The following is a 72,089-nucleotide window of genomic DNA, read 5'->3' on the forward strand; positions in this document are numbered from 1 at the left end:
TTTCTGTCCACTCTGTATCAGAATAAAGCCCAGTCATTGATCACCATGAGCTATGTTGCCTAGTAGTGCTTATTTATGTCTGGAATCGTAAGTCCCCCATCGTATACCCACCCTCTGAAGTTTGGCTAGGGCAGTTTGTGGTGCCCCTCCCTGCCAGAGTAAGGATCGGACGTCATAGTAAATTTTCTGAAAGAAACTGTTGGAGACCTTGTACGGGGTGTTTTGCAGCACTTCTATCAGGCGTGGCAGCATTATCATCTTAAACAATGCTGCTCAGCCCATCAGGGACAATAGAAGTGTGATCCAGTGGGCAACATCTTTTTCAACGGGTTCCTTCTCAAAAAATCCTGTTGGTCTTGAGTAATATATATCCCAAGATACATAAACCCCACTTCAACCAAGGGTGTCACACACCCCTTAGGGAGCTGTGTAGTATCTCCTGATATAGGGAAAAGCAATGATTTGCCCAATTAATTTGATAGCCCGAATAGGTGCCAAAAAGGTCAAATATATGCAGAACTCTTCTCATTGAGTGGGCTGGGTCTGACAAATAAAGCAGTATTTCATCCGCATAAAGTGATATGCACTCCTCCCAGCTCTTACCACATCTCACCACGCAAATCAGCAGGCCTTGTCTTATCCAGGCCACGAGTGGCTCAAGGGCCAATGCAAATATCATAGGGGGAAGTGTACACCCCTGTCTGGTGCCCTTTTGTAATGCGAAGGTCGGAGAAAGAATCCCATTGTACCTTACCCTGGCCAGGGGATTCAAAACTTGGGGCCAAATCCCAGCCATGCCAGCATGACAAACATATAATTCCACTCAGTGGTTATTGAATGCCATTTTTGCATTGAAGGACATTACCACTGTCGGTTCCGATCTCAACCACGAGCTCATATGGAGCACTTTAAGCAAATGCCTCAAATTGAGGTGGGTGCTTCTGTGGGGCATAAACTTTGATTAGTGTGGGTATATAATAGATGTGATTATTTTGTGAAGTCTATTCGTCAATATTTTAGCTAGCACCTTAGGGGGTCATTCTGACCCTGGCGGCCGGTGACCGCCAGGGTCACCGACCACAGGAGCACCGCCAACAGGCTGGCGGTGCTCCCGAGGGCATTCTGACCGCGGCGGTTCAGCTGCGGCCAGAAAGGGTAAACCGGCGGTCTCCCGCCGGTTTACCACTGCCCTTGTGAATCCTCCATGGCTGCGGAGCGTGCTCCGCAGCCATGGGGATTCTGACACCCCCTACCGCCATCCTGTTCCTGGCGGGTCTCCCGCCAGGAACAGGATGGCGGTAGGGGGTGCCGCGGGTCCCCTGGGGGCCCCAGCAGTGCCCATGGCATGGGCACTGCAGGGGCCCCCGTAAGAGGGCCCCGCAAAGTATTTCAGTGTCTGCTAAGCAGACACTGAAATACGCGACGGGTGCAACTGCACCCGTCGCACCCCTGCAACTACGCCGGCTCAATTCTGAGCCGGCGTCCTCGTTGCAGGGGCATTTCCTCTGGGCCGGCGGGCGCTCTTTTGGAGAGCGCCCGCCGGCCCAGAGGAAATGTCTGAATGGCCGCCGCAGTCTTTTGACCGCGGTGCGGTCATTCAGCGGCGGTACCTTGGCGGACGGCCTCCGCTGTCCGCCAAGGTCAAAATGACCCCCTTAGTCTTAACATTCAGCAGGGATATTGGTCTATACGAGCTACAGTCAGTGGAAGGCTTAGCCTTTTCATGTATTACTATTATTGTGGCTGTTCGTTGGTCAGCCGGCAGTCAGGCTTTTTTACGCACCTCTTGGAACACAGCCAGCATATGTGGGTGATCAGTGTAGGGAAAGGTGTGGAAGACATTGTGACGCGAAGGGGTTAATTAGTCTGAACAGTGTAGATGAGCGTGATGCCTGCAGAAACCTGAAACAACGTGGAAAAGTCCACTATGTCGCTTTCAAGCTTGTTTTCCAACATTCCATAGATAAAATTATGCGCAGCTGCATGTGAAAGAAGCAGGAAGTGTGGGAGAGAGACGGGAAGGTCGTTCTAAACCTGAGAAAGGGAGTACAGAAAAAGGACAGAAAAAACAATGGCTAGTGAACAACAGAGCAGCCAAGGGACATGTGCTGATAACATAGCTAGAAGATGCGAGAAAGGGATAGAATCCAAGCTTCAGGTTATTTAAGCACTGAAGCGCGGTGAGGGGATTGAAGCTCGCAGATGGAGTTGTGCAAGCTGCCATTGTTCACATCGCTGTCTTACTGGCTGTGCTGTTCTTAGACTGTGACACTCGAGGGGGAGAGAGGTTCGAGCAGGCGGGGGAGGGCTTCCCAGCATTGTGGATTAAGTTAAGTTCCACCCAGGGATGAAAGGCCTTTGTTTCTCTGCTTTATTCTGATTGATTAGCATACTTGCACTATGTTTATAATCTGAAGTATTCTGCTCATTTATATTTGCTTTTTCCTTGAACGTCTTAATGTGAACATGATGCAGTAACTGAAATATGCGTTTCGTAGACAGTTAACCAATGCCGCGTTCTCATTGGTGAACTCTTTGCTCATATATAAATAGATGCTCTTTGTCGTGTGCTCATATATAAATAGATGCTCTTTATTGCTATTTTTCATTCTAATTCGTTGATGTGACCAATGCATATATTTTATTGAAAATCTATTAAAGCTAAGTTGTGTTCATTATTGACGTGTGGTCCTTCATTGAGCGTCCTTATTGACTTATATCGAACAGATCAGGTGTCAATCAATCACCTGGATAAGACAGTGGGTTTACCTTGTCAACCATCCCTTCTTATACCTCTATTCGCAGTCTGTTGAGTCCTGCCGTCTTCCCAATTTGTAGGTTCCGCAGAGCCACTGCGAGTTCCTCAGCAGACAAGTCCTCCTCTAATGCCTCCCTCTCCTCATTGCTGATTGTTGGTGTATCTATCTCACCTAACAGATCACTACAGTTGTTTTCAGTTCTAAAGGTTTTGGACATATAGAGGCCTTCATAACAATCTGTGAATGTCTCTGCTATGGAAGCATTAGTTATTCTGGGGGTGATGTGCCCATCCCGAACTTCATCACCCACGATTGGTCTTTATATCTTTTCTCGAGCAAAGCTAATATAATATTAGCCTTATCTCCAACATCATAGAGGCAGTGATGCACTGCCAATGCTTGACATCATGCCTGCTCCTCTGTCCATATTCTAAAGTCCTGCTGGCGGAGTCACAGTTGGTGTCAAAGTGTTGCAGTACCCTCTGTCTAATTTCTCGCTTCTAAATCTAAAATTTCAGCTTCAAGACTAGCACACTCTAGGTTGCGTTCTTTCATCATACCTCCTATTAGTGCTGTGAGAATGTTTTGAGTTGAGTGTTTTGGATACAGCTAGGGAGCTAATACTCTGCAATAATCATACAAAGGTTGCTTGATGAGATAGCTTTTCAAACATCCCCAACTTGAAGATGTTGCTTTGTGTCACTTTCCTTGCAATGTACTCTGTTTCTCAGATGCTTGTTGTGTGACATGTCATATGTAGGGTTTTAAGCCTATACTCCTTGTTTTATTCATTGTACAGGTCCCTTCACCATGACATCCTCATGTGGGAATTTCAGATTTGTGACATTGGCCGGTATCTGATGCTGTATTGTTATACAAAGTGGATATGGATTGTTCTAGGTAATGTCGGTCACAGAGTTTGGGTGTATGAGACCTGTGCCAAGATAGCTCACACTGTATTTGGGTTGAAGGTCAGAAGTGCCCTTTGGACTTGTTTTGTGTGCTGTGGTGGGCCTGATGTATCATGTTTGTCATCATGTGGGCATGCAATATTTGGTGCTAGCTTACAACCAAGTAGTTTATCCATCAGATTGGCTAAACACTCCTTTTGTATGACCTGTATGTAGCTGTAGATGTTTTATATCATAATAGGCTACAGTGTTTGTGGGACAACACTGACATATGTTTGTGTCATACCACCAAATGCATGGGCATTGGATTATGATGGCCTTGTGATCAGGGACTGTTGAACTGCTATCTGTCTATATCTTGGATTATGTGATGTCGGTATGCGATAAACTGCTGACATCATCCACATCAATTGCCTATTTTACAGGACATTGTCTGACAAATCCCTTCCTTCCATGGTCTGGAGGACTGTTCGTGTTAACATGTTCATTTACGCAGTATGAGTCAATCATTTTTGATTTTCAATAGTCCTGAGAGATTGACTGCCTATGTGCTGAACACTATAATATTTTTTTTAGTTTGAGCACGTATGTATGTGTTTGTGTGGGAGAATTTTAATCCTGAGCTAGACACTGTGTACATGTAACATATTCCATATTGAGCAAGTAGTTTGGATCATCATTGTATGGTTCAAATGGTCTGACATATCTACATGGCTAAATATGAAATCAAAATCAGTCTACAAATAGTCATCGAGGGGTGATTTTATTGTACAGCTACAATTAACAGAAAGTTTATGTGACATGAATCAACAAAAAAATCAAAGGTGAAGGGGTCAGTCGTGGTGAATGAAATCATTGGAGTAGATGCCACACCATTGGGAGTCCAGGGTACTCCTTCCATTGGAATTGGTTGGTGGTTCAAGATCAGTCAAGAGTGAATGTGTAACACACAAAGGAGGTCCTTAAGGAAGAGGTCTATTACTGGCAGTAGTGGGTGTCTTGCTATCCATACCCATCTTGCATGGGTAGAGGGATTGGCTGCTACAGAGGCAGTGGTGTCTGTTCTTTGTTGTTCCTCTGGTAGGGCCTACCTTCCAGTGGCTAGCACTGATGTTGCTAGGCCTGCTGTTGATTAGCCAAAGGAAGGGGTAGACTGGTTTTGAAATGCCCTGCTCCGGGTGGTATGCATGTCCCTAAGCACCCCTGTTAGGGAGGCTACATTGGTATTGTGGATCTCCATCTGTTCCTGCATGTCCCTATGCATGTCCCTTGGTAGCTGCTCGATTTCCTGGAGTTTAGTCAACACCTGGGCCATCATGCCCTCTGACTCTTGCGAGACCCCCAAGACATGGCTGATGGTGTCCTAGCCAAGAGCAGCCCCAGTGGCCTCATCTCAGTGGCTTGCAGAATCCCTTCCACGCACCCTGCACCCATCGGCATGAACCCTTGCCACAGGGTTCCCCCTTTCAACTTTTTTCTGGACCCTCATTATCTGATGTGGTGCACTGCACCTCAGGATCCAGGACTGAGGGGCACGAGATGGGAGACACTGTGCTTGGGACACAGGTTGGGGGGCGAATGGTTGCCTATGAGGTAGAAACAACAGGGCTGAGAGGTGACATTGTGGACACAGTAACACTTAGGCCCATATTTATACTTTTTTAGCGCCACATTTGTGTCGCTTTTTGATGCAAAATTGGTGCAAACTCACAAAATACAATTGTAGTTTGTACGTTTGCGCCAATGCGGCGCTAAAAAAAGTATAAATATGGGCCTTAGTGTTGCAGTCTAACCAGGTTGCTCAGATGGGCCAGAACTGTCCTTCATGTCCAGACATCCAGGAGCGTCGTCGTCACTGAGGGCTTCATTCTGGGGAGTAGTGGAAGTCTATTCTGTTGCCTCTATGTGCCCAATGTTTTGTGACATCTACCTCTAATGGTTTAAAGTTGCAGTAAGCAGAGACCGTGAACAAATTTAAGTTGTAGTAAACCCAACTATCGCAAGTAACCGTGGTATTGGGTGATTTGACTTGACATGTGTGAAGCATGCCAACTCATTCAGTCTCAAGCAGCTTTTGAGATGTGCAGATCAGTTGCACTGGGGAAGATGGCCTGAAAATTACATCTAGCCACAAGTGTGGCCAACACAGCAGATAGGCATGATGGGACTTTGACCATATGGAGGCCTAGTTGAGTGGGATGCAGGCAGACCCAGGACTTCACTGCATATGTTACTGGAGTCATCATGTGCACAGTGCTGTGTCAATGTGTCTGCTGCTGCTGCCAATCTGGTGATGCATCTTGAGACCTTAGTAATACTTGTTGCACAAACCGGTCCTCAAAAGTTTTATCTTGGGTTAATAAGTCGCGATTGAACTAAGAAGACAGACATGTCTCTGATTTGAGCATGATTTGTGCTTGATCACTCGCAGGTGAGTACACTTCATTTGAGAGTTGTCAAACAGGGGTATTTAGACTAAAGAACACTGGGCTGGTGGTTGGAGTTGCTGAAACAGTGCCTCCTGGGAGGTGCAGTCAGGTCACTCCCTGTAGTACACACACTCGGCCAATGTTATCCCCCTGGGTTAGTGAAATTGATTTGGGAGTTGGCAAACAGGGGCCGCCGGGCAAGAGAACACTTGGCTGGTGGTTGGAGTTCCTGAAACAGGGCCTGCTGGAGATTACAGTCACATCACTCCCTATACTACACACACTTGACCAATGTTATCCCCCTAGCTGAGTAAACTTCATTTGAGAGATGACTAACAGATGTATTGGGGCATGTGATCACTGTGCTGTTGGTTGGAGTTAATGAAAGAGGGCCTGTTGTGCTTTCAGTCAGGCCACTCTCTCTACTACACTCACTTGATCAATGTTATCCCCCAAGGTGAGTAAACTTCATTTGAGTGTTGACAAACACTCAAATGTGACCACTGTGCTGGTGGTTAGAGTTACAGAATGAGGGCCTATTTTGCTTTGCAGTCAGGTCACTCCCTATACAATACACATTTAACCAATGTTATCCACTGATGTGAGTAAACATAATTTGGGACTTAACAAACAGGGTTCTTTGGACAGGAGAACACTGGGCTGGTGGTTGAAGTTGCTAAAACAGTGCCTGCTGGGAGTTGCAGTCAGGTCACTGGCTGTAATTCCCACACGAGACAAATGTTAGTCCCCCTAGGTGGGTAAACTTCATTTGAGAGTTAACAAACAGGGGTCTTTGGACAGGAGAACCCTGAGCTGGTGGTTGGAGTTGTTGAAACAGTGCCTCCTGTGAGTTGCAGTCAGGTCACTCTCACTACCCCCCAAAACTTAACATCTTTTTATTTTACATATCTTGTCATTTTGGGTTTGGCCATGGATCCTGGAATGTGTTTCTGATATTGCAAGATATACAGCCCCCATTTGGACATATGGTATGTTCTGGGCCTTCGTAACTGTGATGTTGGATCCAATTATACCAGTTCAGAGTGTTTAAACTCAGATACTCTGGGTATTGAATGTCAGTGAGGTACATGAACAAGGCAGTGGGCAAAGATGAACTGTTATAATGCATGGCATTGCATTTTTGTAACATTTTTTGTTCTATGGCTTACCATTCTCCACTCCCCAGGTATTTCTGTAAAGCCCTCAGGATGCAGGATGGCCAAGATCTTCTCATCCCAGGGAAAGAGTATTAATGGGGCACTGAGAGGGCCACTGCCAGTCTTCTTGGCCTGGAGCTGGTGCCTGGTGACCATGGGTTGGACCTTGCCCCTGAGGTCAATTTACCTATTCCTAATTTCCTCCTTTGTGCACAGTGTGGTGCCTACAGCATTCACTCTGTTGAAGATCCTGTCCCACGTTTCCATTTTCCGACCTAGAGGAGTGTAATGTACTTGGGCTCCAATCAATTGTGGCTCTACTCTTGTGATTTCATCCACCATGACTCTTAACTGATCTTCAGAAAAATGGGGCATTTTGAAACATGACATGATGGAAAAAGAAACTATTGAGAGTGACATGGGCTTACTTCACAGGGGAAGTGCAATGGGGTGTGAATTGACAAAAGTGGGTACAGGGTGTTCAATGGGATGGTGAAAAAAGGGTGCCTATTCATTAGGGGGGTGTTTTATAGTGTGCTTTGCAGGTGTGTCCACCTGGCCAATGTGTGTAAGCTAGGTTGCTTTTTAATTCATCCAATGTGCAGTTGTATGTTACTTTACTGACCGCAAACCACCGTGATTGTAACCACCATTGGCTGACTGTCACGAAGGGACCATCACGGAGACTCTATTATTTTGCACAGTGGTGGGCCACAGCGATGATGGCGCTGGAGGTTGGACTGCCTATGTCCAGGCTGCCGCACCCCTGGCGGTCTGTCTTTTTTGCTTGGCGGTCAGTGGTCCTGCCTGGATGACTTGTAATAGGGCCGTCTGAAAAAACTGCCGGCATGGCAGTCTTTTCAGGACCACCAATATGGCGGCCTGCTGGTCGAACTGCTGAACTTGTAATTAGACCTAGACATTTAAAACAGTTTACACATAACATAGTAGGAAGATAAGATTACTTCCATAAAACCCTTTCTGAATCATCCCTTTTTCTTGATCGTTTTTCTTTCTGAAATAATAATCCCCATTGAATAAAACAATCCTCACATTTTTGTTTGGTTACAAATATTTTGCATTATTGTCAACTAGATATTTCTGATTTCAAATCCTCAATACTGTGGAACTATTAGGGCCTGACTTAGCAAGCTTCTTCGGTGAATAGTGTTGTTTTTTCTATTTTAAATATGGAGTATGTTCTCTCTATTTTTATCTTGCTCCAGACATATCTCTGACTTTCAAAATCCCAGACATAGGACATCCATGCTGAGGAATATGGTCCACGTTTTTCCCATGAGCAATCAAATCAAAATCCTGCACTATCTCACTTCAGTCCCAAACCTTAGTTCTGAGCCTTGTGCTGTACCTATTCCAAGCCCCAGTCAATGTTGGCAAAGCTAATGCTTGTCTGTACTCTGTACCACTAAATTAGACTTGAGACTGTTCTGCAACATTATACCATCCTACACTTTAATTTCATGGGTTTATTACATCTTTCTGTATTCGTTGACATAGCAGGTTATCACAAAGATTTGAACAAAATATGAAGAGTGAGAACTCAGTAAACTTCTTTTTGACTATCCAGAAAATGTTCTATAATGATTATTCGGTTTATATTATAGTGTGTATCTAATGTGTATCTTCCGCTCGTATGCTTTAATGCTGAATATGTTATTCATTGCTCATTGGCATTGCTTCTTAAATTTGGGAAATACACAAATTACAGTGAGCAATACCGCGCTCATCCACACCTATTTCTCTACCAAGTCACAAATATTAACAGGGAAGCTTTCTCAACCAGAACCAGAAATTCAGTAGCACTTTACTTGTAAGGCAGAATTAAGACAGAGCAATCCACAGGAAAAGCTTTGCTTCGTAAACTAGGCTTCCATAGCCATTGTGCTTCCAACCTTCCTGTCAAACATAAAATACTCTCTGCCCTCTCCCAAGTCATGCTTGCAAAAACCTCAACTTACATCAGTTATTGTTTCTAACAACATTTCAAAAAGTATTAAAACTTCCAAAATATTAAAAATCATTGCCATGTCTGAAATTTGGATGTGCATACACGTGTTCAAAGTGGCTTAAGCAGCACTGTTTATATTTGTAATAATGTCACCTTACCAAGTTGAAAATGTATATTTGACAGGGTAGAATCAATAATTGTTTGAGAATGAGACACACAGTTGCAAGGATGAAATTATGTAAAATATCAGATTAAAAGCCCATGCCCAGGACATTAAGAAAATAAACAGAACATAGCCACTGAAGTTCCATACATGAAAGTTCTAATCCACATCTTAAATTATAAAACTAATTTAAAAGTAACCCCTGGCACAAACAGGAGAAAATATGACATCATATTCATAAACACAGCTCTTAAATGTAACTGTGGAAATTATCATATTCTTGCATCTAGAAGGTGGTAATGCCATGCTTCCCAGACGCCACACTGCTTCGCTCCCCCACCCCCAATACGTGTATCCTACATGGAGCAGTATGCATCATAATGGGCCTGAACAAATATGGCAATATGACCCCCACCCTGATGGAGCTCGGCGGACCCAACATTTCAACCCACAATGTCTTCAAAACCAGCTGCATCATCTACAAAGTCATCACAAGCAGCATGTCTACCTCGCTAATTAGTTCACTATCTCCATTGGCTCTTGGCACACCCACAGGCAGGACATCTGTAGACCGTAGATAAAAAAGTGCAAAACAGTAAAAGACAAGGTAATAGGCTTCATGAACAATGCACTTAGGACCTGGATATTAACGTCGATTAAGATTGACCCAACTCTGCTCTAAAGTAGGAAAGAGAGGAAAACTCACATATTCCAAGAACAGTACATCGGGACGCAGTAAAAGACCACAAAACAGTTATTCCTCCTACCATATGCCGGCTGCAAATCTGCCTTTACTCTGTACAGCTGTCTGCGCATTTCAGTTAGGTTTGTAATAAATAAATTCCACATACATAGAGAGAAGTGGCTTGTAATCTCTTTTTCTACTTTGAATGGTCTATGACAAATGTAGCCCAAACTCCCCCACCCCTTCCTCTTTCTTATTTTTTAACGGTTTTATATCTGATTATTTATTAATTGATCAGGTTTTCCATATATCCGATGTCTTATTCACCATGATCTGATTTACACCTTATACAAATATAAAGGCACACCTACACTAGTTATTACAGTTAATACACCACAGAGGTGATGGTAATTTACAGCCTCTGCTAAGGGCAGGTTCTATAGAACAATTATGGCTTTTTAGTTTGTTGAAGGAAGTAAATAGTATCGGCACGCCTTTCTTTCCCACAAAGAAGTGTCAGCTCCCTTAAAGTAATGGACAATCGCTAACATACACAATATTTGAGGGAAAGGGATGCAAACAACCATTTAATTTATTTTGCATTCCAACATACATTTTATTTATATCACTAGCAAATCCCGACCAGCATGTTCATTCTTACAGTAAATTAGCAAGGTGGCAACCTCGATTTATTGTGCCGTGTATGTAATGAATTCATGAAAACTATTGTAATCTCAGCAGGGTTAAAATGACGCATTATTTCCTTCTTTGCAGACGGACGTGAAGAGACATGTCCCGTGGCTCATTTCTCATACTCTTTCTTTAGTTTCCCTCTTCTTGGGCACTGCGCCTGTCTCATTTTCTCCCACACTCCACAGCACACATTCTCTGCATTTGAACTTCTGAAAACGTTCCCATGGGAGTACGCTCTTGACCTTAATTTACACTCATTTACAGCTAATTGCTGTTGAATGCCACTGTGCCCCTTTTCATCGTGTTAAAACTGCGATTTGTCCCCAGACGTGATCTCTTTTAATTTACAGTTTGAGCATCCAAAGAAGGGGTGGACTGGATAAAAATGGGACTCAGCTGCACTTCGTCTTTGGTGCTCTCTTCCTTTAAAGATATTTGCATGTTTTGCTGTATCTTTTACACGGACAGCATTCAAAACTAAACTGACCTGCACACTACACATTCATCCAAATTCTGAATATTTAGGTCATGTTTTTCACTTGACCATTAGCAAGTCGATTGTACAAAATGATCAAAGTTCCGGATTTTGTACACATGGAGCAGCAGATTTACTAACATTTCATGCAACAGAGCATAGTAACGAACGATGCTGAGCTGCTGTGCTTGACAGGGATAGAGCAAAACAGCCCAATATCTACTAAGATATAATGCTGTTTTTCCATATCCCTGACTGCCACACTTCAGGTGGCCAGTCACCAACATACAAACACCTCCAACAAAGGATGTGTGTGTTTTGTACTTCCCAGATGAAAAATATTCCTTTATACCTTTCCGTCTTTGCATGTGTGCTGTACAGTGAAACATACTGGGAAAGTAGAAAAAATATGGAAAGTTTTAAAATATGCTTCATAGTTACGCATGCTATGAGGGAGTTCCCATGTGCCATCCATAGTATGCCCCCATGATGAAAAATAGAGTTACCAAGTTCTAACATGAATCTCAGACTTAGGTGGTCATTACAACATTGGTAGTAAAAGCTGCTTACCGCCATGCAGAAGACCGCCAACACTCCGCCGCGGCTGCGGAAATCCGCCACAGCTATTATGACCCACAGCTCGGAATCTGCCAAAATTCAGACACCCACACAAGTTCGCCATACCAAAGGTCAGTGATAAACTGGCGAAAACAAAACCTCCACCGTCACGGCAACAGAAATACGCCCACACTATCACGACACACGAATCCACGCGGCGGTCTTTCAACTGCGGTATTCCATTGATGGTACACACCGCCGCGCTCAAAATACACACACTTTTACAAAACACAGCCACATTGGACAATTCGAAACACACACACCTGATACAAATACACACACCACTCCCACACACCCATTACAATATAAAACACACACCCACATCACCCACAAACCCCTACGACCACAATTACCGAGAGAAGGCCAGAGAGAGACACCACAAACAACTACCAAGCATCCACAGGCACACAATACCATCACCCACAGAACTTCCACACACCTCACACAACACACCACTAAATATCACCCCACTTATCACTACACATACCACCCCACACATCACCCATACCACCCCATGGCACGGCAAAGACACCCCAAGTTCTCTGAGGAGGAGCTCAGGGTCATGGTGGAGGAAATCGTCCGGGTAGAGCCACAGCTATTCGGATCACAGGTGCAGCACACCTCCATAGCTAGGAAGATGGAGCTATGGCGCAGAATAGTGGACAGGGTCAACGCAGTGGGACAGCACCGAAGAAATCGGAATGACATCAGGAAGAGGTGGAACAACCTATGGGGGAAGGTGCGTTCCGTGGTCTCAAGACACCACCTTGCGGTTCAGCGGACCCCCACCTCCTCCCCCACAACTAACAAAATGGGAGGAGCAGGTCTTGGTGATTCTGCATCCTAAAGGCCTCGCAGGAGTAGCTGGAGGAATGGACTCTTGTAAGTTAAATCTTAACTATAACATCCCCCACCCTACCTGCATGCCATCACATACCCCCACCCTCACCCCAATCACTCCAACTACTCACAAATGTCCCAATATCACAAACCACCCATCCCAATACCAAGCCCTGCATGCAACAACAAAGCATGGACACCCATCACCAAAGCATGGCACCTGCACATACCCAGACACCCCCCTAAACCACCATCACACAAGGTCCCTCACAGGAATGCAAGCACTGGGGTACACGGTCACCCACCCATTGCACACCATGGGACACACAGATGTAATAAACATCCTTTTATACCCCTGCAGGACCCCTACCCAACGGCATCGGACAGGAGGGTCCACACATGTCCACACCACCAACAGAAGAGGCCCACAATGATGACAGCAGCTCTGTCCAACTGGATCTAGATGACCAGCCCGGCCCATCGGGGACCTTGAGACAGTTGGTTCCCCTCACACTGGCACATGCCACCACAGAGCTTCCCCCCTCTGGAAACACCAGCACAGCACCCACCCAGCAGGCCCATACCTCTGTCCCCAGGACACGCCAATCAGCAGTGTGTCCACCACTACAGGGAACCCAGGCTAACCCACCACCCCAACAACAACAGGGACCTGGGGGCAGTGGTAGTGGGCACACGGTCCAGGGGACGGAGGCCCAGGAACACAGGGGAACTGGGAGGGCTGCTGTGCGACAGGGGGAGGACAGGCCAAGGGAACCCACTCTCCACTAGGCCCTCTCCACCATCATGGGAGCCTACCACTACTCCCAGGAGATGATGGCAACGGTACTGGCCAAGTTTCAGGAGACCCAGCGCCTGCAGGAGGAGCAGTATTTGGGCTTCAGGGAGGAACTCAGAGCCATCAATTCCACCCTGGGCACCACCGTAGGGTTGCTGAAGGAAGTACTCAACACCAGGAGGGACACTGTGGCACTACAAGGGGCCCCTGACACTAGCCTGGACTATGAACTGCCCACCACCTCCGCCGGCGCTAGTGGACAGGAGGCACCGCCACAGGACCACCACACCAGCACCCCACCACCTGCAGAGGGAGAACCACCTCTCAAACGGTCCCTGAGATCCAGGACAAAGACAGAGAACGATGCCAAGACCCCGGCCAAGACATAAGACCACCCTGAATGTCATCCTTCTGTCCCACTTTGTCACCCTGTCCATCCTTAAACTGCCCCAGCTCCACTTCCTATGCCCATTTGGGCAATGCACTTGTGAGACTAATAGACTGGACTCTGCCATGGACATTCCTCCGCCATAACCCCTCACCATTTTGCTACCCCCTCCAATATTGAGCACTAAAATAAACACCCTTAAAACACAAAACAATCTGGAGTCAGTCTGTGATTTCGGAATAGTGTATTAGCAATTACTGTGGCAAAAAGCTCTTTCATTTGTAATGTCAACATACCTATGTCACCCAGCTGTAGTCCATGAGGAATCAAAGCAGATGTCACACATTGGCACCCACATCTGTGAAATCGTAAGGGAAACTGACAACTCAGTGACCATACACTGGGTGAAAACGACAGACAGTAGAGAGGTAGTAGTGTTTAAGTACATGTAGTAGGCAGGTTTGTATTCTTACCTGTGTTTCACTGGAAATATTGCTGGATCCCTGAGTCCCTGTTGCCCATGTCTTCTTCTTCTGCTTCCTCGTCTCCACTGTCCACAGGCTCCACAGCTGCAACAACACCGCCATCTGGACCATCCTCCTGCAGAAAAGGCACCTGTCATCGCAAAGCCGAGTTGTGAAGCATAGAGCAGGCCACGATGATCTGGCACACCTTCTTTGGTGAGTAGAATAGGGATCCACCTGTCATATGGAGGCACCTGAACCTGGCCTTCAGGTGGCCGAAGGTCAATTCGATCACCTTCCTAGTTCACCCACGGGCCTCATTGTAGCATTCCTCTGCCCTTGTCCTGGGATTCCTCACTGGGGTCAGTAGCCAAGACAGGTTGGGGTAACCAGAGTCACCTGCAAATGGCGAGGGACAACTGTTAGACACACACTAACCTGTAGGGATATCCCCAGACCCAGACAACAATTCACACTTTCTTGCTTCCAGGTGCTCACCTAATAGCCACACACTCGTGCCTCTGGAGTTGACCCATCACATAAGGGATGCTGCTATTCCGCAGGATGTAGGCGTCATGCACTGAGCCAGGGAACTTGGCATTAACATGGGAGATGTACTCGTCTGCCAAACACACCATCTGTACAGTCATGGAATGGTAACTCTTCCGGTTTCTGTACACCTGTTCACTCCTGTGGGGGGGGGACCAAAACCACATGGGTCCCATCAATGGCACCTATGATTTTGGGGATATGTCCCAGGGCATAGAAATCATCTTTCACTGTAGGCAAATCCTCCACCTGAGGGAAAACGATGTAGCTCTGCATGTGTTTCAGCAGGGCAGACAACACTCTGGACAACACGTTGGAAAAGATAGGCTGGGACATCCCTGATGCTGTGGCCACTGTTGTTTGAAATGACCCACTTGCAAGGAAATGGAGTACTGACAGCACCTGCACTTAAGGGGGATTCCTGTGGGATAGCTGACATCAGGTCTGGCTACAGCTGGGTACACAGTTACTGGATTGTGGCACGGCCAAGCCTGTAGGTGATGATCACATGTCTTTCCTCCATTATCGACAGGTCCACCAACGGTCGCTACACCGGAGGAAGCCGCCATCTCCTCACATGTCACAGCGGATGGTACCTATGAAGGACAACAGCGAGCACAGAGTCAAACAACTCAGAGGTACGTACCCACAGCTTACACAGAACACCAATCAAAATCCAAAAAGTGGCCTGTATGTGTGTTGAGGCTAGACCTAGGTATGTGTGACGCAGTTAAAAATGAAGCCATGTGGGCCTCTGAAATGGCAGCTGCCTGACCTGTAAAGTGGGACAATTGAATGTGAGGTAACTACTGCGGTCCAATGCTGCATTGGTTAACATTGGACACTATGGGTCCCAGGAGCCAATGACGATGTACGCCGGCGGTGACAGTACACACCGCCGCGGACGTGACCGCCATTTTCTATCTGTTCAATAACTCAATACCTGATCTTCGACAGGAGAGGACCTACACTGCAAGTGCTGCTGTGACCTCGGTCTGGAAGAATCAATGGCTTGAGTGTCTGGGGAAAGGGCCCCTGCCTTCACATCAGAGGAGTTGGAGAAACTCGTGGATGTGGTCCTCCCCCAGTACACGCTACTCTACGGTCCTCCAGACAAACAGGTAAGTACACTGGGAGCATGATGTATGGGCTATGCCTGTGTGGAGAGGGGTGCATGTAAGAAGGAAGGGGGGAGAGTGTGGTGTGCATGAAACAACGGTGAGTGCATGTGCCACATGGCAAGGGCAGCGATGGGGGCCAATGATTGTAATGGTGCAGTTGGTAATAAGTTTCTCTTCCCCCTGTACAAATCATGTAAGTCAGCACCCACCAGAAAAAAGATATTTGGCGTGCCATCGCCAAGGACGTCCGGACCCTGTGGGTCTACCACAGACGGATCACCCACTGCCGGAAAAGATGGGAGGACATTCGCCGCTGGAGCAAGAAGACGGCGGAGGCTCATCTGGAGATGGCCTCCCAACGTGGGAGGGGTGCCCATGGCACCATGACCCCCCTGATGTTCAGGATCCTGGCGGTGGCGTACCCGGAGTTGGATGGGCGCTTGAGGGCATCACAGCAGCCACAAGGAGGTGAGTACACTCTCATCCTGCTGATTTTGCGCGCAGTGGAGGGGTCTGGGTGGGGGAGGTGGGCTGTGGGTTTCCCTAGGCCAGGGCGAGTTTAGTAAGCAAGGTCCCTCCCTAAGGCAGGCCATGTGGCACCCCACCCCACCTCTGTAGAGTGCCAAGTACACCTAGTCATGCCCCTGTGTCATCCATGTGTGCAGATGTCGTCCATAGCCTAGTAGGCCATTTCACAGAAATTGAACAGTGGAGCCCAAGAGCGCGGCGAAGTGCAGGGGGCTTCTGTGTCTGTTGTGTCCGCCAATGGTAGCAGTAATGCATGCACTCAACATGTCTTTCTTCTGTCGTCCCCCACCTTTTTGTGGTCTCCCTGTTCTTGTGTGCATTAGCATCATCAGGCGGAGGAGCAGTGGCACCTGAGCAGGAGGGAGCTGCATCCCACATGGCCCTGCAGGGCGAAACTACGGACTCGGAGTTCACCAGTGGGACGGAGGGTGAGGGGAGCTCCACGGTGGGGACAGGAGCTGACACCAGCGACACGGACTTGTCCTCTGATGCGAGCTCCCTTTCGGTGGCAGTACCCCACGCATCTATAGGTACAGCCGCCACCCCCCCTACCAGCACCGCCCTCCCAGCACACCCTCAGCCTTTGCCCTGTGCCTGCTCACCCAGGTGGGTGGGCATCACCTTCGTCCCAGGCACCTCAGGCCCTGCCCAGTCACCCCTGCTGCCCTCAGTGAGGAGGCCATTGACCTCCTCAGGTCCCTCACTGTTGGACAGTCTACCATTTTGAATGCCATCCAGGGTGTAGAAAGGCAGTTGCAACAAACAAATTCCTGGAGGGCATTCATTCTGGTCAGGTGTCCCTTCAGCGAGCTTTTCAGACTCTGGCCTCAGCACTGATGGCAGCCATTGTCCCCGTCTCTAGCCTAACCCCTCCAACTTCCTCTACCCAAACCCAATCCTCTGTACCCCAGCCTATCCCAAGCACACCTTCAGACCATCATGCACACACCTCAACACACAAGTGAAGCTCAGGCAGACATAAGCACCACACATCCCACAGGCACTCACGCAAGCATCACACACATGCAGACACACCAACATCCACTGCCTCCACTGTGTCCCCCTCCTCCTCATTTCCCTCCTCCCTCCCAGTCTCGTCTACACTCACACCTGCATGCACTACATCTACAGCCACTACTGCCATCACCAGCCTACACACCACCACACCCTGCTCACGTGCAGTCACCACCCCCACTGCCATTCACACGTCCCCTGTGTCCTCTCCCAGTGTGTCTGTGAAGCCACCTCCCAAGATACACAAACGCAGGCACCCACCCACCCAACAGCCATCCAGCACACGACAGCCTCCAGCGCATGCACCTTCACCCAAAGTCAGCAAACGAACACCTCCTACAACCACAACCTCTTCCTCCACTTCCAAACCCCCTCCAGCTACCCGTCTCAGTGTCTCCAAAATACTTTTCCTGTCCAACCTTGACCTCTTTTCCACACCTCCCCCACCCCGTCCATCTCCTAGGTCCCGAACTAGCACCTCAGCATCAACATCTCTGGGACCAGTGGTGCCTGTAGTCACCGGAATCTGGAGTGCACCAGCCACTCGGGCTGCCAGTGTGGCACGGAGCCACAGCACAGACAGTCCCCCACCTGTGAAGCATCAAAAGTTGGCCAGTGCCCGGCAGGAGAGGGGGAAGACTCCAGCCACCAAAGCCGCTCCCAGTCAGCTGCGACACCATCCACGGTGGGGATGGGCCACAAGAAATAGCAGCACAGCAGAGGAGACCACCATCATCCCCGCTGCCCAGGAGGCCACAGTCGTCGTCCCCGGTGCCCAGGAGGCCACCGCAATCATCCCCGCTGGGCTAGAGAGGACCGCCAGCACAAGCCCTGCTGGGCTAGAGAGGACCGCCAGCACAAGCCTCGCTGGGCTAGAGAGGACCGCCAGCACAAGCCCCGCTGGGACAGAGAGGAGGACCGCCAGCACAAGCCCTGCTGGGACAGAGAGGACCGCCAGCACAAGCCCCACTGGGCTAGAGAGGAACGCCACCACAAGCCCCGCTGGGCTAGAGAGGACCACCAGCAACAAGCCCCGCTGGGACAGAGAGGACCGCCAGCACATGTCCCGCTGGGACAGAGAGGACCGCTAGTACAAGCCCCGCTGGGACAGAGAGGACCGCCAGCAGCTGAGTCACTGCAAAGGAGCCCGCCGCTCCAGGCACCGCTGAACAGGGCACTGCTGCCTCAAGCACCGCTGAACAGGGTACCGTCGCTTCAAGCACCACTGAACAGGGCACCGTTGCTCCAAGCATTGCTGAACAGGGCACCGCTGCCTCAAGCACCGCTGAACAGGGCACCGCCGCCTCAAGCACCGCTCAACAGGGCACCGCCGCCTCAAGCACCGCTGGCCCATGAGTGCCAAGGGCACTGACGCTTCTAAGTCCGTCACGGGCAGGATGAAGCACTCTGGGCACAAAGACCCCTCCAGAACCAGTGGATAGATACATCCACTACCTCTGTCCTTAGCAGGATGAAACACTCTGGGCACAAAGCCCCCTCTAGAACCAGTGGAGAGATACATCGACTACCTCTGTCCTTAGCAGGATGAAGCACTCTGGGCACAAAGCCCCTTCCAGAACCAGTGGAGAGATACATCCACTACCTCTGTCCTTAGCAGGATGAAATACTCTGGGCACAATGCCTCCTCCAGAACCAGTGGAGACTGTAATCCACTTGAGAGACTGTGGCTTTGCACTCCCTAGGATGGAACAGTGGCCAACCCACACACTGTATAGACTTGAGAGACTGTGGCTTTGCACTCCCCAGGATTGAAGAGTGGGCAACCCACCCACTGTAGAGACTTGAGAGACTGTGGATTTGCACTCCCAGGATTGAACAGTGGGCAACCCACCTGCTGTAGAGGCTTGAGAGACTGTGGCTTTGCACTCCCCAGGATTGAACAGTGGGCATGTGGCTCTCTCGTGGATTTGGCGTCGTGCACTCAATCGGCTGAGGTGCCCCCCCTTTCCCTCCACATGAGGTGCCTGTTTTCTTGCTTTCTGATGCCCCTGCAGTGTTCTCTCCGTCATAGTCGGGGATCTTGTGTGGCCCTCGCTCATACCGTGTGGGCCCAGTGTTCCACCCACTTAATTGGAGCACTACCTGGACTACTATGCTTGGTGTATATTTTGTTTATGGTGTATATATATTTTTTTGCCTACTTGATTTTAATATATTACAATGGTTACACTCATTTCCTTTTGTCTTTGCATTGTTCCGGGGGGGGGTTAGGGGGTATAACTATCATGTATTAATATGTATTAGTATGTGTGTTGTTGTGGGTGAGGGTGGGGGTGTTGCGTGTGTGTGTCCCTGTTTTTTTCCTCCCCCCTCCCCTGTGTCATAGGTGCAGTACTCACCGTGGTCTTCGCCTCCGCCGTTCGTGCTCCTGGTAGAGGAGCAGGAAGACTATCGCAGGGAGAATTTGGAGTTCCGGCTCCATGGTGTCCTAGTTCCTCGTGGGGTGTGTAGAGGTGAGCGTTTTCCCTTTGGAATCCTGTTTCCGCCATGTTTTTATCCGTGGTGAATCCTCCCTAGAAAAGGTGGCGGATTGGTAGGTTGTGATACTGTGGGCGGTACTTTGTCCTCCGCCTGTCTGTTGGCAGTGACCGACGCGCTGTTTGTTTCTACCGCCGTGGCGTTCGGAGTGTTAAAGTGGCTGTCTTTGTTGGCGGTTTCCGCCACGGTCGTAATTGCTAATTTGTTTACCGCCGGCCTATTGGCGGTCTTACCACCACTTTAACATGGTCCCCCAGGGTCATAATGACCACCATAGTGACTTATCCGACTCCACTCCCCCAACAATTTCTGTCAGGCCCTCAGGATGCAGGATTGTTCAAGACCTTCTCCTCCCATGATGCAAAAGTTGAGGGAGGAGGTGGGGGTCCACCGCCAGTTTTTAGGACCGCCAGCTGATGCCTGACCTTCCCCCTGATGCCGTTCTACCTGTTCCTGATGTCCTCTTTTTTTGCGTGGATGGCTTCCTAAAGAATTTATCCAGGTGATTATCCTTTGCCACAACTCCATTTTTCAGGCAATAGATGATTGCAGTACTTGTGCTTCCAATAGATGTTGCTCTAATCTAATCATTTCGTCCACCATGACCCTCAGCTCATCATCAGTGAAACGTGGATGTTTTTTTGAGGACATGGTAGTGGTGGATGAGGCTGTGAGGTAGAAGAAATTGGAAGGAAAATAAATTGGTGATGAGGTATGGGTGCTGTGATGTGAGTTGATGATGGTTGGTCTATTGTGTGGGGTACTAATTTGTGTTTTGTGTGTGTTGTGCGGGTGTGGGATGAGTACTAGGTGAAATGTGTAGGGGTGCCTATTGTATGTTGTGTGATATTTTTTAATTTTCTAACTGGCTTCTGTCTGGCTGTGTTTGGTGTTTTTACTGGAAAACATTGTAGGGTGTGAAGAGATGTGTTTTACAGTGCAGTGTGTAGGTGTGTCGGGTGTGTGGATGTGTGTGGAGTATGGAGTTTTTCAAACTGTCCAATATGGAGGTGGTTAGCACCGTCATTGGATTTCCACCATGGAAGAACAGCTACTGTGGTTTGTGGATCGTAACATGTTCTGATTTTTTTTGGCTGGCTGGAGGTGCTGGTGGTGGGACCACTTCCTTCCCTCCCTCCAGTGTCCTGGCGGTTTTCAAAAATTTGGCTGGATTTTGGCAGGCAGTGCTGTGTGACTCTTAGTATGGCAGTTGGATAACTGCCAACATGGCGGTCTTTTGGTAGCCGCCACCACAGCGGTCTTGCCAAAAGACTGCCAAACTTGTAATGAGACCCAAAATATGACTTACTGTTCTGTAGCAGCAGATCAACCTCTGAATCCATGTAGTCAAAAAGTATAATCCACCAAAATGGGGAAAATAATTTCGAAAAGCCCTAAAAAACACAAAATTAAAGCCATTCCAATAGAGATCCATCAGAGCAATCCGAACGATCTACGTACCATAAAAAACTCAAAAAATGTTTTTAAAAAAGAAACACTCCTGGAAAACTGATAAAAGGAAATCAAGGCAAAACATATGGGTTTGTCATGAAGCAAAAGAGATTTCCTTTTATAAAAACAATAAATTAAAATGCCCATAGGGCACGGACTTCGAGAAAAATCGAGAAATTAAAACAGAAAACCCAATTGCAAAAACATTACAGCCCATATTTTTGAGGAACTGGTATAGGGTATCGCCACAAGTCTTCTTGCTCTGCACCCCTAGGCCATTGTGAAGAGGCAGGAATGCACTGAAATTATGAAATACGATGCATTCCTGTCCTTTCCCCCTGCACTAATGCACAGTTGGCTGCCTACCGCCGAAGCAGGCGTTGCATGCAAGATTGTTTTTTGTGCAGAATTCAGCACACATGGAAAGAGGAAAAACTAGGAGAAATGAAAATATTTCTCCTCATTACACCTGCTCTGAGAAAGCATGAGGTTTTGACGCTGCCCCTGGTTAAAGTGATTAAATAAATCTGGGGCAGCATCAAAGTCCATGGGTGTTGCATGGGAACACGCACCGCAATGACTCCCTGGTTCAGAGTAAGGCAACGCAGTGACTTGCTATGCTCTGAATTACCCCATATCTATATGTCCATGCAAAGCCATGATAAAGTGGCATTGTGTGGCCTCATAGATATGGTTGAGAGGCTTGTGCCACAAGAGCCTCAAAAAAAGTGATGCTCCAGTGGTGCTAGCCTCTCATAAATATGCCTCTACTAAAGGGGTGACATGTATTATTCCCACAAAAATCTAAAACAATTTGAGGAAGGAGTTGGACACAAAAGGGTTGTAATGTACTATCCCACTCCAATCTAAACCTATTTGGAGAAGGAATGACACTAAATAGGTGACATTCACTATTCCCATTCCAATCTAAACCAATTTGAAAAAGTGTTGGACACTAAAGGGGTGACATTTACTATTCCCACTCCGATCGCTCAAAATGTGAGGAAGGTAGTTGACATTAAAGGGGTTACATTTACTATTTCCACTAAAATCTAAAGCATTTTAAGCACGGTGTTGGTCACTAAAAATTCTGTATACAATCAACACTCCATTCTCACACATAGATGTGTGAATAAAGAAAAATAAAATTGACTTACGAGACAAAATAACCCAAACCAAAAAACCTACATATTTAAAATTATTCACAATCATGTATAATAATATATTAGTCACAATTGATAATTCATATATTTTTATTCATATTTATTAATATTCCTAAACTTTGAAGCGTAAAAAAGAAAATCATAACTCAAAATGGAAAACAAAAGAGGCAATAAAAAATGAAACAAAATTTTAACTTTTCTGTTACATTTAAATTAATAATGATCAAAATATATATTCCCAACAACAGAACATACTCTAATGATACCAAAATGTAAATGTCATAATTTCAATTGTTTTTCATAAATTTTGAGTAAGCATTCAGCATTTAAATATAGGATAACATCTTAATTTATGCATCATAATTAATACATATTTATCCTATTTCTACACTCTAATTACACAATTCAAATATTTCTTAAATAAATGTAAAAATGAATGTAACATTTTTCCAATAATCTATGAACATTTACATTATAATTATAAATATATGTAAATAACAATATGATACAAATAATAATTTTCACTTTTTTTTTATAAAACACATTTCCATAAAACTGCAGCATCAAATTTAAATTTGGTCAAATTTAATTTTAAACAAACTTTATATAAGTAAAATACTTATTTTTAATGATTACAATAACATATTTTTCTAAATGTGGTATTTGTTATCAATATATTCAAAACAGATCTGAAATATTATGTAAAGAAATCAATAATGCAACAAAAACAATTAATACATTTTACAAAATTAATTTGCATACCATTAAAATAATTAACCTTTCATTTTAATCAACATAATCACTTTAACCTGTTCTGTGCCTTGGACGAGATGATCTCGTCCAAGGCTACAGTTCCCCTGTGCCTTGGACGAGATCATCTCGTCCAAGGCACAGGGGAACTTGGGGGAGCGCTAGCGCGCCCCCTGTGCACCCCCCTCACCCCCAAGGCAGGGATGGAAGGGGAAGACTCGCTGATTAGTCACAGGGGCCTCCCCCATCGCGAGAGAAATGCTAAGCATTTCTCTTTCAATCACGTGGGGGAGGCCCGGAGGGGCTTCAAAGGGAAGTAAATGTATTTCCTTCCCTTTGAAGTCTCTCCGAGGGTTTCAAAAGCCGGATTGCTTGCAATCCGGCTTTTGAAACCCCACTAGACACCAGGGATTTTTTTTTTTTGTGATATTGTCATAAGGGAGTGACCCCTTGGGCAAGGGTCGCTCCCAGGGGGCAGATCGGCCTATTATTAGGTCGATCGGCCCCCAGGGGGGGCAGAAACCTCTAGGCACCAGGGATAAAAAAATTAAAAAAAATTGTTTTTAGGTGTGGAGCGACCCCTTAGGCAAGGGTCGCTCCCTGGGGTGGGCAATTTATTTTAGGCCATTGCTGCCCCCCCTGGGGGCAGAAACCTCTAGGCACCAGGGGAAATATTTTTTTTGTGTTTTTTTTTTGTTTGTTTGTTTTTTTAGAGATGGGGAGCGACCCATGAGGAAAGGGTCGCTCCCCTGGGGGGCAAATTGTATTTAGGCCATTTCTGCCCCCCTTGGAGGCAGATTGGGCGATTTTAGGTCAATCTGCCCCCAAGGGGGCAGAAACCACTAGGCACCTGGGATTTGTTTTTTGGCGCCAATGTCACGCAGGGGGAGCGACCCCGTAGGCAAGGGTCGTTCCCGGGCAGGGGCGGGGGGCGGGGGGGTCAAATTTATTTTAGGGCATTTCTGCCCACCCCCCTCCTGGGACCGGATGAGCTAGAGGCCAAACTCCACAGGTAGGTACTTTGCAAAAAACACCTCTGTTTTCTGGAAAAAAATATGTTGAGTCCATATTGTGTTTTGGGCCATTTCCTTTCGTGGACGCTAGGCCTACCCACAGACGTGAGGTACCATTTTTATCGAGAGACTTAGGGAAACGCTGGGTGGAAGGAAATTTGTGGCTCCTCTCAGATTCCAGAACTTTCTGCCACAGAAATGTGAGGAACATGTGTTTTTCTAGCCAAATTTTGAGGTTTGCAAAGGATTCTGGGTAACAGAACCTGGTCCGAGCCCCACAAGTCACCCCATCTTGGATTCCCCTAGGTCTCTAGTTTTCAAAAATGCACAGGGTTGGTAGGTTTCTCTAGGTGCCGGCTGAGCTACAGGCCAAAATCCACAGGTAGGCACTGTTTTCTTTCAAAAAATGGGATGTGTCCACGTTGCGCTTTGGGGCATTTCCTGCGCGGGCGCTAGGCCTACCCACACAACTGAGGTATCATTTTTATCGGGAGACTTGGGGGAACGCTGGGTGGAAGGAAATTTGTGGCTCCTCTCAGATTCCAGAACTTTCTGCTACAGAAATGTGAGGAACATGTGTTTTTTTAGCCAAATTTTGAGGTTTGCAAAGGATTCTGGGTAACAGAACCTGGTCCGAGCCCCACAAGTCACCCCTCCTTGGATTCCCATAGGTCTCTAGTTTTCAGAAATGCACAGGTTTGGTAGGTTTCCCTAGGTGCTGGCTGAGCTAGAGGCCAAAATCTACGGGTAGGCACTTCGCAAAAAACACCTTTGTTTTCTTTCAAAAATGTGGATGTGTCCACGTTGCGCTTTGGGGCGTTTCCTGTCGTGGGCGCTAGGCCTACCCACACAAGTGAGGTATCATTTTTATCGGGAGACTTGGGGGAACGCTGGGTGGAAGGAAATTTGTGGCTCCTCTCAGATTCCAGAACTTTCTGCCACAGAAATGTGAGGAACATGTGTTTTTTTTACCCACATTTTAAGGTTTGCAAAGGATTCTGGATAACAGAACCTGGTCCGAGCCCCGCAAGTCACCCCTCCTTGGATTCCCCTAGGTCTCTAGTTTTCAGAAATGCATAGGTTTGGTAGGTTTCCCTAGGTGCCGGCTGAACTAGAGGCCAAAATCTACAGGTAGGCACTTCGCAAAAAACACCTCTGTTTTCTTGAAAGAATTTGGATGTGTCCACGTTGCGCTTTGAGGCGTTTCCTGTCGCGGGCGCTAGGCCTACCCACACAAGTGAGGTATCATTTTTATCGGGAGACTTGGGGGAACGCTGGGTGGAAGGAAATTTGTGGCTCCTCTCAGATTCCAGAACTTTCTGCCACAGAAATGTGAGGAACATGTGTTTTTTTAGCCAAATTTTGGGGTTTGCAAAGGATTCTGGATAACAGAACCTGGTCCGAGCCCCGCAAGTCACCCCTCCTTGGATTCCCCTAGGTCTCTAGGTTTCAGAAATGCACAGGTTTGGTAGGTTTCCCTAGGTGCCGGCTGAGCTAGAGGACAAAATCTACAGGTAGGCACTTCACAAAAAACACCTCTGTTTTCTTTAAAAAATTTGGATGTGTCCACGTTGCGCTTTGGGGCGGTTCCTGTCACGGGCGCTAGGTCTACCCACACAAGTGATAGTATAATTTTTATCGGGAGACTTGGGGGAATGCTGGGTGGAAGGAAATTTGTGGCTCCTCTCAGATTCCAGAACTTTCTGCCACAGAAATGTGAGGAACATGTGTTTTTTTAGCCAAATTTTGAGGTTTGCAAAGGATTCTGGGTAACAGAACCTGGTCCGAGCCCCGCAAGTCACCCCTCCTTGGATTCCCCTAGGTCTCTAGTTTTCAGAAATGCACAGGTTTGGTTGGTTTCCCTAGGTGCTGGCTGAGCTAGAGGCCAAAATCTACAGGTAGGCACTTCGCAAAAAACACCTCTGTTTTCTTTCAAAAATTTGGATGTGTCCACGTTGCGCTTTGGTGCGTTTCCTGTCGCTGGCGCTAGGCCTACCCACACAAGTGAGGTATCATTTTTATCGGGAGACTTGGGGGAACGCTGGGTGGAAGGAAATTTGTGGCTCCTCTCAGATTCCAGAACTTTCTGCCACAGAAATGTGAGGAACATGTGTTTTTTTTACCCACATTTTGAGGTTTGCAAAGGATTCTGGGTAACAGAACCTGGTCCGAGCCCCGCAAGTCACCCCTCCTTGGATTCCCCTAGGTCTCTAGTTTTCAGAAATGTACAGGTTTGGTTGGTTTCCCTAGGTGCTGGCTGAGCTAGAGGCCAAAATCTACAGGTAGGCACTTCGCAAAAAACACCTCTGTTTTCTTTCAAAAATTTGGATGTGTCCACGTTGCGCTTTGGGGCGTTTCCTGTCGCTGGCGCTAGGCCTACCCACACAAGTGAGGTATCATTTTTATCGGGAGACTTGGGGGAACGCTGGGTGGAAGGAAATTTGTGGCTCCTCTCAGATTCCAGAACTTTCTGCCACAGAAATGTGAGGAACATGTGTTTTTTTTACCCACATTTTGAGGTTTGCAAAGGATTCTGGGTAACAGAACCTGGTCCGAGCCCCGCAAGTCACCCCTCCTTGGATTCCCCTAGGTCTCTAGTTTTCAGAAATGCACAGGTTTGGTAGGTTTCCCTAGGTGCCGGCTGAGCTAGAGGCCAAAATCTACAGGTAGGCACTTCGCAAAAAACACCTCTGTTTTCTTGAACAAATTTGGATGTGTCCACGTTGCGCTTTGGGGCGTTTCCTGTCGCGGGCGCTAGGCCTACCCACACAAGTGAGGTATCATTTTTATCGGGAGACTTGGGGGAACGCTGGGTGGAAGGAAATTTATGGCTCCTCTCAGATTCCAGAACTTTCTGCCACAGAAATATGAGGAACATGTGTTTTTTTAGCCAAATTTTGGGGTTTGCAAAGGATTCTGGATAACAGAACCTGGTCCGAGCCCCGCAAGTCACCCCTCCTTGGATTCCCCTAGGTCTCTAGTTTTCAGAAATGCACAGGTTTGGTAGGTTTCCCTAGGTGCCGGCTGAGCTAGAGGCCAAAATCTACAGGTAGGCACTTCACAAAAAACACCTCTGTTTTCTTTCAAAAATTTGGATGTGTCCACGTTGCGCTTTGGAGCGTTTCCTATCGCGGGTGCTAGGCCTACCCACACAAGTGAGGTATCATTGTTATCGGGAGACTTGGGGGAACATAGATTAGCAAAACAAGTGTTATTGCCCCTTGTCTTTCTCTACATTTTTTCCTCCCAAATATAGGAGAGTGTGTAAAAAAGACATCTATTTGGGAAATGCCCTGTAATTCACATGCTAGTATGGTCACCCCGGAATTCAGAGATGTGCAAATAACCACTGCTCCTCAACACCTTATCTTGTGCCCTTTTTGGAAATACAAAGGTTTTCTTGATAGCAATTTTTTACTCTTTATATTTCAGCAAATGAATTGCTGTATACCCGGTACTGTATAGAATGAAAACGCACTGCAGGGTGCAGCTCATTTATTGGCTCTGGGTTCCTCGGGTTCTTGATGAACCTACAAGCCCTATATATCCCCGCAACCAGAGGAGTCCAGCAGACGTAACGGTATATTGCTTTAGATAATCTGACTTTGCAGGGAAAAGTTACAGGTTAAAACGTAGAGAAAAATTGATGTTTTTTTCACCTCAATTTCAATAATTTTCTTTTTCAGTTGTTATTTTCTATAGGAAACCCTTGTAGGATCTACACAAATGACCCCTTGCTGAATTCAGAATTTTGTCTACTTTTCAGAAATGTTTAGGTTTCTGGGATCCAGCATTGGTTTCATGCCCATTTCTGTCACTGACTGGAAGGAGGCTGAAAGCACAAAAAATGGGGTATGTCCCAGTAAAATGCCAAAATTGTGTTGAAAAATTGGGTTTTCTGATTCAAGTCTGCCTGTTCCTGAAAGCTGGGAAGCTGCTGAGTTTAGCACCGCAAACCCTTTGTTGATACAATTTTCAGGGGAAAAACCACAAGCCTTCTTCTGCAGCCACTTTTTCCAATGTTTTTGAAAAAAACTAAATTTTCACTGTATTTTGGCCAATTTCTTGGCCTCCTTCAGGGGAACCCACAAAGTCTGGATACCTCTAGAATCCCTAGGATGTTGGAAAAAAAGGACGCAAGTTTGGCTTGGTTAGCTTATGTGGACAAAACGTTATGAGGGCCTAAGCGCAAACTGCCCCAAATAGGCAAAAAAAGGCCTGGCACAGGAGGGGGAAAAGGCCTGGCAGTGAAGGGGTTAAAAAATCTCAACATTATCTCCCCAAAACTCAACATCTTGCTTTTTGATATATATATATATATATATATATATATATATATATATATATATATATATATATATATATAAATATATATAGATATATATACACACATATATTACCTAGTGCCAGCTGCCACTGTGGGACCAGAGGGCGTCACTGTAATGTGGGTTACGTCTCCCCGGGCATATTACCCTTTGGACTGACCATCAGAAACATTGTAGTACGAGGTTCCCGCCGGGCTACCCAGTCGGGAACAGTGCTACAAGTCACCTTAGGGCACAGGTTACAGTTACTTGTGATAACTTTAGCTATAACAGGTGAATTACTATGGATTGGTACACTTAAAATATGAGCCTTACTATAATGTCCATATAACCTTTGTTTTTTCAAGTGAATATATATTTGTATATCTGTTCACCTAATGAGATGTGATTGAAGCTGAAAACAAAAGTCAAAATTAGCTCTATACTTTATTCATATAAATTAGGTATTTCACACTGTATATATATGTATATGTATATATATATATATATATATATATATATATATAATTTTTGATTTTGAAAAGCTAGCACTTTAATTAATTTAAAGTGTTTCTTCCATGTCGATTGTGTGACTAGTGATGTGGGGTATGATGTTTTGGTATAAAAGGAATTTGTGAAGGGTGGCCCCTCATGCGTGATCAAGGTTCGGGAGAGCTGGAATGCATTGCTGGTGACATAGCAACATTTTAATAAGTAGATTTGTAACCAACAGAACTTGAAGTGCAAGAGTCTGAATATGTCTGTCAAAGCAGTAAAGGAGAGGGAGGAGCGAACAAAGAATGTCTTTCAAGACAATGTGAATGTTGCTGGACCAAGCACAGGGAATGTAGTTAGATGGCCTGTACATAGTGAAAACTCAACAGTTAAATTAAGATTATTAGAAAAACTATCACAGAATGAACAAAATTGTTTGAAATGTGGGGAAGTAAATTTCTTCAGTCATATTTGGAGGTGGGCTGAATCCCTATGGGATTACATATTTTGACAGCACCAAGTTTTGAGAATCCAAACCCCAATATGCTCAAGGATTGGGCAAGTAATACAGAGGTGTCAATTCACTTAGTTCAAATTTATGCAAATACGCTGACTTAGACATACAATTATTATTACAGGAAATAAACATGTAAGATGCTGACCTGGCTAAACAGAGAGAACATTAGGGAATACAATTGTTTAAAGCAGAAATGAAAATTAGATTGGAAAAGCAGGAACGTATTATAATGAATAGGAAAACTCAAAAATTCAAAAGAGAGAAAATTGATTGAGTGGACAGACTTTCACTTTCGCTCATTTGTTTGTTTGATACAATGAGAAGACAGAGGTTATCTGAAAGTATCAACAAAGGAAAGTGATACACAGTGGAATGCCATCATTGGTAAGCTTGGAGGTTGAAAAAGATACAGATTAATCTTTATCTAGGAATCAAACTAAGGTTGTCCCTTACAGTAGTAGATGAATTGCATTATTTACAGTTCAAAATAACCCACAATTTAAGATCCACAAAGAAAGGAAGGAAGATGAAAAAGAAAAAACAGGCGATGCAGAGTATCAAAGAGTGAAAGGGCAGGACGACAAAGGAAAAGGAAAGAAGCCCAAATGAGTTGTGACTCCACTTTAATTATCAATCTGTCTGACATAACTGTATGTCAAGTGGAGGAACAAGTTCTGAAATTAGGTCTGTCCTTCTGCCCTGGGAAGACCTTTGTCACGTAGGTTCTCATTATCCTAATGAGACTACTGGATTTGGGCACCATATGACACCTGTCGGCCTAATCCGGGGTTGTTCCTGCTAACTAGCAGTGCCTCATCTGCACCCAAGAGCAGGGATGATTGGGGCAAAAAGGCACATGACATACATGACTCCTCAGGGGAGTTGTGGTCACTCAGATCTCATCCGTTTCTCTCAGTTACATTAGTCTCACATATGCAAGGACAATCAGAGGCAGAGTAAAGTTCAGTAAGGTTTTATTGAAGTAACTGCATCTTAGATAATAAAGCATGTATTGCAATAACTAGGACAATGAAGTACAATAAGATTAAAACGGTGACAAGGAGAGTAAAACACAAGAATAACACTACCATACTATCACTAAGGTTTGTAGGGATGGTTCCTACCTAAGCTATGTTAGAGCACAGCATGTTAAGCTCTAATTCTGCCATTCAGGTTCCCCCTGGGAAGACATCATCCCTCACAGTCGTGGTCACCTGGCTGGAATCTCCCTCTAACGTACATGGGTCAAAGTAGTGTTTCTATATTAAAACATCTGATGTCCCAAGAAAGGATCCCCCTGTAAGAGTATGTACATTTCTGTAAACATTGGAGACAAAGTGTACCACTTTTGCAAGCAACCTATCTTACTACAACCTTGAGCCTGGTGGAAGCGATCTCAGTCCTCCTTGTTGAAAGGGACAGCCATTGCGCAGAAAATGTAGCAATAGCAAAATGCCACCTATTATAGCCAAAGTTATCGGAAATCCCCAGCAAATACAGGAAAATATTGAATGGATGGCTGAAGGTATTAAGCCAAATATAAAGGAGAAGGTGTGATCTAAACCAGAACCAACAGCCTTAAAGAAATGTTTGATCCAATTAGTACTGGATGCATTAAATATTCATGCCACAAAATCACCAAAGTGACTCGGAAAGTTAGTACTTAAAATGGGACTGTATCTCTGTGGATGACATCAAAAACCTGAGGCGCATAGTTCTCATGTGCAAATGTAAGGGCCACATGTTTTTTAAACAAGAGAGTCTTGAGTCTACTCAACTTGTCAAAATTCACATTTGAAGTAGTGATTTGGGTCCAAATCTTAGCTACTTCCATCTGTTGTGTAGGAGGAAAAAGTACATTCCTGCAGCATGTAACAATTTTGGAGACCAAAACGACATAAACTATTCCTGCTTGCATCCCACAACATTTCTCACTGTTAAGGAGCACATAGCTGCCATTTGAGAGCACCTGGAACGTAGGTCGAATCAAGGGGACTGGGACTCCCTTCAGATAACAAACCAAGTTCGCTGCTGAAGCGTTGCAAGCCCCATGCAAGGACAACTGGTTACAAACCATCGAATGGCTGACAGAAGTCTTGCATTCAGTTCTGCTCTTTCATGCCACAGAGACATTTGTTCGAGAAGGGTAGCTACCACACCTCATGTGTGTAACTATCTCCTAGCCTTTCAAATCTGCCCACTGGAATGTGTTTTAAGCAGGATGTGAACTGAAGTGTTAAAAATAGGCAGATTGATGACCCCATGTATTAATCACTGAGCAGATGTTATTTCAGCAACAGTAAAAGGCGACTTTTCTAATTTCTCAATATTTAACATGATATAAGTTGTTTCTTTTTTAACCATTAGTTGTTGTTGTCATGCTAAATTAAATGTGGAAAATATGTCCCTCGTGCTGACATGTTGCCAGGATACGCGACCTGCTTTCAGTGTTTGTAGTGTCTAACCTAACTACATGATAGATCTTAGTTGACTCTGTCTGTGGTGTAAAGAGGACATGTTGCTCTGTACTATGTCTATTGCAGAAGAAACAATGTTGTTTAAGGTATACATCTGGTCGGACAGGGTGTTAACATCATTATATACAACAGCTAATGCAATATGTTCCTGATCTATTTGCCTTAATCGGACAGCAGCTTCTTGTTGAGAAAGCTTCCAAATGTTATTATAGACTGCATATAAGAAGCACTTTCTGCGTTGCTTTCTGGGGCCTAATAGGAAATCCTGTATGTCAGTATTATTAGACAGGAGACAGAGATGTTCCTTAAGAGCATCTAGTGAGGAACCCTTCAACCATTGCTGGCATTGTTTCCCTACACTATATGTTGTCACTTTACCCACGTGTTCAGATGACACATAGCGAGGGTCAGGCCTACTTGTTCTAAAAACCCCCATGGAGTTTACAAAACTTTTATGACACCCATTGGTATCTGTCGGCCACAATAACCACCCACCAGGACATAAAAGTGAAGCATTAAATGTGCCATTTTGGACACATTCATCGAGCTGATCTTCAGTTGCATTTATATACTTTTGCCATTTGTAAAATTTTGCAGGAGCAGGAATACTGGGCACATTCAAATCCTTAATTTTTGCCAAGCATAAACAACTTGTCTGTTATACAGTTTCATTCAAAAATATAATTTAAACAGGTATCAGGCATGCTCTGAATAAAGCTTTGTTTCCCTTTATTTGCCAATGTTTTGTTCCCCACACACTTTTTAAGTCAATCAACTTCAACCAATGTTCATATCCTTCTATAGCCAACCGGGAAACAAAGGAATCTGAATAAATGAATCTTGTATCTGTCAATAATATATGTACATTTTCCATCAATGGCAATTTGAAATAATATGACTCAGCATTTTTAACATTGTGCCCAGAAAAATATGCAAGTTTTTCAGAATATGTTTTAGAACTCCCTTGGGGTGGAGTCAGGCAATACTCCCATTTTGTTTAATTAAAACTAGTCTTTAGGGTACTTGCTCTATGAATGAAATGGTATCCATAACAATTATACTAGAACATGTCTCCATAATATTCTTTGGATTGATAAACATCCTCACTTTCGAATACAGTAAGCCTCAAGGGATGGGATTGGAGATACGACAATAACGTGTTTCCCCTGGGCTAGTGGTCTTCCTTTAATGACAGCCATCTGAACAGCAGTGCAAATTTTCTCAGTGGGAGCAAAACATTGTTCTGCTGTTGAGTGCAAATGTGATTTGTATGCTATCAGGACTGTCTCACCCTTATTGAATGTTACATATGTGAAACCAATGGCACCAGCAATTACTCTGATGACCAGATGATTTGTATTATCCATTTGTGTGTAGGTGTTGTGCTGAAAGCATGTCTTGTTTCAATGCTCTGACGATGCATGTGTGTTTGGCTGTCCAGAATTTACTGGAAAAGTCAGCAAGTATCAAGACATATAAGGGTTTGATGCATGATGCATAATCCCGAATGTATGTTCTGCCAAAATTTGGAAAACCCACTAGTGATTGGAGTTTTCTAATGGTATTTGGATGTTGTAACTGTGCACATTTTTCTAAGAATTGTAGCGCTAGGCTCTTTCCTTCACTTAATAATTTGAACTCCAGGAACAGGACACTGAGGAATGCTATTTTGGTTTTTTTTTAAGTTGAATTTACGGCCGAATTTGGCAAATCCTACAACAATGCATGCTAACCGTCTTAGATATTGCAGTAATTTATCCTCCATGAGGTAGATATCATCTGCATAGGACAATGCTTCAGGGTCAATGTCGTGCAATATTGAAGATACACGAGCCGTGAACAGTCCTGGACTGTTCTTGTACCCCAGTGGTACACAACAGAATTTGTCTGGTAACCTAGTGCACTGAAACTTGTTAGGTCTCTACTCTCAGGTGCTATATTTTGGCAGAAGAAGCCATTGGAAATATCCAATGTTGTTTTGTAGTTTTTGTGCACTATGTTGTTCATAAGTGCTGTGCTACAAGAGTTTTTTGTAGCATATGTGCGTGTATGACTATTTAAGTGTCTGTAGTCTAAGACTGTTCTGTATGAATGGTCTGGTTTAGCTATGGGGAATAAAAGATTATTCATTGGTGAGACACAGGGTTCGATTACACCCTGGTACTCTAGTTGTGTGAGGATTTCCCTCACAGGTGCTTTAGCATCATGTTTTATTGGGTATTGGGGTTGAGGATTGGGATAAGTTTTGATTGGAATTACATGATAGGGGGAATCTTTATCCCACCCTACATGATTCCGATATAATGTGGGTGTGTGTGCCAATGCCCAATCAATGGCCTAGGATTCTACGAGCTCGTCGGGAACAAGAGGCAGTACAGAAGGTTTGATAATCTCTTCCCCGTATGGGCAAGTACTGACAAATTCAGGTGGCCAATCCTTTTCGGCCAGTAACATCATAAATGTTGAGGAAGCGGTCCCAAAAGATTGTGTGTTCAATGTCTCTAACTGGATCATTACTTTGTACACCCTCTCAGGCATGGAGGCACGCATGTCTACAGTTTCAGCTTTTAAGAAGTCATCAGTTGCTTTTACCTCAAGATGCTCTTGAAGATTCCGGCGAACTATTGTGACAACTGCTGCGCTGTGTAGCAGGGCTAGTGTCCACTTCTTGTTCTTCAATAGAGCCCTCTTCCTAAGTGGCATGATGAATCGCAACTGCTGCCACTTTTTTCTTTTTAAATTGGGGATTTTATTGGGGAAGTTTCTCTTTTTTTTTAACAGAAACTTCTATTGAACGTTTCCTCTCTCTGTTTCACGTACTCAGTTCTCCACTCTGACCACCTACCTCTCTCACTGAATTTTTCCAGTGAGTCCTGAAAGGAATGAGATTGGGGTGTATCAGTATATTGGTATCTGTCAGGCGTTTTTTATATCATCTCTATTTCTAAGATTATATCTATTCTGAGGGGTCTTGGAATGCGGAGGTTCTCCCCTAGCATTTTTTAGAACCCTCAGATGCTTGCTTGGTAGAATCTTTATTAGATTCACCCTGAAATTTTAGTTTTATGGGTCTGGTCCCCAGACTGTCTCGACCAATACTAAAATAGGTCTCCATGATAATCTTTGACAGCTCACGTTCTTGATTCTGAGGAGGAACATCCCAGAGCTGCATTCGCACTGCTAGTGCTACTGCTTCCCCTTAAGGGTTAATCAGTATAATGGAAGGTACAGTGGCAAAACTGCCCATAAGTTACATCCTCAAGTCTAGGGCCTGGGGCAGCCCTGTATTCATTTTGAATTTGTTTTAACACTTCTGGAAGATTAGCAAGTGCCAGTGTACCGTGTGCTGTAGTATGGAGCTTCAGAAATTCTGTGCCACCAGGTATGGCAAAAACCTTGTTGTAGAATAATGGTGATGAATGTTAGCTGTATTACAAACTCATTTTGGCATGGTACTGTTCATGGACTATTGGTCATTACAGTCTTAGTCATGTCCTTTCCCAGTTTGACTGTAACAATCGGTTGCATTTGCCAATTCTTTTTGAACTTTGCAGTAATCCTCTTGTCCTTTCTCAGTTTCCATAGTAGCTTCCAAGGCTGTTTCCGAGGCCATGAAAGCAGCCCCACCTCTCACACACGTCTGGGTTATTCTTGGCAGAGACGGAGGTCTGGTGTTGTCTCGGGTTGTACTCTTTTCCATGGAGACGCTCTTCTTTCACAGTCCCCAGCGAGTCAATGTGTCATCAGGTGTTGCAAAAGCAGAATTCCCTAAATGTTTTCAGTCCCCATTAGATAGGGGGTCAGGTAGGGTTATTTATAGAATAGCCAGATCGGCAACCCTGCAGCAAGGTCACATGTTTAAGGTTTGGTTTTTGAGTTTCTATAACAAGGCGAATTGTCAAGTGAACTTTTGTCAAGTATTTAAACATTGAAGGTAATGCTGTGATGAACAATATTGATGTATCAATAATTGTCGTAATTTTCATGATGTTCTGATAAAGCAAGGAACAAACTCGAAAGTGAACTTTTGTCAAGTGTTTAAACAGTGAAGTCAACATCGTAATGAAAAATATTTATTTAGCAAAGATTGTCATGCTTTTAATGATGTTCACCTAAAACAGGAAATGAAACTGAGGGTGAACTTTTGTCGAGTGTTAAAACATTAAAGGCAACATCATAATGAACAATATTTATATACCAATGATCGTTATAATGTTCATGATTTTCACATAAAGCAAGATACGAAACTGAAGTAAATTGAAAAGGAGAAGAAATCATGAATATGAGAAAGAAGTAAATCTACAAATTCATATGGTTTGATAATGGTTTGAGAGTATGTAATGAAGAATTCAAAGTAAAGCAAGCATTAAGAGCTTTCAAGGATTATAAAGTGTATTCTAATCAATCCTAAGCCTAAAGAAGGTCCCATCTTTCGCTGGTATTGGTGACTATGTTTTTGAACTTTCATTTTATAATTACTGAGAGAGAAAAGACAGGATTCTAATTATTATACTCTGCTTTCAGGTCTCCCTCCCTGCAGTACCCTCCCTAAATCCCTCCCCCTCGTCTGGCCATCCTGATACTCTGTAAATACATATATATATATATATATATATATATATATATATATATATGTATATTTACATATATATACATATATAATCAGAGTCGGAGGCCTCTTGAGGGTACTGTTCCTGAGAACCAATCAAACGAACCTTGACAATTATACATGCAGGAAGCAACCCATCAATTGAATGATACAGAATGCTATGTTAAATTCCACTTTTTTTTAAGCAAAGGAAGTCAAGATGAAATTTCATAATGAACTAATAGAGTGGAGAAACAATTGTCTATTTACTCGGGAATTTTGGTTTCTAAAGAATGATAACCCTAAGACACCAATCTTCTACCTAATACACAAGGTGCATAAAAACATGAAACAACCTCTGTGAACATCTATAACAGCAGCAGTAGGAAGCTTACTAGAGAATATTTAACAATATGTGGACTACTTCCTGCAAAACTATGTAAAAACTCTCCTGTCACGCATTCAAGACACTGGAATCTTTCAAAATTGTTTTTTTGATATTTCCTGGGAAGATGATTTTCTTTTGATTTCTATGGATGTGACTTTGCTGTACATGAGCATAAGGCAAGAGGATGGTTCGAATGTCATGCAACATTTTCTTAGTGTAAGACCATTGGCATTACTAAGAAACAAAAATGATAGGATGGCAAAATGGTGCCTTGAAAACAACTTTTTCTTGTTCAACAATCAAATGTACAAGCAGTTAATAGGTACAGCTTTCGACACCTGCATCATCCCCAGCTATGCTAATTTGAGTATGGGCTTATGGGAGGAGGTCCTCCAGCAGCAATATAGTAAGAAATTGAGAGAAAATATTGTCTTGTGGTGTTGGTTTATAGATGATCTGTTTATTTTATGGAGGGGTTCTGAAAGGAGTGCCAGTAAGTTAGTGAAAGGCATAAATGATAGTAATTTGAACCTCCACTTTGCCAGCACCATCAACAGATGGGAAGTGGTGATTTTAAATTTACTTATGTATGTAAAACCGACCGTAATCACTCTTTTACACGCAAGCAGTGTCCATCCACAGAATATGGTTGCAAATATTCCTTATGGTGAAGCATTACGCGTGCACAGGAATTGTAGTGAAGATGTCAAATTTGTTAAGGCCATTAAAGACATAAAGGAAATATTCAGGGAAAGAGGACACGCGGATGGGGTATTATGTAATGCTATTAAGACAACAATTCAAGTGACCATTGCAACTGCTCTATTTAGATCCCATAAAGACAAACAACAAGTGACACAGCACAGGTTCATCACACAATACAGTACTGGCATTTGGTGGTCAAGAATGACCCAGTGATAGGCCCCATGGTTCTTTCTAGGGTGGGATGTACATTCAGCAGGACAAGGTGGATGCCTGATGACCTGGTGAAGAGTTATCAAGGCATACCCCAGAAGAGCACTTTGCTCAAAAGCAGTAATGGTTTAGGAAAATGCAGTAAGTTTAGAGCGTGTGTATAGTTCAAATAGGACTCACTTTAGTACACTACTGGAAAAATCCCCACAACCCACTAAGGGCCCATATGTCATATAATGTATGTGCTAGAATGCCCTTGTGTACTGCAGTTTGTGGGAAATACTAAACTTCAAGTGCACAAGCGAATAATGCAAAATGTTCAAGACATTAAACACAAACAAAGGACATATCCAGTTGCAGGGCACTTTGCTTTGGTACATGACAATGACAATAGATAACTTTAGTATTTTGTTATTGAAGCAGTGAGTAGAACAATTGGGGGATGCATTAGAGAAAATTATCTTAGAAAACTGGAATCACTCTACATATGAGATTAGATAGGAAAGGTCTGTGGGGGCTGATGAAGAGTTGTACATACATCTATGAATATGGTTGATTAAGAACTGGGAATTAAGGGCAGCTATGAATAATGTCTTCAAATTGTATAAATAGTCATGATTGTTTAGATTAGAGATATTCCTTTTCTCTTCCTCCATTCGCAATACTTCAAGGGTATGCTTTTTTTTATTTTTTTCTTGATAAATGTGTAATATTGAATTTTGGGAAATCCTGTTTGTCACACAAGGAATGTTTGGATAAATGATATGCCACTGTTTCCACTTTGGCACTAGGCAGAATATGTTTACTGTGGATAACTGTGAGTTGCATAGTATTTAGTTAAGTTCAGTGTGTAAGGGCTGTCTTTCTGCATATACAATATATATCTATATACAAGAAATTCAAAATTAGACATAAATTGAAATGTCACAATATTGATTTAGAAAAAGTGAGCACTAGAATTAACCGTAACTGTTTCTTCCATGACGATTGTGTACATAGTGACAATGATGTTCTGGTATAAAAGGAATTTAGCAATGGTGTCCCCCCATATGTAATTAAGGCTTGGGAGAGCTGAAACGTGTCACTGGAGACTTGGCTGTGTTTTATATATATATTTTCAACCAACAGAACTTGAAGTGCTGGAGTCTGTGCTATGAAGACAAAGCTCAGAAGGATGTATTTTCAATAAAAAAAAAAACAAAGGTTTCTGGGACGCTATAGTTAGGAAATAGAATTTAAAAAACATATAAATCCACTGAAGAAACCAAAGGTTACAGGGATGTTATAGTTCGGCTCACATTCTCATGTACAAAACCATAGAAATTAACCTGTTATAGTTAGAGGTATTTCAAGTAATTATAATGTGTTCCCGAAGATAACTAAAATTCACACCCCCGCCATGCACAGTTTGTCAAAAATGTGACTGCAAATATTACACTGATATTATCATTGATGTTATCAAAGATGTCATGAGTGCTGCACTTTGTGAGGTAATTAGCAGTGCATGAAGAGGGTGTGAGTTATAGTTACCTTAGGGTAAAAGTTATAGTTCTAAAAGAGTGAGATCACCTTTCAGTATGTAACTTACGGCCTCTATAGGAGTTTGGCAGTCTGACCGCCAGACCGCCATGTTGGTGGTCCTGAGAAGACAGCCCTGTTGGCAGTCTCCTATGCCACCCTATTATGAGTTACACTGGCAGGACGGCCAACCAAAAATGGCCAACCGCTAGTGGTTCAGCGGTTGGGAAAAAAGCAGTCCATCGTCCTTCCCTGCCAGCCCTGCAACCCACCACCTAGCGTGTTACAAGTGCACAGCCACCCTGGTGGTCCTTCAACAGCAGTCAGCCAATGGCAGTCCAAACTACGGCAGTCCATTGACTGCAAAGCAAAACACAAATGCACATTGGATGTATTTCAAAACAACACATCTGGAAGACATTGCCACACTGGACACACGGCAAAGGACGCTATAAAACACACACCCCCAAAGACCACAATCCTTTGCATCTGCACTGCAACACACTGGAGCCAGAGCACCCATATCTTGAGAGCACATAGATTGGACACCCCCTTTTATTTCTCTATCCCATAGAACACCCTGCAGACACCCTTGACTATTCACTCCTTATTGCACCCCCCATGTTAACCAAGTCCCTGCCACCCCAATTTTTTTTTAGTACCATGTCACTTTTAAAAAATCCCTGTTTCACAGATGAAGAGTTAGGAGTCATGGAGGATGAAATCATGGAAGTAGAGCCACAATTGTTTGGTGCACAATTCCAGAATATTCCTCTCTCTAAGAAAATGTAAATGTGGGACATGATAGTTGGCAGAGTGAATGTCATAGGCACCACCCTGCACACAAGTGAAGACATCAGGAAGAGGTGGAACGACCTCAGGGCCAAGGTCCATTCCCTGGTTTCTCTGGGAGTAGAAGGTCTTGGCCATCCTGCATCCTGAGGGCTTGACAAGAATACCTGGGGGAACGGAGTCTCGCAAGTCACAACACTAAAAAGGGCACCAAAATGCAATGTCATGTATGAACATAAGTCACCTTTTGCCTCATTTAATGTCACTCCACTCATCAGCCCAGGGTCCATATGTCCTAAGACTTCATTTTGGCAAATCACAATTTAAGTGGAGTCTCCTGGGGAGATGGCATCTGTTCAGTGTATGTAGTACAGGGACTGACATGACTGTAACTCCTAGGAGACACTGCTCATGTAACTACAAAATACTACCTCAGTGGTATCATGATGCTAGAGATCTGCAGTAACAATCATCAATCGAAGGGGACTCACATGGGAGGATGACATGTGTACAGTGTGTGTAGCACAGAGTGGCATATCTTCACCTACCAGCAGGCCTTCGGTCTATGACTCCAAACAGCAGCACAGGCTTCACAGGCCCAAATATACCTGTCTGTAATCACTCCAATGCTCTACACTCACCTGGGAGGATAACATTTGTCAAGTGTTGGGAAGTGAAGGAACTGACATGACTGTCAAGGCCAGGAGAACTGTTTCTGTGACTACAAACACACGCCCAGTGGTCACTTGCCAAAATACCCCTGTTTGTCAACTTCAGATTGAAGTCTACTTACTTGGGAGGATACCATTGGGACAGGGTGTGTAGTAGAGGCACTGACTTGACTACAGCTTACAGTAGGACCTGTTTCTGAGACTCCAACCTCCAGATCAGTGTAATCCTGCATAAATACACGTTTGTCAAATCCAAAATGCAGTTTACTCACCTGGGGAATATCATTTGTATACTGTGTGAAGTAGAGGGAGTGACCAGACTGTAAATTCCCAGAGACACTGCTCATTGAACTCCTAATACCAGCCCAGTTTACCTCAGGCCAAATACACCTGTTTGTCAAATCCAAAATGAAGTTTACTCACCATCTTTTAGTGTGTGACATATGAGAACGTGGCTGACTACAGATCACAATAGGCCCTGTTTTTGACACTACAACCACCAGACCAGTGTTCACTTGCTCAAATATGCATGTGTCAAATGCAGTTTACTCACGTGGGGGGATACCATTTGTATACTGTGTAAAGTAGAGGGAGTGACCAGACTGCAACTCTCAGGAGACACTGTTCCTTGAACTCCTAACAACAACCCAGTTTACCTCTGATACAAAACACCTGTCTCTGAATTCCAAAATGCATTTTACTCATGTGGGGGTAAACCAACTGTTTAGTATGTGCAGTACAGGGACCCCGCTAACTACAGCTCACAATAGGCCCTGTTCCTATCACTACAACCACCAGACGAGTGTTCTCGTTTCAAAATACCCTCCTTATGTAACCCGCAAATGAAGTGTACCCACCTGGGAGAACAACATACGTCAAGCGGGGGAAGTAGGGGGTGTGACATGAATAGGAAGGTCAGGAGGCACTATTTCAGAAACTACAAGCACAATCCCAGTGGTCACTTGCCAAGATACCCCTATTTGCTAAATCCCATTTGAAGTTCACTTATGTGGGAGGATAACATATGTCATGTCTCTGGGAGTATCGAGAGTGACCTGACTGCAACCCCCAGCAGGCGCTGTAACTGTTACTCCAAACGCCAGACCAGTGGCCACTTGTCAAAATACACTTGCTTGCTAACTCTCAATTGACATTTACTCACTTCGGAAGGACCAAGATACAGATCATGCTCAACCCAGAGATATGTCTGCTTACCTAATTTCACAGTTGGATTCCCGCTCCCCAGCGAGACTGCTGGTTTAGAGATGACAACACTTCTGTTTGTAAGCAACTGAGTCACTCCTACAACAAGTCTGAACTGTCAGCCCACGCCTCCTGGCTCACAAGCAGTATTTCACCAAAACTCAGAAAGCAAAGGTGATTTCTGGCAGCCTTAGACATGGAATCTTGATAAGATCTCTCAGGGAAGTTGTGATGGAATATAAGTTACCCTTTGCTCTCGTTAGCAACAAGTCTCATACACACACAGGTGGTGAAGGCGATACAGCAGAGTTTTCAATATATTTATTGAAAAGACTGAAATATATGATAAAATGCATGTGTTGCAATGATTAAGATAATGAGCAGTAACAGAAGCAGGATTGCTAAGAGTTGTGAATATAAACCCCCCCACCATCTTACAATAAGCCCAGGATATATAATAAGCAAGAAAGCATAATTCTCTACACTACTGAGAGCTAGGTATGATAAACATAATCTGCCAGTACTATGTCCATTTGAAGCACCCCCAATCTATGTTACTTTGGAATGAGGTCTCTAGGTCAGACTATGGAGTGACACAAAGACTGAGTTCTGCAGTAAGATGACATGCAGAGTAGATGGTCTCTGGAAGGAACCCCTCCAATGACCTTGTCTGTGCAAGGTGTATTTACAGATCAGGTAGGATCCCTGACGCTGGTGTGTTTCTAAACAACTGATAACATGGCAGACTTGTATGCGATTGCAAAAACAATCCCTAACAAATGCACATGATGTTCCTATCACACGTAAGTAGGAAAAGGACATAATGACAATACCTAAATGTTTCACTGATAGTGACGCCGATAAAGATGCCTTCTCAGAATGGCACGGATAATGAAAATCAAAACATTTCTTATAAACTGTAAGTACATGACGAAAGCTAACAGAAATAAAAATAAATGAATAAAAAAGAGCAAGGTAAGGCGGTAAAAGGTCACTAGGTGATGGGGGATCAGTCCTGCAAGTCAAAGGCTAAGCTGACTCCTGTGTCCCAGAAGGAAACTAAAATAGATTCACCCACTAGCTCCATCTTGACATTTTAACCAAAGATGAAATTACTGAGGACAGGAAGGACACCTTACCCAGTGTGGAAAAAAGGAGCCTCAAAGGCTCAAGATGCATCACCAGAATGGCATTGGCAGCAGACACATTCACACTACACGTACCACATGATCACTCTAGTGACATATACAACAAACTCCTGCCTCTGCCTGCATCTCAATCAACTGGGCCATAAAATGGCCACAGCCATATCCTGCACAGACACATTTCGCCTGCAGTGGTGGCCAGATGGTATTTCCAGGCCATCCTCCAAAGAGCAAATGATCTGCAAATCACATGAGCTGGTTGGTTCAAAATGAATTGTCAAACATCACACATGTTAAGTTAAAGCTCACATTACTATGATCACTTGCCATAATTAGGTCAACTACAACCTAACTTTGAGCAAGATCTCTGCTTACTGTAACACTAAATTATTGGCACAATTGAGTGTTTCACATCAACAGGTAGAGCTGCTACTGGGCACACAGAGGAGATTGCCACCCTCCACTCTCTCCCTATATATTGCCTGCAGTGTGAACTGCACTCCTAGACTGCTGGACGTGGATAACGCCCCAGGCCCATGTCTGCACCCTAGGTATATGGCTACAGTGAGGCTCATTGTGCCCACATCAACAGCTCCCAGCCTGGTTTCCACAACATTTTCACACAGCCATTCACCCCCAACCTGTGTATCAAGCACAGTGTTAACAATCTTGTGCCCCACAGTCCTGGATCCTGAGTTGCTACGTAACACTTCCGACAATGAGGGTCCAGGAACAAGTGGGAGTGGAAAGCCTATTGCAAGGGCACAGGTTCTTGGAGGTAGGGTTCATGGGAGGGATGCTGTGAGCCAAGGGGGTGAGTCCATTGGGGATGCCATCTGACAGGACACCATCAACCATGTCATGGGGTCTATCACGAGTCCCAAGCAGCCATGGGCCAGGTACTGAATGAACTCCAGGAAATGAAGCTGCTACAGAGGGGCATCAATGGGGACATGGAGGAGCAATGGGAGGCTCAGAATAACCAACATGGTGTCCCTAAAAGGGGTGTTGAGGGACATCAACACGACCCTGGGAGGGCTATTCAACACCACTCTGCCTCTTCCTTTAGCACAGCAACACTAGGCCCATCGACATCAGTGCCAGCCACTGGAAGGGAGGCCCTGCCAGGGATACCACCAGACCCAGACACCCCTGCCTATGTAGCAGCAGATCCCCCTACCCTCAACCAGGGACATCCAGCCAAGAATCCAGGAGTTGTAGAAGGCTAGACAACCCCCACTGCCAGCCAGAGACTTCTTCCTAAGGGGCCTCCTTTGCTTGCCACACATTCACTCTGTTGAATGATTCTGAACCACCTATCTGTTCAAATGGGAGGAAAACTCTGGACTTTGGACTGCCAGTGATGTGGGAACGACTCAGTTGATTTCATCTACCATGACTGACCCCTTCACTTTAATTTTAAGTTCATGTCTGTCCACAATTTATGTTTTGCACCAGCACTGTATTAAGTTCACCCATCACAAACTTGTTGTCTCCTTGCTTCATTTCCACTAATTGGTATGTAGAGATGTAAGACTATGTGGACCATATGATGAGGACACAAACTACGTGTGCACGGAGGGATATGTCAGCGGTACACAGTGTCCGGCTCAGGACCATATTCATTACACACCAGCACATTTGCACAAGTGTCTGGTCACACAAGTCCATTTAATTCTGAAGCAAAGCACATAGGCCCTCATATTAACATAGGCGGTAAATCCCACTTACCGCCACGGTGACGGGCACCAACATACCACCGCAGTGGTGAATATCCATTCCTCAGATTATGACACACACACCAAATAGACAGAATACTGCCACAAACACAAATGCGCCAGCCAAACGGTCAGTGTTTAACTGTTGGTACCAACACCCATACCGATACAGCAACAAAACAACGCCCACCATATCATGACCCACGAACCACCACAGCGGACATTCATTGGTGGTAAACCATTGGCGGTACATACCACCACGCTCAGAATGGACACCCAATTACAACACACTACAGTGGCCAATAACAAAAACACTCATGCACCCACCACACCCACCTACCCACAGCACCATAAAACACCCACCCACATTACCCACAAACCTTCACGAACAACAGTTACTGCCAGGAGATTCACAAGAACAGCACAGAGACAACTAGACACACACACCATATACACCAATATATCCCTCACGCACCCTACATCACACACCCCACCACATTACCCAACACACTCTCACCAACACACACCACACAGCACCCATGTCCCCACTAAGGCATCCTTGTTTTAGTGATGAGGAGTTAAGGGTCATGGTGGAGGAAATAGTCAGGGTAGAGCCACAGCTGTTTGGAGCACAGGTACAGCAGATATCCATTGCCAGGAAGACGGAGCTATGGTGGAGAATCCTGGACAGGGTGAATGCCATGAGACAGCACCCAAGAACAAGGGACGACATCAGGTAGACGTGTAACAACCTACGGGGGAAGGTGCATTCAGTGGCAGCAAGGCACCAGTTTGCCATACAGAGGACTGGCGGTGGACCCACTCCTCCTCCCCCACAGTTCACAGCATGGGAGGAGCAAGTATTGGTATTACTGCATCCTCAGGGACTCGCTGGAGTAGCCGGATGACTGGACACTGGTGAGCCAATATTTACTACTTATCACCCCTATACCTGCATGCCATCACACCCCCTCACCCTCAGTCCATTCACTCCACTCCATCCCACACTCTGCACCTACACATATGACTAACCCCAATGCCAAACCCTGCATGCCATGCCAATGCATGGACAGCCCTCCCAGCCCTGTATGGACACCTATCACTAAAGCATGCACAGCATAGGGAAACTAACAATCCCACAATACATCACCATACACAAACAAAGGTGGCAGGGCAACAGGAGCGATAGAGGGGAAGCCAGGGATCTACAATATGTCACAGAATACAGCATAATAAAGCACTTACATCCCCACAGGTGCCCCAGCTAATGTCAGCAGAGAGGAGATGTCACGACTATCCAGTCCCTAGCAGAAGATGCTCTCAGTGATGACAGTAAGTCTGGACTTCAGGACCTGGATCAACAACCTGGCCCATCAGGGACCACTGGACAGTCGGTCACCCCAGCCCACTCACAGTCAAGTACAGAGCCTATCCCATCCATATCCAACACCACAGCACCCTCCGTGCATACCCACACGTCTGCCCACAGGACACGTCAATCAGCAGTGTGCCCACCTGTAAAGGAACTCCCAGTCCACACCTGGCCCCCAGGACAATCAGGGACCTGTGGTCAGTGGCAGTGGGCACACCATTCAGGGGACAGAGGCACAGGGCAACAGGGACACTGGGAGGACTGCTGTGCTCCAGGGGGAGGACAGGCCCAGGGAACCGACTCTCCAGGAGGCACTCACTGAGATCCTGGGAGCCTACCAACATTCCCAGGACATGATGAGCCAGAACCTTGACAACGTGCCAGAGAACAGGTGGCTGCAGGAGGAACAGAATCCGGGGATCAGGGAAGACTTGCAGGCCATCAATACCACCTTGATCTCCGTAGCAGGGGAGCTGGCAAACATGGCTAATATCATGAGGGAAGCAACAGCACAGCAGCGGGCCCCTACCACTATCGAGTCCATTTACCAGCCCTCCACTTCCACTGTAGGTAGTGGGCAGGAGGCCCCGCCACAGGACCCACAGGCTACCAGCATCCCCCTGCAGAAGGTGAACCACCCCACAAACATTGTCTGCGACCCAGATAGAAGCCAGAGACACTTGCAAAGACCAACGCCAAGAAATGAGACTCTCCTGATTGTCCCCTTGTGTCCCACATTGTCACCTTGTCCACTTTGAACTGTCTTTGCTCCCCTTCCTATTGCCCCTTGGACACTGGACCTGTGCTACAAACAGACTGGAACAATACCCTGGACTTTCCTCCACCATCACCCCATTCCATTGCACTTAACCCTCAATTTCACTGCACTACAATAAACGCCCTTGAACACAACTTGACTACTAGCATTTTATGCGTTGAAAATGTGCATTTACAGAAACAGTCACATCTGGTACAAATGATCTGAACATTGTGAGAGCATAGAAATAATGACATGGAGCTCTCTGTAGTCATCACATCAGTACACAGTTGTCATATCACCAACATCTGTAAAATGACAAGCCATAGGTGGCAGTAAGTTGAGATGCAAAGTAAGTTAATCACATCATGCTACAGCCACACAGAAAACATCAATAGTCAGAGGAATGGTCAGTTGTACTGTCTCACCTGTGTGTCATTAGAAGTATTGACGTATAACTGATGTTCTGTTGTCCTCATCCTCATCTTCTGCCTCCTCATCCTCACTGTCCTCAGGGTCCACTGCTGCCACAGGGGCATCTCCAGTCTCCTCCTCCTGCAGAAAAGGTACATGCTGTCTGAGTGCCAGGTTGTGCAACATGCAGCATGCCACTACTATCTGGCAGACCTTCCCGGGTGAGTAGCAAAGGGCTCCACCTGTCAGATGGAGGCACCTGAACCTGTCTTTCTGGTTCACCCATGTGTCTCATTGTAACAATTCTCAGCCCCTGGCCTGGCATTCCACACAGGGGTCAGGAGCCACAATAGATTGGGTAGCCGTAGTCACCTGCAAGTATTGAGGGACAACATTTAGCCTCACACAATGCTATGGGAATGACACCTGAAGGCATACACTAACATACAGTGGGTGGGGACCCTGGATTACCTATTAGCCACACCCTGTGCCTCTGTAGTTGGGCCATCAGATTTGGGATGCTGCTAATCCTCAGGACAAAGGCATCATGCACCGATCCTGGATTCTTGGAAATTACACTGGAGATGTACTGGTCCACCAGGCACACCATTTGCACATTCATTGAGTGGAAACTCTTACAATTCCTGAACATCTGTTCATTCTGGCGAGGAAACAAACGCTGTATGTGTCCCGTCAATCGCCCCAACAATATTGGGGATATGTCCCATTGCATAGAATTCGACCTTCACAGTGGCCAAATCTTCCACCTGGAGGAAAGCTATGTAGCTGCACATGTGTTTCACCAGGGTAGACAAAACTCTTTCCAGCACTATTGAAAACATTGGCTGTCACATTCCTGCTGCCAAGCCCACTGTCACTTGGAAAGAACTAGTTGCCAGGAAATGGAGCACTGATAGCACTTGCACAAGAGGAGGGATCCCCGTCGGAATGCGGATAGCTGAGATCCGGTCAGGCTCCAATTGGGCACACAGCTCTCTGATTGTGGCCCTGTCCAGTCTATAGGTGAGTATAATGTGCCTGTCCTCCAGTGCAGCCAAGTCCACAAGGGGTCTGTACACGGGGGTTGTCTCCTCCTTCTATTCATCTGCAGCAGTAGGTATCTCAGGGACACAAAAGTGAGAAGGCTGTCACAATTTGAACAATGGAACCACCATCTCAGTGTTCATGGTGCATTTATGTGATGGGACAGTTGGAATGGCGAGGTATGTGCTAATCTAGGCAGTGAATCAGTTAAGGTTGATATGATCATTGTCCACCACAATGAAATGCGACTGCATGTCCTGTATGTAGGGATAGGTGGAAGTGGGGTAACTCTGCGGACGCTGGGCGCTATGTCGGAAGGCAGTCTTGCACCGCTGTGCAATTCCTCATTAGATAATATGGGGCTTTATAGTGTACAGTGGCCAATGGAGATCAGTGCCGGCTGTGACGGTGTACACTGCCGCGGATGTGACCGCCATTTTCCATCAGATTCCTCACGTGTTTCCTGACCTTCAACAGGAGAACACCTACACTGCGTGTGCTGCTGTGACCTGTGTCTGGAACCTACCATGGCCCGTGTGACTGGGGAAAGGGCTCCTACCTTCATTGTGGAGGAATTGGAGCGATTGGTGGATGGGGTCCTACCCAAGTATGGACTGCTGTATGGGCCACCAGACCAACAGGTGAGTACACCTTGGACACAATGCATGTGTGAAGGATACATGGAGATGGGTGTGCAAGCATCGTGCCATCGGGGGGGATGTCTTGTGGTGGTGTACATGGTGTGCGTCGGGTGATGTGTGTGCCAATGATGATGGAAACGGGATTGGTGGGCCATATGTGTGACAGGCTGGATTGTATGTTTAATGGTGTCCTCCTGTCTGTATTACCTCTGCAGGTCAGCCCCCATCAAAAGAAGGGATTATGGCGTGCCATCGCCAAGGACATGCGGACACTGGGGGTCTATGGCAGGCAGAGCACCCCCTGTCAGAAATGGTGGGAGGACCTGAGACGCTGGGCACCGAAGACCGTGGAGGCCCAGCTTGGGATGGCCTCCCCACGAGGAAGGGGTGCCTGTCGGAACCAGGCCCCCCGATGGCCCGCATACTGGCGGTAGCCTACCCAGAGCTGCATGGGCGCTTGAGGGCATTGCAGCAGCCACAAGGAGGTGAGTACAGTGGACATTACAACTATAATTGGTAGGTGGCATGGGATCCAGGTGGTGAGTGTGCGTTAGTGGGTGCCTCTTAATGCCAGGTCGGACATTGCAGCGCTATCCAGCTCAAGGGTAATGAGTTTATGGCAAATGCAGGTATCCTAGCTTATTAGCATTCCATGTCAGTCAGGGCTTTGTGGGTCCCAGGAGGAGTGCAGTTTGTGGTGTGTGACCCTCATCTTACCGTGGCATCTAGCAAAATCACTGGCAGTGCAATACATAGTGCTCAATCCTGATCCCTGTGTGTGACAATCCTGTGTATGCCAACTGCGGTGTTGGTGCAGTATTTGACCCAATGTTTCCTTTCTCTCCCCCCCTTTTTTCTTCTGTCATCCTGTCCATGTGTGCATTAGCACATCTGGTGGAGGAGCAGGGGCACCAGCGACAGAGGGATCTGTATCCCACAGGACCCTGGAGGTAAAGTCCACCCACGCCGAGGGATACCAGTGAGACAGAGGGCGAGGGGAGCACCATGGCAGAGACAGGAGGTGACAATACAGACTCAGATACCACCTATGATGGAAGCTCCCTGGTGGTGGCTGACACCTCTGTGACCACCCCAGCTCCAGGTACAGCCACCGCCACTATGTACCAGCACCGCCCTTTCAGTAGCCCCTCAGCGAGTTGCCCATGCCTACTCACCCAGGAGGGTGGGCATCTTCTTCGCCCCAGGCACCTCAGGCCTTGCCCCAGTGAGCCGTGCTGCCCTGAGTGAGGAGGCCATTGACCTCCTGAGATCCATCTCTGTAGGGCAGTCAACCATTGTGAATGCCATCCAGGCGCTGGCATTCCAGATGCAGCAATGCAATGAATTCGTGGAGGGCATCCACGGTGGATTGGTGGCTCAACAGAGATCGTTTCAGGCTCTGAACTCCTCTCTGATGGCAGTCATTGTCCCTGTTCCTACTGCCCCCCCTCCAACTACCACTTACCAGTCCCTGTCTTCTCAATCCCAACCCATCCCATGCACACTTACAGACGAACATGCACACAAGGCAACACACATGAGTGGCACAGTCAAACACAGGCACCACACTTCATCCCACAAGCACGCACACAAACACCAGACAGTTACAGACACAACCACATCCACTGCCTCAACTGTCTCCCCCTCCTCCACCTCCCTCACCATCACGTCCACACTCATACCTGCATGACCTGCATCAATATCCACCTCCAGCATCACCACACCAAGCAGCACACACACCTCACTAGCAGACACCTCCACTACATCCATCCACACGTTCCCTGTATCCAACACCAGCCTGTCTGTCCCCCTCCTAAAGGACACAAACACTCAGACACCCAACAGCCAACAACCTCACATCAGTCCATGCACCTGCACCCAAGTCCAGCAGACATACACCTCCAACAATCCTTCCCTCAACCTCCACTCCCATCCCTCCTCCCTCATCCCGCCCCACCATCCGTAAGAAGCTTTTCCTTGCCCAACTTTACCTCTTCCCTTCCCCCCTGTAAGAGCAGGGTCCCAATGACCCAGCCCAGCTCCTCAACCAAACAGTCCATGTGGACAATGGAGGTACCTCCTATCTGTGGTGGCAAGACAGTGAAGGATCCCACTCCACCAGCCAGGAAGGGAAAGGATCACACACCTCCTGCCATGAAGGGGAAGGAGCCCACACCTCCTGCCATGAGGGGGAAGAAGCCTTTAACCCCTGCCAGGAAGGGTAAGGAGCCCGCACGTCCTGCCATGAAGTGGAAGAAGCCCTCAACCCCTGCCAGGAAGGGTAAGGATCCCACACCTCCTGCCATGAAGGGGAAGAAGCCCTTGACTCCATCAGAGGCTGTCAGGGTGACACCACTACCACAAGTGGTCAAAGAGCCCTCACTGCCAGCTGAGGAAATGCAGCCCTTTCCTCCTGCAGAGGCTGCCCAGAAGGCACCTTCACCTGCTGACACAATGGAGCCGTCACCTCCAGCAGAGGCTGTCAGGGTGACACCACCACCACCAGTGGTCACGGAGTCCTGACAGCCAGCTGAGTCTGCCCAGGAGGCATATTCACCTGCTGACACAGTGCAGCCCTAACCTCCAGATGAGACCACCAGCTGAGGGCATGTAGGCCACCCTCCTGGGACTGCTGTACAAGGGGTCCCCTCCAGAAGCAGTGGGTATGTTCCCCACAAGAGAGATTGTGATCTTGCACTCCCCAGTAGTGAGAAATGGGCATGGAGCCCCCTCCAGAACCAGTGGGCAAGTCACCCATCTGAGAGACTGTGACCTTGCACTCCCCAGCAGTGATAAATGGGTATTGAGCCCCCTCCAGAACCAGTGGACAAGTCACCCACCTGAGAGACTGTGACCTTGCACTACCCAGCAGAGTGAAATGGGCATGGAGCCCCCTCCAGAACCAGTCGACATGTTCCCGTATTTGGCTGGGGTGTCACCCCATCCCCCTGAGGTGCCTGCCCACTTGCAAACTGATGCCCCTGCAGAGTTCTATCCAGATGATGTCAGGATTAGAGTTGGGCCTTGGACTGTGCCCTGTGGCCATGTGGGCCCTTTGTACTTTGGACTGGGCATTGGCCCTTTGTGTACATTTGTACATATCTGTTTTTTGTACAATTGGTTCATTTGGTAGCTGTTCACATTCAATACATTCTCATTACTGAATTCTGGTTGTCCTTGCATTATTATGCCATGTGTTGTGTGCCATTGTTTTTCATCTGCAGCTGGTTGTGTGTCTGCTGTGTGTTGTGCGTGTGTGTGTCACTCTCCTTTTCCTCCCTCCATCCCTTGTGTGCTAGGCTGCTGTACTCACCGTCGTCGTCTTTGTCGGTGTTGGTGTTCCAGGTGGAGCATGGCTTTGGTGAGTATGGGGAAGACTTGCACTTCCGGTTCCATGGCAGCTCTGTACTTCTCTGTGTCTCAGATGGTGAGTCTTTCATCTTCTGTAATGTGTCCCAGGCTTTTGATGGCGGTACCCCAGAAATCGCGTCAGTTTACTGTGTCTTGATATGGTTGGCAGTACTTTGTCTTCCGCCTTGCTGTTGACAGCTACCGCCGTGGTGACTGTTGTTAACGCCCTGGCGGTTGGTGTGGTATATTGGCTGTCTATGGGAGTGGTCCCTGCTATGGTCATAACTTGGCAGTAATTACCACCAGCCTGTTGGCAGTATTACAGCCACTGTAACAGTCACTGCCAATATCATAATGAGGGCCATAAGCTGTCCATATGTATGGACTTCTACAAACAAGAATGTGTTACTCATACTGAGTCATAGTACATATCCAAAGGTACAGCCTCTCAGACCATTGAGGAAAGGGATTTGCCAGGCATTGGCCCATAGAATAGGCAAACATGGAAAAGGGTGATGTCACCAGCTTGAGCCTTATCACATACCACACCAAAGTTTTCCAACACCACATAATCCAAGGTACAGACAGATGGTAATAGAACAGTCCCTGTTCCTAGGCCCCTCATGATCCAATTACCATTCATCTGGTGCTATGACACACACATACGTCAGTGTTGTGACAGAGGGACTGTGACCTACAATGTTGAAACATATCAACAGCTACATATTGTCCATGAAAAAAGTGTTTAGTAAATGTAAAGGTAACATGATCTGTTTGTAATCTATGACTACATGTGTCATGCCCATATGATGACACACATGATGCAAGTGGCCCATCCACAGCACATGCAATAAGTCCAATGGGCACTTCTGTCCTTCCACCAAGATAGCGTGCAAGCTGTCTTGGCACAGCTCTCCAACACCCTAACTTTCTAACCAAAATTACCTGGAACATCTCATTTCTACTTTGTCTGTCTACTAGTTTTTGTTTATGAGTATGTTGGTTGAAAGTTTTTCCAGTGACATTACAAAATGGCCGCAGTGTTTTTCTCTCATTGTTCACTTGTACCCACTATCCTTTGTATTAATGAGTTTTCACTGTTGAAAATGCACTTTGTACTGTAACTTGGTGCATGTGATCAAGACCATTTGGTGGAGATGCAGTAAAGAATGTATTATCCACTGCATACCCATGAGTGAGCATCTTACTTTTTTTTGTTACATGACATACATACACACACATATATATACACACATATATCTTAGGACCATTTTTGACATAGATGGAGTGTTTTTTTTGTTTTGCCAGTAACTTTGGTACCGCTTGATGAATCTTCACAAAACTTTCAAAACATATACTTTGGTCAGTTCAGCTACTGTCTTGAAAGTCTTAGGGTGATCCATGAAGAGGGTGCCGAAATAAAGAGGTGGTCCCAAAACACATTTGCTCCATTCTGTGTCTATGGGGATTTTCTCCAAGACACGCTTACAACCCGACCGCTGAACGAAATTACACCAAATTTGGCACACACCTAGATTCTGTTCCACAGATCACGCTTTTTGTGGTTTGGGGTAAATCCATTCAGTAGTTTTGAAGTAATTTAAAGCCAAAAAATATAAATCTCTAACACTGCAGATTCTCCACAAATAAGACTGTCCACCGCTGATATCTGATTGGCTGCCAACGCTTCAACAAGGAAGTCTTTGTAGCAATCTTGGTACACAGCTTCAGTTGAGTTTCAGAAACAAAAGTCAAAAAAAAGAAAAGGGGCCAGGGTAGAGTCACCCTGGCCCCTTAGCCCTGGTACTGGGGTCCCTGGGGCACCCCGCCAGGGCTAAATAGCATTTAAAAAAATAAAATCTGAAAATTCCGAGGCTGGATCCGCAGATTTTTCAGAGATTTTGTTTTAAAACAAAACATTGTCTCCTGCACTTCCTATTTTTTTGCCCCCGGTTGGGCCAGGTCCTGTGGTCAATTTGGACTTAGTATATGAAGTGGGTGCACGGGGCCCCCATCATTGGTCTTTAATGAGGCCCGGGGACCACCACCTCCCAGGGACAAAAGAGCTAATGTAAGGTGGGTGGTGTGGTTCCCGCACCCCTGGGTCCACCACCCACTGAGGCAAAATGCTTTTTTAAAGTGAGGGGACCCAGAGACCACCACCTCTCAGGAGCAAATATTGAATTATGAGCAGTGGCCCTGCAGCCCCGGTTCCCCGGGGACCACCAGTCCCCGCGGGAAAACTGATGCTCCCACTCACTGACCTAGCCGGAAACTCTTAATGAGTGGGGAGGTAGCCACTATGGTGGCAACCTCCCATCAAAAGTTTGGCAGACAGCCTAAACTGTCCACCAAACTTGTAATAAGGCCAAAAATATGTTATAAATGCGGACTGAAAGAGTATTTCGCAATTCATCAAATAAGCAAGCAGTGCAAGTTAAAGGGTCATTGTGCAAGAGGAATATTAGAAATTCCCCTGCAAAGCTCAGACGTTCAGTTGTATTTAATTACACTGATGACATTCCTGAAGAGTTTTTATTAGGAATATGCAAAGTGTGAACTTCTAAGCAAAAAGAAATCCCTCTTACACCATATTAATTGATGGTACGGAAGTGCAAGGTATGGCTGATTCAGGGGTCCCCTGCACTTTTATGAGGGAAGAAAAGCTAAGTAAATTCCCAACCATGTTTTAAACCCACTTGATGACATCAGGCTTGTGGTCTATGTTAACAAACCTGTAGAATTAGTGGAATATTTTGAAGGTTCTTTGGGATTTCAAGGTATTACAGCTGAAACGAAATACACATTGCTAAAGATGGTTCCTTCTTGTTGAAATTTTCTAAAGATCAATATCTATTGCTTGCAATGCCGAATAAAACCTATTTTTAAGACAATGTTTCTGTCTTTGCCAATGACAAGGAAAGTGTTGAGTGAGATATTAACTATTTTAAAGAAAAATGAGTTAACTATCAAAATGGAAGAATGCAAAATTGATGTGAAGAGAGTGGAATACCTGTGGCATTGGTTGGATGAAAATGGTGTGTAACTAAAATCAAATTGGTAAAAGCCATTCAGGATACCCCATCTTTGTTGAACAAGGAACAATTACAATAATTTCTTGGGTTGGCAAAATGTTAGTTCCATTTCATACCGATGTTCTCTGATAAGACTGTGCACATAAGGAAATAGATGTTACAAAACAGCAAATTCGAGAAGTGCAAGGTGGTAAAATTGAGTTTGCCCAGCTGAAGAAAGATATAGGGGCTTATTTACAAGAATCTGAAGCATCACCATTGATGCATCAGATTTCTTGCCCTGCCCTCTGCCCCCTAACAACACCGTGGTAGCACTGTATTTACCATACAGTACTCCATGGCGCTCAATATTCACAGATGCATCCGAAATTTTGATGCATCTGTGGCACTAAAATGATGCATTGCTGTACTAGCATAAAAAAAATGATGCTACTCCAGCAATGCCAGGACGCCCCCATTCAAAAAAGCTCTACGTTAGTTTAACATCTGCTCTGAGCAGACATTAAAAAAGCTACACTGTGAAGGTGCAGAACGATGCTGTGAAATCTTGTAGATTTCACTGGGCCAGTTCTGTGTGGCTTCTAACGGGGGAACACCTACCTTCCATAGATATAATATGGCACAAGGCTTTACAAACTGGCTCTATGGTCCAATTGCACCAGTTTGTAAATGTGATGCACTGTGTGAGACTGCTTTGCGTTCTTGCTGCATCAAACAAACTGACACAACGGTGGTGCAAGAAGCTTGTTAATAAGCTCCATAGTGTCTACTCCTACATTTAAATCATTTGACATATGTGACAAGAGTGTGGTTTGCATAGACACCAACAGTGTGGTTGTGGGTGCTCTGCTCACCCACTACAGAGAATGACGAGAGGTCAGCATGGCTTACACATCAAGATCTTTGAGGGATGCATAATTGTCATATGCCAGAATTTAGTGTGAAGCATTGGATTATTGGTGGGGTGTAGATCATTTTAGGTAATTTATGTGGGGAACTGGGTTTATTTTATGCACAGACCACGTTCTTTAGTTGATAATTTTACCACCGAAGGCTTAAGCAAAACATCTGCTAGAATATCACGTTGGATGATGAGAATGTTAGAGTATTTTTGAGAAATAAAATATGTTCTAGATACAAAAAATATGTATTAAGTGTGTGAGAAAAATGAGGACGAATGGATGGTGGCTATTGCTAGTACAATCGCTGAATTTCACATGAAGAATGGACACAAGCAGTGAAGATGATGTGCCGTTACAAGAGGTCATAAGATATGTGTTGAGCCAAGGAAAAGTGAAGGGCCTCATTGTGTTGAGAACTATTGTCACATAAGTACTTTTGGTGGTTAATGACATGTTGTTGAGAGGTGAAATGTTGGTTGTGTTTGAAGCATTTAAGAATAGGATTCTAAAGTTAGCACACAAGGGTGATATCAGAATGAGTGCATTACGTGTAGAATAAGAGTAGAATATTGGTGGCCAGGTATAGGCTGAGATGTCGAGAAATTACACCCTGTGAACCGAGTGACAAATCACAGAGGACTGTGGATTACCTACCTGCTGTAACTGATAGGATGGATGTTCCTTGGAAAAAGATTGGGCTGGATATTTTGGGTCCTTACTTTGTTCTTGGAACTACTCCCAAATGTGTCACTGTGTCAGTGGATTATCATTCAAAGAGTTCCGAAACAAGAAACTACTAATGATGTGATCAGTTTTCTTGAAAAAATATGGGATAGAGAAGGAATAACTGAAATCATTTAATTGATGATGTGGTGCTATTTGTCTCATAATATAAGAATGACTTTTTGAAGACAAATGGGGTAGAACATGCCAGTTCATCTATTTATTATCCTCAGGGGAATAGTCTGGTAGTAAGATGGAACAGAATGGTCAAAGAAATGTTGCAGTTTGCATTGCACTAAGGGGAGTCTTGGAAAATGCTGTGGTCAAGTTAACATTGGAATATCATACAATGCATAATAGTGTAACAGGAAAAACACATTTGAAGTAATGACGGAAGAAAATCAAGGATGCTGTTATAAACATATGCGGAAAAATACACACTGTGTGAAGGAGTCGAAAGGAATGGTTACTGCTGTGTGATAGGTTTATCAGTAGGTGAGGGTGTGCTTGTAAATAGTAGACATAAAGGGAAGAAGGAGTTATCAAAATGTTCTGGTCTATTGCAAGTGAGAAAGGCAAAACAATACACCATACTGTTGAGTGATGGCAATATGTAGAACTATACGAAGATGACAAAAATATCAGCTCATCTCATAAAAATTAATAGGTTCATAAAACAAATTCCTCCAAAGGAAGAGCAGAACGGATCACAAAATCCTCCAAATTGGCCCATTGATCATAACATATATTAGCTGCAGTGAGTTAAATATTTAATAGTTTCCATAACTAGCAAAACTGAAATGTTATTACTTAGTATGTAAAGATTTTCAACCGTTTATTAGCATTTCTTTATTGTTGTTCAAGGAGGGAGATGTGTTCCATCCACATGAGTCATAGAATGTTACTACAATGCAGTTCTAGTTGGAGAGGAGAGATGGTTGCTGGTTAAGCTAGCTGGTGGCTCCCCCTCTTACTTGGTGCAGAAAAGTCTAATGAGAAAACAACTTAGCTTACCTGATAAGAGGTGTCACAAATGTTTCATCTAGTCAAATTTGTAGGAGACTTGCTCTTTATATATTGTACGAAAAATACGAGCACTGTATAGAGCCCAAGTAACCCCGCTTTGGTATCCAGAGGTAAAAGCAGACCACCTAGTGCTCTGTTTTTGTTGCAGTGTGGGTGAGCAGTTAGGCTTATCTTTGAGATGTGCTAAGCATTTGTTCTACTTCAGTATCAATAACTATGGACACAAACTTAGAAAAATAATTCAAGACCAATTTATAAAAATACTTAAGATCATTATACATTTTTAAGGACAAGATCATCAATATGTGGTTAGTACTTCTTTTATTGTGATTGTTCAAAGTTCAGAAGATATATATTTTTTGTGCATGATTACGCACCATAGGAATGAATTAGAACATCTTTAAAATGTTATAAAATCAGGCAATGCTCTCACAAGTATCACCTTCTACTTTTAGGTTGAGGTTGTTGAACTGTTCTGTGGGCTAGCTGGAGAAGTCCGGGTGGTTTCCAGTTCAAGCGTGAGCAGCGGCTGAAAGTCTTGGAGCTGGTGTACAACAGAGAAGGGGACCACTTGGAAACACACTGCACCGGTGGACTTAAAGATAAATCTGGTGGGTTGCAAGGAATTAGGGACCCCTAGAGCACAGCTGGTACAGCATTGCATGGTCCAGGGAGGTCGGATGCAGTGAAGATAAGTCAGCCAAGAGTCCTGCGTCAGGGAGTCTTTGGAGCCAGGTGTAGGTCACTTGAAGGGTAGATTACAGGTCAGCAGGCTAACTCTGGGGGTGGTCCCTCCACTGGTGCTGGCTTTGGGTCCTTGGAGAGACTGGAGTGGACTATGATTCTTTGTGTCTGACTTTTGAGGCCCTGTACCCTGCGAAATGGGACATTTCAGGCCTTGAAAGGTGCAGTGACACAAAACTTGGAACAGTGGTTGGTTGTGTCCTTCTAGTCTACTGTGGGGATTTTGGTCAGGCTGCTGGGTCAGGTTCATTATTAGCTACCAGTCAGTGAACTGGACTTCACTGGTTCCTGGCTTTCAGGCTAGCAGGTTTCAGGAGTTTGATACCTTCAATCTGAGGGAGGTTCTTGGTTATTTGCAGAAGGCTGGAGGTGCTCTGGGGGGTTTTAGAGTCCTTCAGGTTTCCAGGCTACACCCCAGTGGAGATTGTCAAGGCCTAGTGGCAGAAGGCAGGGCTTGTCGCCTTTTTCTTCTTGCAGCAGAGCTTCTGTTCTCGTGCTTTGGTCTTTTTTGTTCCTGGTCTTCTTGTGTCTGTCAAATCTGATCTGCAGCTCAAGAGATGCCCACTAAATAATTTCATTTAGTGGGTGTTAGGGGGAGTACCTGGTAGTAGACAATGGGCCACTTACCTGAGGGTGGCTACACCCACTATTTGACCACTTCCTGCGAGAAGGGGGTCACATCCCTATCGCTATTTTCCTGCCTTCAAGATGGAGAAAAATGAAATGGAGTGGCCACTTCACCTGCCACACCTGAGGAGTAGTGCAGGCTGAGGGGGATCACTTCTTCTATTCTGGCTAAGTCCTCTGTCCGGTTCTCCCACTCAAAGTGGAGGGAAAACCATTGGGCAGCAATCTGTTGCTGCCAGCAGAGGCATGGCTCGATTTCAAAGGCGGTAAGGCCTTGAAACTGACCGCTGGTGCAGGGTGTCTGTCTGGGGAAGGAGGTGTTACACCTCCAAACAGGAAAGACTTTGTGTTCTGGCTCCTGAATGCAGAGGCTCTCACCCCAGAAGTTGAGACTTCTCTCTGGTGGTAGCAGGCTGGCTAAGACCAGTTAGCAACCATGCCAGGACTGGTAGGTTTTGCAGGGGCCACCTCTAAGGTGTTCTCTGGGTACATTGTATACTAAATCCAACACTAGCATCAGTGTGGGTTTATTATTCTGAGTTGTTTGATACCAAACAACCCAGTATTCATGTAGCTGGTGCTCTCATAGTTATCAGTGTCCAGCACATTTTGCAACAGCCTTCCTGTACATTTATTATGTCTTAAGGTTTTGCAAAGACACAGTAGGGGCATATTTGCTCGAGAATACAAATGCCCTCACATGCATTATAGTGCCACCTCCATTAGGGTTAGAAGGCCTGCAAGAGGGGTGACTTACCCATATTGCATGGAGTGTTAGTGGGCATGGCACTCTTGGTGAGTGCCAGGTCAAGTTTGCAACTTTTAAATGCACCTTGCAATGGCAGTCTGCATGAGGCTGGTGTGGGGCCCCTCAGAGTGGCACAATTGGTTTGGCAGCTCTGGGGGCCCTCTTCAGTATCCATCCCTTAGGTGCCAGGGGTACTATTTACTAGGAACTTACAAGTGTAGCGGCATCATGTTCCAGGCAAAACGTGGGGGGCTAATATGCCAAAGGAGGCCCTTTCTCATTTAAATTCAGCACCGCTCCTTAGAAGCAATAAAGTAGGAAACAACAGCAAACGAAGATTTATCCACAGCAAAGACACACAAAGTACCACAAAGTCATGGGAAAGGTATTTACTTGTCATTAAAGTTTTTGGTGCTAAAATGTGCTCTTTCTAATACAAATATAAATTTGTATTGCTTTGCACTTCTTTTTTAAAGAGGGGCAATACATGGGTTGTAATTAAACCTTCTAGTGCACACACCCATGCTTATATATTTATTTCTCCAAACGTTTCCATGCTTTGTATGTTTGCTGCACTATACAGCACCACATTCAATATGTGTTTTTAAAAAAAATAATTCTAGGCATGGGATGTTTTCATGAGAAGTGTTTACTTTCAATACAAAACCCTTGCTAGACAACATGGTTCAATGGTGTATATATGGCACAATACAGCCTATCTGTGTGGCAACTCAGCAGAAGTGATCAGGAACAAGCCATATTTCCTAAATATGGTTTGTTGCTGCTTTCTCCCTCTTTTGCAAAGCACCTCAGCAATCTTGGTTTCTATGTTGCACAAACAATTTAATAACTCTATCCCTGGGTTCCACTATATCCAATCAGTACTTGCACATATCTACCTCATCTTTTCCCTCCAGATGGCAGGTGCCTAATTTTGATAAAGAAAATGGCATATTCTGTTTGGTCCTCATGATATGTGCACCTCCATCTCAACACACACATTTCTCACTCATCGCTTTACATCAAGCAAAATAGATATCTACAAACGTCAACCCAATACACCATCCCAACCATCACAACGTCATGCAAACAAAACACACGTGTGACACACAGCATCCTCTGCCATCCACATGAAAGTTCCCAACACAGAAAACACAACACCTCAAGCTCATAAATACTTGGTCAGAGTCCTCCGTAATTACATGACACGTAATGTTTATTGCAGAAACCTGATTCTCCCCCAAAAAAACACATATATCCTCAATGTTTGGTGCCCACGTCTGCTGATTACAACAATGAGAGTCTAAGTAAAACAGAAACAAGTATCACAGTGACACATTAATCAGGCCATGCACTGTGGTTTTTCAGCTAGCCTTCAGCTCCTTGGAACTACTACTCAAGTCACTCCAATGCATTTCTGCAACTCCTACTTTCTCACCAGCATGTTGGACAGTCAAACAGTCATGACATTATGCACTTCCTACTCAAGCATACATCTTCCTCTGCAGCAGCGCAGCAGTGTGCTCATGCTGCACTGAGAAAGCTCTACATTAATTGTTTTCATCTGAAATTTGAAAATAATGTTTTGTAATCAGTGTAAAAAATGACAACATGCCACAAGTAGTTCATCATGCTGTGGCAGTTAAAGTGCAGGTTTTTTCAGTGTTTTTAAGTGTGTGTGGCAGCAGTGTAATGTGTTTGTGATGTCAACACAGCAAGATAAAGACTTTTAAGATCCAAGTGAAGCACCTTGTGGAAGTTTCTAGCTGGAAGTCGGAGACAAACTGAAACCTTTTGCCCGCTGTACAATCAAGAACTTACCAAAAGCAAGCAGCATATGCGTAAGCAGTAGAAAAAAGTGTACATGTTTAAACATGAAGACAAGCTATCAATCCTTCAATTTCAAGTCGGAGGCAGCATGCAAAGGGCCAGATGTATCAAAGCTTTTTGCATTCATAAACGGTGCAAACGGCCGTTTGCGAATGCAAAAATGCCTTTCAGTATGTATGAAAGGCATTCGCTATGCAATTTTAAGGAATCGCTAAAATAACGATTCCTTAAAATTGCGACCCCATTTAGAGGATTGCAAATTGCGATTCTCTAAATAAGAAATTGCAAATAAGGAATCCTTATTTGCGATTTCTTAAGCACATGTATCAAGCTTTTACTTAATGCGAATTGGGCATTAAGGAATCACAATTACGTCCAAATACAATTTGGTGGTAACCATGTGCAATTTTTTTTTTTTTATTAAAAATGCATTTTTAAAATAGACATGTAACACACACATGTCCCTTTGTCATGTGTGCGCCGTACATGTACTAAAATAATTTTTGGGGGTGCAGCAGAGGGGGACTTAGGCCTCCAGCACCCTGGGGTTTGCATTTCCAAAAGTGCGAATTCCCAATAGGAATTTGCAATTTGGGAAATGCAAAAAATTTGCAAATATGGGCCTTCAGGCCCATAGGTGCGAATGGGGTCAGAATCGCCATTTGCGCTTTGGTAGTGGCATTTGCGATTTTTAAGAAATCGCTATTACCGAATTGCAAATATGATACATACCATTTTGTGACTCTGAAATAGCGATTTCTTAAAAATCGCTATTTGAGAATCGCAAAATGGATTCTTGATACATCTGGCTCTAAGTATTTATGCAGTACCAAAGGATTGAAAAACTATACAAGAACTAGTTTAGAACAATAGAGTACATTTAAAAAAAAAATAGAATGATATACAAATGACAGAATTCCAATATGGAGCCCGGAGGTATACATTTTAAAAGTATCAAATAAAAATAACACTAAAAAGCATTATGCAACAATTACAGTCTACTGGCGGTCTTCTCCAAGTAGACCTGGATCTATGTACAATTTGAGGCTGAAGTTTTACCATCATATATCTGAAATAGACATCCAAAATCTATAGCGTGGAAGGCAGCAGAACACATAGACATCAGATGAGGTGCCCGCGAAGCTGGTGACTTTTGACAGGAAAGCTCATAGTGGGAGAAATGTGTTTTTCCTGTTAAAGAAAGATCCCTCGCTGGTTTGGATACTTTTGACCCCTTTGCCTAGTGAAGATTTGTACTTTGGCTCTTAGGGCCTCATTACGAGTTTGGAGATCAATGGACTGCCATGGCGGCCTATGGAGCAAAGACTGCTGCAGTTTGGCAAGCATCTCCAGGCAACACAAACCTCTGCTGTCACGAGGCAGCACAAAGAGGCCGGTGGAGACAGTGTTTCCACCTCACACATTATGAGTTTGCAGACTGCCAATGTGACTGTGGCAGTCCAAATACGACATCTCAGCAGGTGGAAACAGGGAGTATAAAGGGAGACACTCACCTGTAGGCAGCCTTACATGTCAGGTGCCACCATGGAGCCCATCACACGCATCCTGTACTTGCTACTGATTATCACAAAATCCATGCCGCTTTGGACTCAACAGCCCATAAGTAAACACACCTACCTGTGTCATTGCACTCAACAAATCGATCATAGCGCCATCAGCCATATCATATGGGTCACGTTATGGGAACCAAGTATATGTGTCATTGTGTCCCAAGTCAGAAACATACACAAAGAAGGACACGTTCACAGTCGCAAAATGCCCCCTTTGGACAGGTCACTCACACTGCACCACAACACTACAAAAAAACACACATCTGCTCATCTCAGGCACAGGGACAGTAAAGTGTACACAACATTGTCTCACACAACACCAACAATACTGCAACATCACATCTACAAATAAAACTCACATTGCACACATGCCATGGACTATCATTGAACACACATATATATGGATGTGGCATGGAACACAAACACTCCCATTAAACAGCCTTGCAATGGACACACAGATCACCCACAATGCAACACAATGGAAGGAAATGGGATGCACAATAGACAGAGAGACAAATATACAAAGGTAACTATGCAAACAATACCTGCAAAATAGGGATGGGACATCGGGAGCACTTAGGGAAGGAGGCTGCACTGGGACACATAACACTTTGCACATGCCCCTTAAACAACATTTGCACAGGAACTGGCCCTACATGTATTTCCAAGACAAATAATGGACTCCTGCACAGTCAAATACAAACAAAGGCAGCACAAATGAACATACTCCATGTCTGCACCAACAAAAATGAAGCTGACACACATTAGATTAATTTATAATCCATATCAAGGTGACAAGTCTAACACCATACATGCTCACATTGGACAACACAATATGAAATACTTACCATATCAAACAGAACACAATGCAATGACACCTCAATTGCATTTAGACCCACAGATCCATACAGTCAACATCTACCTTTGTATTGGGTGACACCAGCACTGTCCATAAAGTCAGATACTGTAAACAACAGCAAATGGATCAGCAGTCAGGCTTAAACACACACAACTGTAGAGAGACAACACAAGATACTCAGGAACAACATAAAGGCAGAAAAGGAATTTCAGAACAAATGTGTACCCCAAAAAACTGTTTGGATATATTTACTGAAAGTGCCTCAGAATTAAGGCCATTGGCCAGTCCATATGGAGTTGTCCGTGGACCTCACTGTGCTCTCACTTGCCTCCTGTATTGCCAAGGAACCTCCACAGGAAGACGAATCTAGTGGGAAGGCTGGCACCTCAGGGATCATCCTTGGGAGGTTGGATTTGGGATGGATGGGTTTAGGTTTGAGAAGGGTGAGTTTAGGTTTAAGAGGGGTGGACTGCTTCTTAGGAGGGGTGGGCTTCTTCTTGGGGGAGAGGTATGGGTGCTTGCAGGGGGACAGGTGTGACAGGAGACGACTTGGAGGTGGAAGGTATGGGTTGGGATGTGGGTGGGGGCCTCTTGTGTTTGGGACAGGTGGAGGAACAAGGGAAAGGGCAAGCTCAAACAAACAATCTTTCTTAGGAGCATGGGGACGGTCAACAGAATAGATTTTGGAGGTTGAGGGAGTGATTGTCTGATAGGTCGGTGTAGATGTCTTGGTTATATGCATGTGTGAGGTATGCTTATATTTGGGTAGTGTCTGTTGAATGTGTGAATGTGGGAATTTATGTGACTTGAGGGGCTGGGAGGTGGAGGTGCTGGGTGATGTGGGTGTGGTGGATATGTGTGTGTCAGTTGGGATGGTTTCTTCAGGTATGCTTAAAGTTGTGGATGTATGAGTGTCTGTTGGAGTAATGTCTACAGGTATGGGGGATGCATCCTTGCAGGCAGGTCGCTTCCTCCTCATCACTGCTCCGGTAAGTGCTGGCATTGTTTTGGGCTTGTTTGGGCTTGTCTGGGCTTGTCTGGGCTTGTTTGGGCTTGTTTGGGCTTCTTGGCTTCTCCTCTCCCGGAAGGCCCGCCCCCCTCCCTCCTCCTGGGAGCTCTTCCCGCTCCTAACTCCTGCAGCCCCGCCCCCCACACTCCCATTGGAGGTTTCCCTCACTCCTCCCAGCTGTCACTCCCTCCCACCTCCCATCTTATGCCGGCCGCAGCGGGGACGCGCAGCAGACACGTGCAGCGGGCGCTCCGCTGGTGCACCAAAGGCGTGCCAAAGACAAGCCCGTCTGCGCCCGTCTGCGCCCGTCTGCGCCCGTCTGCGCCCGTCCACACCAAGACCGCGCCCAGCGCCAGACCCCCCTGGCTAACACACCTCCCGCACCACCAAACACCTTTACACTGCCAACTAACTCCACATCCTTAATCCAGGACGCTCCTCCATCTGCTTCCAGTCCACACCGATGTGCATCAAAGGACCCTTCTCCTGCAAAGCCTGCAATTTCACCTGCAACCTAACCTCCAAACTCCAATCAAAACAGACGAACATGCAATTGAACTCTGGGACCTCCTGACCATATACTCGCCCAACGTCGCATTCCTCACCGAAACCTGGATGAATTCGGCCTCAGAACCAGACGAAGCCAAAGCCATACCAGAAAACTACAAGATCACCAGAAGAGACCGAATCAACAGACCAGGAGGAGGAATCGCCATAGTCCACAAAAACACCATAAGAGTCTCCACCAACTCCCACGACACCATCAACTTTGGCGAGCACCTCTACTTCAAAATGCACATCAACGCCAACAACACACTCAGAGGAACACTGGTCTACAGACCCCCTGGACCCAGACCGTAGTTCTGTGACGACATCGCCGATGCCATCAGCTCCCAAGCCCTCGCCTCAGCTGACTACAACCTCCTTGGTGACCTAAACTTCCACCTAGAAAATAACAACGCTATCAACACCACCAACCTAATTGACAACCTCGCCAACTTTGGCCTCAAGAAACTCGTCACTACACCCACCTATTCTGCAGGCCACACACTCGACCCCATCTTCTCAGCCAGCAACCATGTCTCTTTCAGCCACACCACCGAACGCAGTTGGACAGACCACCGCTGCATCCACTTCTCCTACCAAAAACCAGTCACTTACCACCACCGCACACAACCACCTGACACAACTGGATCAAAATATCAACGGATCAACTGATCTCCACTCTCACCCGGGGCCCACCCCCTGGGACCCTGGACCCTAACATAGGCACCACCAACCTGCATCGCTGGATAGAAGATTGCACCAACACCCTCGCACTGCTCAAAAAAAAAACAGACACCTCCCACAGAATCAAGGCCAGCTAGTTGACCCCAGAACTACAGGAATCCAAACGGCTTTGTCGCAGAATGGAAAAAACCTGGCACCTTGACCCTACCAACTCCAACCACATCGCTTTCAAGGATGCCCTACGCAAACATCACCAACTGATCCGCACCACCAAAAGGAAACACTTCAAAAACCGCATTGACGCCAACGCTCACAACAGTAAAGAGCTCTTCAGCATCCTCAATGAGCTCTCCACCCCCAGGACCTGCTCCAATGAACCCCCGCCATCACAGGAGTTCTGCAACTCACGGGCAACCCACTTCCGTTGAAAGATAGAAGAAATCCACAATAGCTTCAAACCCCAGACCCACCAGCTGACTTCAAACACCGAAGAACCCAATGCTCCAAGCAACACCCACCTCCTCCACATCTGGACCCCCATCAACATAGAGGACACCGCCACCACCATGACCTCCATCCACTCCGGATAACCATCGGACCCCTGCCCACACCATATCTTCAATAAGGCAAACAACATCATCGCCCCCCACCTCTGCAAAACCATCAACAGCTCCTTCGAGTCAGCCACCTTCCCAGAAAGATGGAAGCACGCAGAAATCAACGCCCTGCTAAAGAAACCAAAGGCAGACCCAGACGACCCCAAGAACTACCGGCCGATCTCCCTCCTCCCCTTCCCAGCCAAGGTCCTCAAAAAAATTGTAAACAGCGAACTATCCCGGTTCCTGGAAGACAGCAAGGTACTCGACACCTCTCAATCCAGATTCCGCAGAAACCACAGCACCGAGACTGCACTCATTGCTGCCACAGATGACATTAGGACCATGCTCGATGAAGGAGAAACAGCAGCACTCATCCTCCTGGACCTCTCCACAGCTTTTGACACGGTATGTTATCACACTCTCCGCAAACGCCTCCACAGCGCTGGAATCCGCGACAAGGCACTCAACTGGATCTCGTCATTTCTCTCAGGCAGAACCCAGAGAGTCTGCCTCCCACCGTTCCTGTCAGAAGCCTCCAGAATCATCTGTGGCATTCCCCAAGGATCTTCACTCAACCCCACGCTCTTCAACGTTTACATGGCCCCCCTCGCCAACATCGCAAAACCCACCACATCAACATAGTTTCGTACGCAGACAACACTCAGCTCATCTTCTCCCTCACGAAAGACCCTACAACAGCAAAGAACAACCTCCACAACAGACTTCACGCCATCGCCAGCTGGATGGAATCAAGCCACCTCAAGTTAAACACAGACAAGACAGAAATCCTCCTCTTTGGCACCAACCCCTCAACTTGGAATGACTCCTGGTGACCCACCTCCCTAGGAACCGCGCCGTCACCCACCACTCACGTACGCAACCTAGGCTTCATCTTGGACTCCACACACAGCATGACTCAGCAGGTCAATGCCATCTCCTCTTCCTGCTACAACACTCTCCGCATGCTCTGCAAAATCTTCAAGTGGATTCCTGTCGAAACCAGGAAAAATGTCACCCACACCCTGGTCCGATTGGACTACGGAAACGCCCTATATGCAGGAATAACAATCAAACTCCTAACAAAACTGCAAAGAATCCAGAACGCATCCGCCCTTCTCATTCTGGACATCCCACGCCGTGACCACATTTCCCCCCACCTCAGAGACCTTCACTAGCTACCAGTATCAAAGAGGATCACCTTCAAACACCTCATCCACGCACACAAAGCCCTCCACAACACAAGCCCAGCCTACCTCAATGACAGACTCACCTTCCACACCCACAACTGCAATCTTGCTCCGCCAGCCTTGCCCTCACCTCCATCCCCCGCATCCGCCGCACCACACCGGAGGAAGATCCTTCTCTCACCTAGCCGACAAGACCTGGAACTCCCTACCGCTCCACCTTCGCCAGACCCAAGATCTCTTGACATTCAGGAAACGCCTCAAGACATGGCTCTATGAACAGTAGCTCCTCCCCCAGCGCCTTGAGACCCTAACGGGTGATTAGTGCGCTCTATAAATCCTTCATTGATTGATGTTTCACTGACTATTGTGGTGGTGCCTGTGGGTATCATTGATGTGGTAAGTGGTACAATGGGGATTTTGGGGGTTTCTGGGGAAGTGGTGATTGATGTTGTCTGTGTGGGTGTATGTTGAGTGCCTGCGTGCCAGTTTGTTTTCTGATGTTTGTGTTTATCTGTGCTGCTCCTGTGTGTTGAGGTGAGTGTGCGTGGATCGGTCTGTGTGCTTGGGATAGGTAGGGGAATGAGTGATTTGGGTTGGGGAAGACAGAGGTGGAAAGCGGACTGAAGGTGTGGGGGGGTGGATGACATCAGTGAGAAGGCCGGAGCCTGAAAATATCTCTTTACGCCAGACTTTGCACAATGAATGCCTTCCAGGAATGCATTTGTCAGCTTCAGTTGGGTGGACAACCCCTGGATTGCATTCAAAATGGCTGTCTGACCCACAGAGACACTCTTCTGGAGGTCAATAGCCTCCTCACTAGGGCAACAGGGGTATTAGGGGCTGGCAAAGGAGATGCTCATTCACCCTTGTGGGGGAGCGGGCGTGACCAACTGGGTGGGAAGCAACAGGGAGGGTGGAGATAGAACTGGAGGTGGCAGAAAAAGATGGTACAGCAGAATTTCCCAATGAATCCGTCACCTTTGGGAGTGGCCACTGGAGGAAGAATCTGATGATGCCGAGGATGTAGATTTGGTCCCCCCAGTGGCACTCCCCTCACCATCTGGGCCACTGGGTCCCCTTGTGTTGGTGGTGTCTTGTCACAAATTCCTGTGGCCGGATGCTTCCCCACTCAGCTGAGCATTGTCTCCTTCCCTTCCCTAGGGCTGATGCTGTAAATGCAAAGAGAAATATGGTCATCACATGTCCATGATCACAATTGAACAACAGTTGTGATTAGCAAATATTACTATGATGTCAAGTAGGCCCCAGCAATAAACTCTACTTAAGTGGCCCCTACATGTACCATGCTATTTGCATGCATGCCATATGAACTGTCGACAGTTGCCTACAGGAAAATATGGATCTCAGAAGAGTACAATTGGATGGCTGAAGTTGTGCAATCACAGTACCATTGAACAAGTAAACGACCACATCATCTTCAATGCTTTACCTCAGGGAGCATGCATCACTTACCTGTTGTCATACAGTTGTAGGCCAATGCCAACTGCATTCTCACAGATCCCACACAAGGTCATGCAGACACATATTTGTCTCATGCACAGTAAGACAACATTAAGAAATTATGGCCCTCATTACAACATTGGCGGTAAACCTCCGTGCAGAAGACCACCAACACACCGCCGCGGCAGCGGAAATCCGCCACAGTCATTATGACCCACAGTTCGGAATCCGCCAAAATTTAGACACCCGCACAAGTCTACCACACCTCACTGGAAGTATTGCAGGATCACAGAGTCCCTGTTGTCGACGTCCTCTTCTTCTGCTTCCTCATCTTCGCTGTCCACAGGCTCCACAGCTGCCACAACACCTCCATCTGGAAAATCCTCATGCAGAAAAGGCACCGGTTGTCGCAAAGCTAAGTTGTGAAGCATACAGCAGGCCACGATGATCTGGCACACCTTCTTTGGTGAGTAGAATAGGGAACCACCTGTCATATGGAGGCACCTGAACCTGGCCTTCAGGAGGCCGAAGGTCCGTTCGATCACCCTCCTAGTTCACCCATGGGCCTCATTGTAGCGTTCCTCTACCCTTGTCCTGGGATTCCTCACTGGGGTCAGTAGCCAAGATAGGTTGGGGTAACCAGAGTCACCTGCAAATGGCGAGGGACAACTGTTAGACACACACTAACCTGTAGGGATATCCCCAGACAACCATTCCCACTGTCTTGCTTCCAGGTGCTCACCTAATAGCCACACAAGGTGCCTCTGGAGTCTCACCATCACATAAGGGATGCTGCTATTCCGCAGGATGTAAGCGTCATTTACTGAGCCAGGGAATTCGGCATTGACATGGGAGATGTACTGGTCAGCCAAACACACCATCTGCACATTCATCAAATGGTAACTCTTCCGGTTTCTGTACACCTGTTCACTCCTGCGGGGGGGGGGACCAAGGCCACATGTGTCCCATCAATGGCACCTATGATGTTGGGGATATGTCCAAGGGCATGGAAGTCACCTTTCACTGTTGGCAAATTCTCCACCTGAGGGAACACGATGTAGCTCTGCATGTGTTTCAGCAGGGCAGACAACACTCTGGACAACACGTTGGAAAACATAGGCTGGGACATCCCTGATGCTATGGCCACTGTTGTTTGAAATGACCCACTCGCAAGGAAATGGAGTACTGACAGCACCTGCACTAGAGGGGGGATTCCTGTGGGATGGCGGATAGCTGACATCAGGTCTGACTCCAACTGGGCACACAATTCCAGGATTGTGGCACAATCAAGTCTGTAGGTGATGATTACATGTCTTTCCTTCATTGTCGACAGGTCAACCAGCGTTCTGTACACCGGAGGATGCCGCCATCTCCTCACATGTTCCAACGGACGGTGCCTATGAAGGACAACAGCGAGCACAGAGTCAACCAACTCAGAGGTACGTAAACACAGCTTACTCAGAAAACCATTCATAACCCGAATGTTGCCTGTATGAGTGTTGAGCCAAGGCCTAGGTATGTGTGACGCAGTTATAAATCAAACCATGTGGGCCCCTGAAATGGCGACTGCCTGACCTGTAAAGTGGGACAATGGGATGTGAGGTAACTGCGCTGGCGTTTTACACTGTCACGGTAGGCGGTCGAAGACCGCAGCGCAATTCTGCATTGGTTAACATTGGACCCTATGGGTCCCAGAAGCCAATGACGATGTACGCCGGCGGTGACAGTACGCACCGCAGCGGACGTGACTGCCATTTTCTATCTGTTCAATCACTCAATACCTGATTTTCGA

The sequence above is a fragment of the Pleurodeles waltl genome, chromosome 1_1 (assembly GCF_031143425.1).
Source record: "Pleurodeles waltl isolate 20211129_DDA chromosome 1_1, aPleWal1.hap1.20221129, whole genome shotgun sequence".
In the NCBI taxonomy this organism is placed as follows: domain Eukaryota; kingdom Metazoa; phylum Chordata; class Amphibia; order Caudata; family Salamandridae; genus Pleurodeles; species Pleurodeles waltl.